General features: G+C 38.3%; 2 protein-coding genes across 2 annotated transcripts; both read right to left on the minus strand.

Annotated features, from left to right (window-relative positions):
• Positions 1–8,748: 8,748 nt before the first annotated feature.
• Positions 8,749–57,918, minus strand: LOC148732126 (uncharacterized). Its single transcript, XM_088756412.1, has 57 exons — positions 57,798–57,918; positions 57,286–57,408; positions 56,477–56,736; positions 55,788–55,902; positions 55,310–55,432; positions 54,365–54,624; positions 53,972–54,065; positions 53,262–53,648; positions 52,614–53,048; positions 51,527–52,174; positions 49,922–50,314; positions 49,556–49,665; positions 48,996–49,284; positions 48,164–48,357; positions 47,590–47,765; positions 47,047–47,222; positions 46,850–46,930; positions 46,328–46,503; positions 46,093–46,165; positions 45,892–46,009; positions 45,249–45,501; positions 45,053–45,161; positions 44,388–44,613; positions 44,044–44,153; positions 43,613–43,693; positions 43,089–43,226; positions 42,390–42,640; positions 41,278–41,377; positions 41,001–41,096; positions 40,416–40,651; positions 40,011–40,119; positions 39,142–39,470; positions 38,436–38,574; positions 34,693–34,860; positions 33,271–33,490; positions 32,604–32,743; positions 32,064–32,297; positions 31,316–31,578; positions 30,671–30,779; positions 29,811–30,155; positions 29,312–29,350; positions 29,059–29,176; positions 28,832–28,903; positions 28,644–28,715; positions 28,212–28,283; positions 27,799–27,870; positions 27,593–27,664; positions 16,693–16,764; positions 15,283–15,354; positions 15,049–15,120; positions 13,548–14,593; positions 11,975–12,183; positions 11,307–11,478; positions 10,718–10,778; positions 10,052–10,244; positions 9,783–9,962; positions 8,749–9,562 (listed from the first exon to the last, which is right to left on the minus strand). Exons 1-57 carry the CDS (start codon positions 57,904–57,906, stop codon positions 9,440–9,442), a joined length of 10,713 nt encoding a protein of 3,570 aa, XP_088612538.1. The 5' UTR covers positions 57,907–57,918; the 3' UTR covers positions 8,749–9,439.
• Positions 23,134–27,551, minus strand: LOC148732127 (uncharacterized). The gene is made up of 6 exons (XM_088756045.1): positions 27,167–27,551; positions 26,068–26,139; positions 25,701–25,772; positions 24,603–24,674; positions 24,236–24,307; positions 23,134–23,209 (listed from the first exon to the last, which is right to left on the minus strand). The coding sequence occupies exons 1-6, from the start codon at positions 27,280–27,282 to the stop codon at positions 23,134–23,136; spliced, it is 480 nt and encodes a 159-aa protein (XP_088612171.1). The 5' UTR covers positions 27,283–27,551.
• Positions 57,919–60,948: the final 3,030 nt, after the last annotated feature.

Consider the following 60,948-nt stretch of genomic DNA (forward strand, 5'->3'; position numbering starts at 1 on the left):
AGTCAAGTTTATTTACACATCTTCTAGAATACAATTCCTTTATGGAATTACACAAACATGTTTGTATATAGCTACAACAATGTTCAAACAATAACTTTGAAACTTTAGTAATACTAAATACTATAATGTTTTGGTTTCATCCGCACTATTTTGTACTATTTAGTAGTTTGTTGAGGTCATATTGCTTCCATTCTATAATTTTAATCATTATCTATTGCTTGTTCATTGCAAAATCTGCAAATGAATGTTGATTCTTGTTCAAAATTTGAGCAGGCCCAGTGAAACCATAGCATACAACATTCACACTGAACACTGTTTTCATCATCACATTCAATTTCATCTGGCTCAAGACAGGGTTTTTCACAGACAGCACAATAATAAATAGGCCTAGTACCTAGCAACACCCTAGCAACATAAGTCTTGAAAAAAATTGTTAGATTTGGTATGATATCTTGCCACAGTTTTAAATCAAACTCAATAATTTCAATATGAGCACCACTAAGTGGAGTCCAAACAACAAAAAAGGTTTTAGGACATCCTGTTAGGGCCATTTGTCCTTGTATCTGGTAATAATAACTGTGGGTTCTCTTGAGCATGATATTCCCATTCACTAATTCTAGATAAGTTGTATTGTTCCAATGCTCATCAAATTTCATGTCTGCAAGTGAGTATGGACATTTATACTCAATACAAGAATGACCACAGCAATCGCAGTGAAAAATACCATCTGGGGTAGCTCCCACAAAAGGGTAAGTTTTAGATATAAACAAGCCACAAGTCTGAAGCTTTGCATTTTTGTGTTTTTTGGATTCTTGTGCAAAGAATGATGCAGCAGCATCTCTCTCATGTTCTCTTCCCCATTTAATGGCAGGTATCATTGACAGATCGGTACAATCTAAAATTCGCTCAAGAAGAGGTGTTACTTTGCAATTTGGCTTTCTTTTTCTAAGAATTGTTTTTGTCTTTGTGTATACTTCATGAAAATGAGATGCAGTTATTCTACCTTTTCTTTGCTCTTTCCATATACTGGAGTTAGCCTGATCCCTTGTGGCCTTTTCTAATTCTTTAATGCTACTGTCATTGAAAGATAATTGTTCCAGAAATTGTCTCACTAATTCATCAGCATCTACACCATTGTTTTTAGAGGATATATCATCAGCTATAATTTGTAGTGATGGGGGAACATCATCAGAAGTTGGTGGTGCATATGAAATATGGATGACAGCATCAGGATTTATGTTTCGAAGAGAAGCTAGAAACTTTTGCTTGCTTTCTTCGGTAACAACCCTCAAGGATTCTGGCCGAGGATCAAAGTTCTGTTTTTCCTTGCTATTAATAGCATAACTTGGGTTTTCTTTGACTACCTTGTGGCTTTGGAACACCATGTCCTTTAATTTCATGGGTTGGATGTCTTTCTTGCTAGTATTATTCCACACACATGCCTTATCTGTGCAGGAAGGATCTGTGAAACCTTTCTGGTTGGCAAACTCAACTTTATATAAAAGGGCTATGACATGATTACAGCACTGACTGTATCCAGCTGTACAGCTACAATATGCCCCAAGAATTTCACCGGGAGATTTACAAATTATCCACACTTTATGAGGTTCTTCGCGAATTCTTTGAGATGGAGTGACAGATGCAAACAACAGAACTTTGTCTTGTCCATGAATTGTTTTTGAGTATACAGTGTGCACAAAACCACTTTTAAAGTATGAATACGCTTTTCTGATTTTATATTGACCAATATAGTCAGTGTCGAAAGCTTTTTTTCCAAGTATAAACGAGAATATTTGACCAATGTTTGTATGCGGCCACTTTGTTACACAGTCCTCCCAATCGACCATGGATAACGGATCCTTTATACCGCATGTGCGTAGTAGTTCTACATGTTCATTTTGTAGTGACTTGGCTTGGCTTTCGGCCGAATCTCGAATAGGCGTTTTATGTTCAAAAGCTACCAAAGCACGAGCAGCAAGATCCGAGTGTGTCCCTCCAGAGGGCAAACCTCGCTGTTTAAGATAAAACTGCAATTCCCCACATGAAAGTTCCAAAAAATCTTCGAGGTGCGTGGCCATGATCGTGTTGTTGGGATATTGAACTGTCAACGACTTTTGAGCGAGATGGCAATAACATAAAGAGCTCAAAATGTAGCTGTGACTTCTATATTGAACTATAAGTATTCAGATCGAGCAAAAGAGTGTTGTTCGTATCCGCCATTTTGGATTTGCTTGCCCTAATTACCCAGCATGCACTCAAGAGCGTGAACCGGTCTATAAAGAAAAAATTCAAGATCACGAGATTTTGAAGACTCTTCTATTTGGATTATTTGTTCACAATACAAAGCTTCATGAGGCAAATGAAGCAAAAAGTTGGTGATCTTTTTTCTTTTTTTTTTGTTCATTCTGTTTTGTCATTCTCTATAAGAAAACATGTTGTTTTAAATATTAATGGAAGTAAATGCAAATTTGTTGCTGGTCACTTCACAAATACACTTGTGCAAGCCATGCTCCATTTCACAATCAAGAGCCATCAGTCTTTTTATCTTCCTTCTCCAAAATTCACAGACTGTTAAAAGAAGTTTTTGTTTTTGGCAAGTGCATCACAAACTATGAAATCAATGACATCTGTGACAACCAAAGGTTGCAAGCACTTTTTAAGTGAGCTATTTCTTAAAGCTCAAGTTTTGGTCCAAATATAATTTAGCGTTACAATACAAAGGCGCTAAAGGACAAAAAAACAATGGTTATTTTTTGAAGAGACAAAGAGAATGATTTCATTGGTCAACGGGTTTTTCACCAACTGTTCAAATAAATGAAGGGTAACAAAGTCAAATCAACCTCTGTGGTTCAAAAACAGAGGACAAAAGTTACAAAAGATTTACCTGAGCGGCAAACTGGAGGGACAATACCACACAATGTTTTAAAACGCTTCAGCAAAACTCAAAATTCCCGTTACGTTTTTTTCATTGTTTTTACAGCGTAACTAGCAAATATAGAACCGTCAAAAATATATAAAAGTCGAGATAACTCCTCGTGACTTAAATAGATTATCTTCGACAAGATATGCTAAACTTAAATTAGCAAGATAAATTTTCAGTCGACAAAAATGGCTTTAAATAACCCAAACGGGCACCGTAAAAATTCATGTAACGAATGAGCGGTCGTCGCCAGAATAGAGCGGCAAATATCATCTTACTAATACCAAATCCTCTAATTAATCGATTAAAGTAGTATTTCGAACATACCAAACACGTTTTGAAGCAAGCAATAAGGCCCTGTGACGTGGACGAGGGGTTATAAAAGGATTTACATTTATCAAATGGTTTGCTTACGTAAGTTCTTGCCCGAATGATGCTGAAGTTTAGAAAACAACACGTTATGCAGATTTCCGTCTCAGAGAAAAGGGCTTTGTGAGGGAGTAGCAAGTTCCAAAATAAAAAATGGACGACTTTTACTTTAAGTTTATCCAACCAGACGACCTAAAAATCTCGTGAATTTTGGTTCCCTGTGAACACAACGAATGTATCAAATTATCCCCAGTTTATATCTAAACAAAATATCAACAAATTTCAAATAACTTGATCACTTATCAACTTCATCAATTGTCGGCAAATTTTAAAAAAGTAGTCCATTCTGCGAATAGCCACAAATTACTGCGCTGTATATAAAATGCTTTTAACTCAATCACGAAATTCTCGCTTGCATTCACGTTAAAAATTACTTTTTAAAACCCTTTTTTAGCCATTTTGGCCACGCTCAAGTTTCAAAAGGCAACCTAACAAACTAAATAAAATAGACAAACATCTGATCTTACCTGTCACACGAAAAGCATTACAATCATTTCCCTCAGAAGTATAACTTTTGCGAGCGTTTTAATCTGTAAAAATCACACATACATAATTTTACGCCAAGCGACTAAAGTTAAATTAAACGACGAGTAGCTGGCGTTTGAACAGTAAATCGTTTTAGCGGAATCATACAATACAAATTCCGATTAGAAGCTACCACCACGAAACAGTTTTTTATGCATGTAGCGTTGGTTTTGCTTGGGTGATAAGCAATCTACAAATCTTTTACCGAATGTGACAAAATTAGAAATTCAAATCGCGCAGCTATGTTTGTCAATCATAACATTACATATTCTTCGATCACTCGTGTAAAATTACGAGTTTTGGCTTTCAGACTGAACAAGATGCGTTCACAAAATGTTCAACATGTTTAAATGACTCTAAAGAATAATTCCTCAAAAGACTTCCAACAGAAAGTATGAATTTCCTGAGGTCTTCTGGATTTTACAATTCACGCCATACACATTCATAGATGCTTGAAATACCAATTGGTTCAAGACGAAGATAATAAAAAACTATAAAACGCGGTACAAACCTCGTCAAACTTCGATCTGTTGATTCCGACAACTCGTCCTATTCGTTAAAGTTTTGTCTGCAGTAATAGCTCCGTTTTTCGCCCTAAAAATGAAGATTTTACAGCAGTTAAAACGGAACGACTGAAAAACATGCGAGCTACAAAAGGGTCGGGCGGTCTGAACCACACGGTCCGACCAATCAGCAACAAAACTGACCAATCAGACAAGCCCATTATCTTGTCACGCTTGACACGGAATGTCATACGGCACCTCCATGGGTCGGCGACCTGAATATATTTTTTTATTTTCACTTGTGAAAAGAAATGTGTTTTTTTCGCTTTAGTCTTAAATTTTTGTTTTACTTCGATCACAGCATCCCTTCCATTATGAGGCACTTACAGAATCTCAGAATCACATAATCGACAGCAGTAAAAATAAAATTCAAGCACAAACAGGAAAGGCGCTGTAAAAACAGCTTTGAACTTTTGATGACAATACGCTTTCGATTCTCACCACGCGAGCACTTGGCCTCCCAAAAACAGAAAATAAAACGCGCAGAAACAGATCAATTTTGTTTCTTCTGCGGTGTCCCAGCAATATTTTACACGCATTTGCGGGTAGAAATTAAATTATTCTCTCCGCCATGGTGACAAAACAACACTCTTAGGGGCGTGATGTGTTTTTTAAAATACTCTCGGGAGCTTTGCTTTGGAGCGGTGCCAGACAAAATACTATTGTTCTGAGGCATCCGACTGCATCTAAGTCTGTTATTTCACTGACAATCAATATAAAGCGCATCGACCTATGGTGGCGCCCTCGGACTGCCATTTTTCGAAAGCGAATATTCCCTTCAAACCACTTCGAAACCAATTAGCCGTTATCGCCTAATTCGCCTGGACTTGAGCTTAAATTTACAAAGCAAGCAGACATCGAACACAATAGACCTAAATTTATTAGAATCAATTTCATGTCGATTTCTAATCAACATGTATACACTTTCGTCACGAAAAGAAAAAAAAAAGAGAAATACACATTAGTTTCTTACAGTTTCAAACAGAATAACCCGCGAGAAGAAGACGAAGGAAAAAAAGAAAAAAAAGAAGAAAAAAATCACCTCTAACGACCACAAGGAAAATCTTAATGTTTTCACGCCAACAAAAATCAATTTTAGATTTAGTCTAATTGTTTTCATGACGCTTAGAAATGAAAATTTCCTTATGTAAATTTCACGGTCAATAAAAATTCGAAACTTACGGATAATTACTGGTTTGTTGTCTTCCACACCTGCACAAAACAGGAACGAGCAACAGACTGAGTTTGATTTTATCAGACTTCCGGCACCCTTAGAAATATCCCGGACACAGGAAGATGGAAAAAAAAGCTGCAGAAAACCGGCTACAAGAAAAACAATCCTCGCACACCTTTAACCCACGTGCGCGAAGTATACCACAACAAAGAATTTGATTGGCTAAGCACCAAAATTATTGTTTAAGCTCTCAGCGACATGAATAATTTAACAACTGCGGTGAAAGGTTGTTCAGTCGACTACACATTCTCTCTTTGTCTGATGCAAATAGACGTTTTATCCACCAAGTTTTCACAACAAGAAACGTTTGATAATATAATTTATTTGCCGCCTCATTTTATGCAATTTCGGTGAAAATTCATTTGCGGAAGGACTTCATGATTGGATCAGTTCCTTCATGTCCTTTTTTTTTTTTTTTTTTTTTTTTCCTTGTAGAGAATGAACTGTTTTATGTCAAAAACAATAAAAATGACGCTAAAGTCGACTTGGAACGTTGTATTTCAGAGGGAAATGGTGTAGCGTGGAAGAAACACAGGAGACTTCAGGGTTCTAAACATTAATGATAAAGAAAACCATTTAGTCTCAGTCACAGGGATTCCACTGACAGGACAGTGAGCGCCGTCTGGCCAGCTGTCAACTTATTAAACAGCATGAGGAAATAACACAGTTTTTGATAAAATGAAGGAGGGTAATTAATCAAGAAGCGGGATCTTTAACAGTAATAAACAACTCAACAAAATCACTTACGTTACAAAATAAATCATGACAAATACGGTGAAATATTTCCGTAGACTGAGATACACCTTGAGGTCCATATCCGGCAGTTGACAATCGAGTGTCAAAACCGAACCGGTACGTTTGCCGTATTTTTGCCTTGCGCTTATACCTCACATCGAAGAACTCAACCAGGAGGAAAAATCAAATTTTGTCGAGTTAAAAGAGAGAGAAAGAAGAAAGAAATAAAAGAAAGCAAAACAACTTTGACTGAATATGCTTCTGTTTGTATAAACTGAGTGGATCTGCAAATAAAATTTAGAGACTTACAAGTTTATTACCATCGCATCTGTGCTAGATGGCAAAAACTTTTGTGTTCACATGCTAGTGAAAAAAGGGTACAGATTTCACGTCCTCATCGCCTAGAACAAGCTCCCACAGCGGAAAACTGAAAACACAGTGATCGCTAGAGGGATTCAATTAATTGGCATATTGACGCCTGAAACAAATTGTGGAAAAGGGATTAAAACGAAAGCATCCTATTCTGCTTCTCATCTGCAAAAATTCGTTACTGACGGTTGAAATGTCAAATTTTTTATACTATATCGTATTGTGGTTTATTGTGGCATTTACCCAATTTCGAAAGGATCAGGCAAAATTTAAAATCTGTTTCTGAATGGAGTGTGTTTAAATCGTGCAAATTATTTTTGAAAGTACATTAAAGTTTCAAATCAAAGAATCATCACAATGTTTAAAAATCAACCAAGAAAAGATTGAATATAACTAAATTTTGGGGGAGGGGGGCGCTTTTGTCAGTATGATCATGATTATTCTGTGCTTAAAAAGCAAAAAGGACTCGCTTAAAATACAGTAAGGAGTAGAAAAAAAAATACTTAACTGCTTATTCGATTAACGCTAAACCTGGTAGGGCAGATAGCGGCTGATTTTTCGACAAGGCTTGAGAACGTATGGTGCGCCAAATCAGTATTATATCGGAAAAAGAATTGTAATAGGATGTTTAGATTTTAATTATGGGCCTTTAAAATAAGCAAAGACAACAACGAAGTAAAAAATGAAAAATTGTTCAAAACTTTAATCAGCAAAACGACGGCTTTGCACGTGCGTTTTAATGCTTCGCACATTTCTCAGGTCTTACGCGGAAATGACATCAATCCTTCCAGATCGAGTGAGTTTATGTTTTAGCAAGAAGGCATATGATGTTGTATAATTTGAATATATCAACAAAGTTGAAATAAAAGCTGACGTTTCGAGCGTTAGCCCTTCTTCGGAGCGAATAGAGGAATTGTGGGTTGTGTGTGCTTTAAAAGGCAGAAAATGGAGCTACGTGATTGGTGATGTTGTATAAGCTGTATGTCGCAAATTTTTACAATTTTTTTTTGGTATATTTAGAGGATAGCAAGACATCTGTTTCTGCAAAGCGGATATTGTCGTTAAAAGCCGGCCCTCTTTTCCCTACAACGGCTCACGGATGAAGGAAACCCAAAGTTTATAATATTTTAATAAGATCCATGGATCGAGAGTATTCGATGACCAGGAAAGGAACAATTGTTTTTTGTTTCACACATTGGTTTTCGCATTGTGAATTGGCTCAAATCCTAAAACAAAAATAATCATAAGCCTAGTAGAGAAGAATAACTACATACAGAACAAATGTCAGTTTAATATTTTCAAACGGTGATAATTCAAAAGACGTATCGAATTTGTCGACTGAACTCAGCACAGATCAAACATGTTTCCAAGGGAAATTTTTCAGTTACACTTAATAGCTTAAAGTGTAATTTCCATTTTGTGTTCCAAAGAAGAACCTGCTAATTTCGATTTTCTTGAACAATTAAAAAATACCACGAGACCACTCAAAGATAGATTTTTCTAGATAGATTTAATTCGACGCCTACAGGGAACGGGAATCTCTAATTTGGCTTCATTTCCTTCCAGACTTCGAATAAATATAACAGAAAAATAAAAACATATCGATCGTAGTTTCAACAAAAACAACTTCACACCATCACTCGAAAAATTTTCCTAGCTTTTCATTTGTGCAAATGACGGACTGTCAACTGAGGGGGAGGGGAGGAGATGGGAGGGGAGGGGAGAGTGAGGGGAGGAAAAGGGGTGAGGAGGGGATTTCGGAGGATTTGATTATGCTACGATAAAATTTACCTGATCCGATTCCCCCATAAGGCTTTGCAATATTCGTGTGATCCCCTATCATTGGCAGCCGATTTTCAATAGTCCTCAAACTTCTTCCCCCCCCCCCCCGCCATGCAATAAAAATAATGAATGGTTCCCTCGTCACCATCATCATTATCATCATCATCTTTATGTAAACACGGTTAAACACATCAGGCATTAACAGTTTAATATGAAAGCTACAACTTATTGCGAAGAACTATTTATACTATGTATAAACTATGTATATTAGTCTAATTTAAAATATTACTAACTATTACAGAAGGTAAATTATAAATTAAAGCCTGTTTTACATGAATGCCGTGTCGGAATTAATTAACAATCGTCGGAAATTAGCCAGAGATGTTGCTTGCATAGCAGCTGAGGGTAGGCTGTTCCAGAGGACTGCACCACTATAGTTTATAATAGTTAGTGCGTGGCAAGTCGGAATAGCAAGCTTATTTTCAGATCGCGCAAACCGGGGCTCCCACGCGCGCGAAGCGCGCGTGGTGTAGAGCCCCATACCCATGGAATATGATCAACCTTTTGGTTGTCACGTGACTGACCGAGCGTACGTAAGGGAGGGGTGACTCAGGAGAGTTTTTGCAAATGCCCATCTTTTATGTTATCATTAATATTACGAACTTGGGAGCTCCGCTTTTAGGCTTGGCTAAATCTATATATTAGAGTGCATGGCAAGGAAGGACTCCATATTAGATGGATAGCTTATTAAAATCAGCTTTGATCTGATGAACACACAGTAGAGTCAGTAAATACAGTTTACAATGAAATACTTAAAAAATTGTCCATCTAGAGATAAGAGTTGCATTCAGTAAAATAATACTGTGCCAAGCTTTTTTCCATTTATAAATATGTCTCCCGGACTTCAACTCGATGCTGAATCTCCTCCAGCAACTCGCGGATGTTAGACGCCTTAGGTCTGTTTTCGGCTGTTTCCTCAAAACACAGGTTCATGATTTCATGCAGCTGAAAAAAAAGTCAAATTTAGTAAGGAGAGAAAAGCTACCTCTTTCGTTTTGAAGAAACAGAAAACATTATCGATATAATGGTCATTTTCTTCGTGCCTATTTAATAGCTTTGAATCAGGCCATGTCTTGCCATCCAATACCAGACATTACCGGGAGGATTGTGGGCTCATTTCCTGATCAGCGGCTGGTTATCAATCTGTCACTAGTAATAACCCTACCTGGGCGTATTCACTGGACCCATGACAGTGTCCTAATAGAGTGGCTATCAACTGTCCAAACTGCTCAATATCGTTGCCATGACAAATCTGCCTATAAGCTCCCCAGTTTGAAAACGAACTAGGCTTACTCTTCGTGGACACTCGAGACAATCCTCCCAAGACCGCTCTCACGGGAGGAAGCTGAAAATAATCGATAATATGTACTTTTGACCGAGTGATTCTAATTAGCATCTAATACGATTTCGCAAAAAGATGGAAAGTTTATTTACCCTTAAGGATTGAGCAATCAAAATGTTGCTTGTTGTGACGTTGTTATGCACCATCCCAAGTTCCTGTAATCGTTCTATAGCGCTGATGACGTCACAGGCTATAGCACAAACCGCATCAAGATTAAGGACAGTTCCCTCGTCGCTAAGAAAATCTTGCAATGTTGAACTCGACACAAAATTGTAGCAAATCAATCTGAAACAAAAGGGGCATATATTTTGGAAATCATCACATACAACAAGCCCAGTTACGACTACTTTGTGTTCCTTCTTTCACTGTCCTACGAGTATGGTGGGAAAGTAAACACAATAGTTGTTTTTTGAACAGGAAGAGACTTGTAATGGCCGCGAAAGGCTAATCAATTTATTAGATCAGGTCAGGTCATTTCATGTTTCGAATGTCTTTTTCAGGGCTCAAAATTTAGACTGCTTCTGCATCAGGCTTGGCTTACTTTGCCCTGTGATAGTCTTAAAAGCTCGCGTCGCCTTCTCGACCAATCAGATACAAAACTAAAGCCAATCACGGCTTCGTTAACGCGTCTGACACGTCAAACCATTTAAGTTTAATTTTGTTCGAGCTTCTTGATGTTTTGGCCTCGCTCAAATGTTCCTGTGATGAATTTCTATGATAATTTTTAATTGTCTTTTAACATGAGAGCTGTTACTTACAGACTGTTCGATTGTAACTCGCGAATCTTCACTTTCCCGTGATCAATATCGTGGTCACAGGCTGCAAGGGAAAAATAGAAACAATACTTGAGCAAAGAAGGAATTCATTCGAAGAAAGCAAAATGACTTAATGAAAATACTAGATGACTTGACAAACTCATTCAAGAACCCAGGCCTGCATATTTACAAAAAGGTTTCATTGAAAGGCTCAAATACTTTGTTAGCTGAAAAATTTTGTTGACAACAGCGGCAAGAAAATAAAATTAGCTACTTAAAAAATTTGAACTCACTTTGAGTGCATCTATTCTGGATCACGTGGGAATTATTTTTTTTCCTATCAAGTAATTTTCAAAATCCCTCAGGGTGACCCGGGGTCAAAGCGCTTCTGCCTTATATTCATGTAAGAATATTTAGCAGCAATCAATCATATCTGCACAGCAGGATATTAAAACACTTAAAAACAGTAGGAAAGTGTTTCTAATTCCTCGGCAATTTCGATACTCGTTAACTTTTCGTTTAACAGCAAATCATACCAGTAGTATATGATTCCGTTCAGAGGACAAAACACAAGGAGCTTTTATTCACTTGCCTGTGGAGTGCCAACGATAATTGAGAAGAAAAGTAAATTCTTTTCTCTCACTACACAGGCTCTTTGCCACATCAACTTCTCGAATCCAGTCTTCTTTGCATTCTGTGGCAAAGTATTTCAATAACACCATGCTTGAAATGTCTCGTCCCTCAGACCAAGCTAGAGCATAACCCTGTAACAACAAAGATTCATTGCGAAGGTTAAACCCATACCAGCCTAATGGCCCTCCCTTCCCTCTCCTCCCATCCAACAAATCTTTAAGTCGAGTGAGTCTCATGGTTCGCTGGTAATAATTTATACTCCTAAGTGTAAATCAATTGCTCATGATCGTTAAATGTCCTGGCCAAGAACACGATGCAATGACTTGGGCAGGGCTGAACTTAGCTTTTCCAGTTGGTGTTCAGTCCAATGCATGCTTTGACCACTAATTCCCCAGTTAAATTGTTCAGACAGTCAGTGACTAACTCAGATAAAAGCCAAGTCTGAGATCCTAACCGAGATATAATCTTCGACCTTCCACAGACTTGTAATATACTCTGACCGATGAGCAACATTGAAAGCGATCGCACCTTAGGTAGCATGTCATATGTACTTGCATAGCTCCATAAATCTTTCCCCAACGATATTCAGGATTTGGTCTTTTGGTAAACATTATTTCACACACTTACAATGGCAGGTTTTCCAGCGGTGTCGTCTTTTAGAATATTCACTTCCTCAATCAGCTTCAGTTTAGAGTGCATCATGTGTTCACTATTGTGTTCACTATTGTCTCGTTCATGCTGTCCTGGTGAAGGCAAGGGACGTGGGAAAGCGATGATATCGGCGATCAGGGTGGCATCATGGGATTTTTTCATCAAATCCACTGCCTGCCTCCGACCTTAGATGAATAAAAATAAATCATGCAAATAGACGTTAGACTGCCACAGAAATACAAGGACTTACTCGCACACAACACTGAAGAAGTATTCCTCGTTTAAGACAAGTTTTTCACATCTCGAATTTGATTGCATTCGAGATTTATCTTCAATTTTAGAAAATATGCGTTGCTTGACTTGTATTTTTCCATAAGATATCGAACGTACTCTTTGGAAGTAGTTCTCTTCAAAGTGCCCTTTTGAAAGGTTCTTTAAAGGGGAGATCAGGGGCGGATCCACAAATTTTTGATTGGGGGGGTCCAAACTTTGGTTCAGAAAGGACTGTTGGACTCTTTTGAGGCAAATTACTTCTCCCCCACACCCCACACCCCCTCCCACCAGTCGCGGTTGCACGTTATAATTCCTTGGCCGCTTACCGTTTACTTGGATTCATTAATTAAAAAAATCAGATAGTTAAAATATGATATACGATCCTGTCGATGTAAGAATTTCAGTCTCAAAGTTTTAAGCGTCAGGTCTGATAGGGGGTCCGGACCCCCCGGACTCTCCCCCTGGATCTGCCTCTGGAAATTCACCTCTTCGTGAGTTACTGCCCCCCAAGACCTTGGCAGGGACCTCAAGCAAACCATGATTGGCCATACTCTGCTAAAAACAACATGAAATCGCTCAAATTTATGTGGTCTGAGAACGGCGAATCATTTACGTCTTTTTGTGGAATGCAAGGGTGTTCAATTTTAACTTAAAAATCATGCCGAAGATGAGGTCCAAAGGCATCTAGCCACCCACGAAATCATTATGGACGGTTTCCTCGTTGCTCCCGTTCTACATGCTTCTGGTCCCCAATATTTCTGAGAGGGACTCCAAAGATGATAACAACTGTGTCAGGCTCTGGGTGAAGAGAGTGAGGAGGAGGGGGGGGGGGGGGTGCAAAAATAACAGGGCCCAAAAGTCCCAGTAGAAAAATAAGGAACAAATGGTGCTTTCCTTATTCCTTTATTCGTCATTAGCCCATCCCCTCCAATTAAGTGCACTCAGCTCACCGATAACTGTCATTAGTATATACTAAAAAAGTGGATAGCGTTGAAGGCGCGCTCTGATTGGCTAGTCAAACTCCGAATATCCTTTGCTATTTACCTTCGAGCAATTCGGGAAAAAATGGCGTCCCGGTTTGCATCCGTGACAAGCGAAGAAATCACTCAAATTAACGACGGTGGTGTACATTATCTCACTGTTTTAGTATATACTAAAACAACTATTCAGCTCAGTGTCGGTGGTTAGCGGTGGATATTTACCTCGTCGCTTCGCGGCTCGGTAAATATCCACCACTAACCACCTCCATTTCGGTGAATAGTTGTTCATTACTCACCTGGCATTCGCTCGTTCAATGTCTTCATTACAATACCAGTGATATGTTTTCCCTTTTTGGTTAAGCTTTGCTTTGCTCGTTGGGTAGAAAAAGTGTACAGGATTGGATTTATGGAGGAGTTGATAGGAAGAACAAACACTGCAATCCACACGTAGGCGATTTTGTTTGGATCCTCAAAATTCCCAGTTAGCGATAAAACACTGATCGTTATGATGGGCATCCAGCAGCAGAAGTCTGTCATCACGATGAAGGCAAGTCTCTTAGCCATCTCTGATTCCTTTTTGAAATTCGTCGATCGCGCTGCACGTGCAGCATGCTTTACCGTCCAAAATATTGAGATATACGCCACGAGGATAAAGGCGAAAGAAATAAAGTTCAAGCCCACAAAGAATGACACGGAGTATTCCCAGCCAGCCGGTGTGCCCTCAGAAAGCTGAAGCGGAAGGCAGACGGCAGAGCGACTATAGAAACCGAAATCCCCGCTTTCATCGTAAAAGTAGTTTATTCCGGTGATAGGCATCACAGATATGACTATGCCAAACATCCATACACCTATGCAGGCGAAAACGGCCGCTTTGTAAGTAAGGCGCTTGAACTTGAATGGGAAGACGATACAGATAAGTCGGTCGATGGTGATGATGGTGAGAATCAGGACAGAAACTTCACTAGAGAGCATCGAAAGAGCTCCAACGACTTGACAGCTGATGCCAGATCTCCATTTAATGTCATGCTTAAAGTATTCCCCTCGCCATCTTGAGTCCATGATGGCGATCGTTAATAAATAGACGCCCATAAACAGATCAGCTACGGCCAGATTGGTCAGCAGACAAGACTGAACCCTGCTCTCTTCTTTATCAAAGGCACGCCATATTATGACGAGGACGTTGCCAAGGAGCGCAAGTATTCCCAGAATCCAGATACAGACCTGAACAATTTCGTTTTTCATGAGGTCGTCACAGCTCGAAAACTCGTTCATTGGAGCATCGCAGTTAACTCCTTCGATTAACTTTATGGCGTAGCAGCAAAAGATAAATCGGTCGAGTTTCCTGTGTAAAAGAAACATCTCATGATAGGCACGATTGACAATTTCACCTCTTTCCTCCCTTGGGGAGGTTTTTATTCAAATGTCGAAAGTAGTAAGGCAATGCACTTGTTTTGCTTTTCGTTGCTTTTTGATTGGTTCAGATTAATCCGTACACCCTCTAAACCAATGAAATGCACAATAATTTTCCGTACTTGATGCCGGTTGACTTGTGTTCGTATAGTTTTGCCTGGGCGTGTAAAAGTAAGGAGTAATATCCCTCATGTTTTCACAAGTGATAATGATTGTTAACCTTACGACGAAACATGCGATTACCTGTTTATATTATTAAGGCAAAATTCTATTTTAATATCTAATAAGGTTCTTCTAAATCTGATTGGGCGAAATTGGAAAGCGCTTCGTGAAATAGGACAGTTTTGAAGACGAAAAAGCGTAGAAGATTCATTGATAGATACTCACAAATACTTCATGTTTACTAGTTCACTAAATGCATCGGAAGGTACGTCAGATAACTTGTTATTGCTTAGATACCTGTAGTAATGGATAAAACAATTGACGAATTGACAAACTGTCTTTTTTTTTTTTTTACAATATAAGATTTGATTTAAGGCAGCTGTCAAGCTTACCACCTAGGAATTTTTTCAACTTAAGTTTTTTTATCGACATAAAGTGATCAACAAACGCTCTACTCACAAATATTCCAGTGATTTAAGTCCTTTGAAGGTTCCCTTCGTCACTGTAGTTAGCTCGTTCTCACTCAAGTTTCTGAGGAAAAGAGCGCAATACGGATGACAATTAAATTAAAAATGACTTCTGTCATAAAATTGATAATTCAAACGTTTTGTGGAGGATCTCAATGGTCCTCACTTAATTTTTCAATCTTAATTGGCTATTTCTAGAAACGAATTACAATATGCACAACAGAAATGAGTAGAGCTTTCAGGTATTCAAGGTGAGATAGGACCACAAAACTGATCGGCTAGCTTTGTTCAGTATTGCCCCGGCCGGACCAGTACTCATAGTCTTAAAATAAGTGAGGAGAATTTGCTGTCTTTCCGATATCAAGAAATGGACAGATATTGTAGTCTTCTCAGATAAGGACGAATAAACCGTAGGCCCCGTCTCCTGCAAGGTTAGGGGTAGGAAACGTTAATTTTCCACGCACGAGATTACTGTGTGGTGGATGTTCTCCCCTGGTGTGGGATGGGTGTTGCTCAGCATATTAGCATGTATTGCTAGTGGCCTAATCAGCCTCAACAACCCGAGTTGAAATAAAGTTACCTACCTACAAACCTATGTTATTTCCATTAATACCTTGTCATTCAAACAGTGCTAATAATTATTATTATGAGAATTAACCTATCTTCTAAACCACCACCATGATCATTGCCCACCGTCATGAGCTGGTTTTATCATCGTTTGACTATATATACCCTAACATCAATATCCATATATTCTTTACTCTTCTCTATTCTTTTCTTTTGTAATTGGCAAGGAGAATTTGTCTAACAATCGAGAGCTTCCTTGGTTTGTGATGGTTTTAATTTGTTCTCCTGACCTTAATGTGCGATTCAGGGGTGATATTGTGAGAGGAAAGTAGATGCTTGTCACCTTGAGGAGTCAAATGGTAAGGCCACCTAACATTTTACTTCCTGATGTGACTGTTCTGTAAATTCCTCTATCAATATCCATGTAAAATCAAGTACGCAGGAGAGAGGAACTTAGATAGCATTCAGCTGAAGGATTTTAGTTTGATGCAACCCAAAACTCTTTTCAACTACCATATGTGCTAATATAGGAATTACCGGTAGCTTTATGGACTTAGAGCTTTATTGTATATCCTGAATCAATGTAACAGTAAGGTAGATGTTAAGATGAAAAGACAATCAGTTCTATTTCTTTTTCTGATTACTTCACTGTTTGAATTTCAACACTTATGAAATCACCGTGTTGACCGTAAACACAGTGAAAAAAACTTTTCGAGAGCAGTAAGTACATGGACTTTCGAGAAACGGGCCCCAGTAGGCAACTAAGTATTCTTACTTTTTACAACTGTGTGTTTCTTTCTCTAATGATGACCAATTTTTGGATTGCCATACTTACAACACTTTCAGCTTTGAAAGACCTCCAAGCAGGCCTTCTGGTAGTGTTTTGAGCTTGTTATCCTGAAGATACCTAATTGCAAATGGGCAAATAAAAAAGTAATGACACAAAACCATGATAAATAACCTAATCGAAAAATAAGGAAAAGAAAACCCACGAAAACTTCGAATTTCTAATCTTGATCTAAAAATAATTCCATACAAGGAGAAATCTTCATAGGGTCTTCAGAGTGTCATAACGGAGAAAACAAAATCCCTTAATAATCTGTACAAGGACCCCTATCAAGTTCGACACATCACAAATAGTCAAAACTATAAGTATTTCAAATTAAGTCACGACACATAGCATTAACAAACCCTCTACTCACAAATATTCCAGTGATTTGAGTCCTTTGAAAGTTGTTTTCGTCACCGTTGTTAGCTCGTTCCCACTCAAGTTTCTGAGGAAGAAAGTGCAATACGGATGACAGTTAAATCAAAATTTACGTCTGTCAAAAGACTGATAATTGAAACGTTTTGTGGAGCAGCTGAATGGTCCTCACTTGAATTTTCTATCTTAATTGGCTATTTCGAGAAACGAAGTACCCTGTACACAACAGAAATGTGTAGAGCTTCCAGGTATTCAAGGTGATATAGTGCCACAAAATTGATCGGCTGACTATGTTATTTCCATTGATAACTTGTCAGTCAAACAGTGCCAAGAATTATTATTATGAGAATAAACCTATCTTGTAAATCACCACCATGATCATTGCCCACCGTCATACGCTGATTTTATCATCGTTTGACTATTTATACCTTAACATCAATATCCATATATTCTATACTCTACTCTATTCTTTTCTTTTGTGATTGACAAGGGGAATTTGTCTAACAATCTAGAGCTTCCTTGGTTTATGATGATTTTCCTTTGTTCTCCTGACCTTAATGTGCGATTCAGGGGTGATATTGTGAGAGGAAAGTAGATGCTTGTCACCTTGAGGAGTCAAATGGTTACGCCACCTAACATTTTACTTCCTGATGTGACTGTTCTGTAAATTCCTCTATCAATATCCATGTAAAATCAAGTACGCAGGAGAAAGGAACTTAGAGAGCCTCCAGCTAAAGGAATTTTAGTTTGATGCAACCCAAAACTCTTTTCAACTACCATACCTAGAAATATAAGAAGTACCAGTAACTTTATGGGCTTAGGGGCCCGTTTCTCGAAAGTCTCGGTAACTTAACGGGCCCGTAAAGCTGTTCTGTTTTCATTCAAGATGGGGATTTCAAAAGTTTTGAAAGTGATACAAGAAAACTATCATCTAAAGCAACAGAAAGGACTGGTTTATGTGCAGGAACCCGGTTTCCTATCCTTTAAATTTTGAATTTAAAACATGGCTTTGGTCCCGTTAAGTTACCGGAACTTTGGAGAAACGGGCCCAAGAGCCGTATTGTATACCATAAATCAAGGTAACAGTAATGTAGATGTTAGATGAAAAGGCAATCAATTCTATTTCTTTTTCTGATTATTTCACTGTTTGAATTTCAACACTTATGATATCACCATGTTGACCGTAAACACAGTGAAAAAAACTTTTTCACTCTGGACTTTCGAGAAACGGACTTTCATGAACTTTCGAGAAACGGGCCCCAGCAGGCAACCAAGTATTCTTACTATTTAGAACTGTGTGTTTCTTTCTCTAATGATGACCAATTTTTGGATTGCCATACTTACAACAATTTCAGCTTTGAAAGATTTTCAAGCAGGCCTTCTGGTAATGTTTTGAGCTTGTTATCCTGAAGATATCTAATTACATATGGCCAAAGAAAAAAGTAATGATACAAAACCATAATAAATAACCTAATCGAGAAGTAAGGAAAAGAAAACCCACGAAAACTTCGAATTTGTAATCTTAATCTAAAAAAAATTCCATATAAGAAATCTTCATAGGGTCTTCAGAGTGTCATAACCGAGAAAAACAAAATCCTATTATAAGCTGTAAACAGACCCTAAAATTACTTAATAAACAGTTCGACACATCACAAATAGTCACAACTATAATGATTTCAAATTAAGTCACGTCATCTAGCGATCAACAAAAGCGCTACTCACAAATACTCCAGCTCGTTCCCACTCAAGTTTCTGAGGAATAAAGTGCAATACGGATGACAGTTAAATCAAAATTTACTTCTGTCATAAGACTGATAATTCAAACGTTTCGCGGAGCAGCTGAATGGTCTTCACTCGAATTTTCTATCTTATTGGCCATTTCGAGAACTTACGAAGTACATTGTACACAACAGAAACGTGTAGAGCTTCCAGGTATTCAAGGTGAGATAGGACCACAAAATTGATCGGCTGGCTATGTTATTTCCATTGATACCTTATCATTCAGACAGTGCCAAGAATTTTTATTATGAGAATTAACCTATCTTGTAAACCACTACTATGATCATTGCCCACCGTCATCAGCTGGTTTTATCATCGTTTGACTATTTATACCCTAACATCAATATCCATATATTCTATACTCTACGCCATTCTTTTCTTTTGTGATTGACAAGGAGAATTTGTCTAACAATCGAGAGGTTCCTTGGTTTATGATGATTTTCTTTTGTTCTCCTGACCTTAATGTGCGATTCAGGGGTGATGTTGGGAGAGGAAAGTAGATGCTTGTCACCTTGAGTAGTCAAATGGTTACGCCACCTAACATTTTACTTCCTGATGTGACTGTTCTGTAAATTCCTCTATCAATATCCATGTAAAATGAATTACGCAGGAGAAAGGAACATAGATAGCATTCAGCTGAAGGATTTTAGTTTGATGCAACCCAAAACTCTTTTCAACTACCATACCTAGAAATATAAGAAATACCGGTAACTTTATGGGCTTAGAGCTTTATTGTATACCCTGAATCAAAGTAACAGTAATGTAGATGTTAGATGAAAAGACAATCAGTTCTATTTCTTTTTCTGATTACTTCACTGTTTGAATTTCAACACTTATGATATCACCGTGTTGACCGTAAACACAGTGAAAAAAACTTTTCGAGAGCAGTAAGTACATGGACGTTCGAGAAACAGGCCCCAGTAGGCAACTAAGTATTCTTAGTTTTTACAACTGTGTGTTTCTTTCGGTAATGATGACCAATTTTTGGATTGCCAGACTTACAACACTTTCAGCTTTGAAAGATCTCCAAGCAGGCCTTCTGGTAGTGTTTTGAGCTTGTTATCCTGAAGATACCTAATTGCAAATGGGCAAATAAAAAAGTAATGATACAAAACCATAATAAATAACCTAATCGAAAAATAAAGAAAAGAAAACCCACGAAAACATCGAATTTCTAGTCTTGATCTAAAAATAATTCCATAAAAGGAAAAATCTTCATAGGGTCTTCCGAGTGTCATAACGGAGAAAACAAAGTCTTGTCGTAATATGTACAAAGACCCCTGAAAAGCGCAACACATCACAAATAGTCACAACTACAATTATTTGAAATTAATTCACGACACATAGGATTAACAAACCCTCTACTCACAAATATTCCAATGATTTGAGTCCTTTGAAAGTTGTTTTCGTCACCGTTGTTAGCTCGTTCCCACTCAAGTTTCTGAGGAATAAAGTGCAATACGGATGACAGTTAAATCAAAATTTACTTCTGTCATAAGACTGATAATTCACACGTTTCGTGGAGCAGCTGAATGGTCTTCACTTGAATTTTCTATCTTATTGGCCATTTCGAGAAACGAAGTACACTGTGCGCAATAGAATTGTGTAGAGCTTCCAGGTATTGAAGGTGAGATAGGACCACAAAATTGATTGGCTGGCTATGTTATTTCTATTGATAACTTGTTAGTCAAACAGTGCCAAGAGTTTTTATTCTGAGAATTAACCTACTTGTGAACCACTACCATGATCATTGCCCACCGTTATCAGCTGGTTTTATCATCGTTTGACTATTTATACCGTAACATCAATATCCATATACTCTATACTCTACTCTATTCTTTTCTTTTGTGATTGAGAAGGAGAATTTGTCTAACAATCGAGAGGTTCTTTGGTTTGTGATGATTTTCCTTTGTTCTCCTGACCTTAATGTGCGATTCAGGGGTGATATTGTGAGAGGAAAGTAGTTGCTTGTCACCTTGAGTAGTCAAATGGTAAGGCCACCTAACATTTTACTTCCTGATGTGACTGTTCTGTAAATGCCTCTATCAATATCCATGTAAAATCAATTACGCAGGAGAAAGGAACTTAGATAGCATTCAGCTGAAGGATTTTAGTTTGATGCAACCCAAAACTCTTTTCAACTACCATACCTAGAAATATAAGAAGTACCGGTAACTTTATGGGCTTAGAGCTTTATTGTATACCCTGAATCGAAGTAACAGTAATGTAGATGTTAGATGAAAAGACAATCAGTTCTATTTCTTTTTCTGATTACATCACTGTTAGAATTTCAACACTTAAATATCACCGTGTTGACCGTAAACACAGTGAAAAAAACTTTTCGAGAGCATTAAGTAGATGGACGTTCGAGAAACAGGCCCCAGTAGGCAACTAAGTATTCTTAGTTTTTACAACTGTGTGTTTCTTTCGGTAATGATGACCAATTTTTGGATTGCCATACTTACAACATTTTCAGCTTTGAAAGATCTCCAAGCAGGCCTTTTGGTAGTGTTTTGAGCTTGTTATCCTGAAGATACCTAATTGCAAATGGGCAAATAAAAAAGTAATGATACAAAACCATAATAAATAGCCTAATCGAAAAATAAGGAAAAGAAAACCCACGAAAACATCGAATTTCTAGTCTTGATCTAAAAATAATTCCATAAAAGGAGAAATCTTCATAGGGTCTTCCAAGTGTCATGACGGAGAAAACAAAGTCTTGTCGTAATCTGTACAAAGACCCCTAAACAGCGCGACACATCACAGATAGTCACAACTACAATTATTTCAAATTAATTCACGACACATAGCATTAACAAACCCTCTACTCACAAATATTCCAATGATTTGAGTCCTTTGAAAGTTGTTTTCATCACCGTTGTTAGCTCGTTCCCACTCAAGTTTCTGAGGAATAAAGTGCAATAGGGATAACAGTTAAATCAAAATTTACTTCTGTCATAAGACTGATAATTCTCACGTTTCGTGGAGCAACTGGATGGTCTTCACTTGAATTTTCTATCTTATTGGCCATTTCGAGAAACGAAGTACACTGTACGCAATAGAATTGTGTAGAGCCTCCAGGTATTGAAGGTGAGATAGGACCACAAAATGGATCGGCTGCCTATGTTATTTCTATTGATAACTTGTTAGTCAGACAGTGCCAAGAGTTATTATTCTGAGAATTAACCTATCTTGTAAACCACTACCATGATCATTGCCCACCGTCATAAGCTGGTTTTATCATCATTTGACTATTTATACCCTAACATCAATATCCATATACTCTATACTCTACTCTATTCTTTTCTTTTGTGATTGAGAAGGAGAATTTGTCTAACATTCGAGAGCTTCCTTGGCTTATGATGATTTTCCTTTGTTCTCCTGACCTTAATGTGCGATTCAGGGGTGATATTGTGAGAGGAAAGTAGATGCTTGTCACCTTGAGGAGTCAAATGGTAAGGCCACCTAACATTTTACGTCCTGATGTGACTGTTCTGTAAATTCCTCTATCAATATCCATGTAAAATCAAGTACGCAGGAGAAAGGAACTTAGATAGCATTCAGCTGAAGGATTTTAGTTTGATGCAACCCAAAACTCTTTTCAACTACCATACCTAGAAATATAAGAAGTACCGGTAACTTTATGGGCTTAGAGCTTTATTGTATACCCTGAATCGAAGTAACAGTAATGTAGATGTTAGATGAAAAGACAATCAGTTCTATTTCTTTTTCTGATTTCATCACTGTTAGAATTTCAACACTTAAAATATCACCGTGTTGACCGTAAACACAGTGAAAAAAACTTTTCGAGAGCAGTAAGTACATGGACGTTCGAGAAACAGGCCCCAGTAGGCAACTAAGTATTCTTAGTTTTTACAACTGTGTGTTTCTTTCGGTAATGATGACCAATTTTTGGATTGCCATACTTACAACACTTTCAGCTTTGAAAGATCTCCAAGCAGGCCTTTTGGTAGTGTTTTGAGCTTGTTATCCTGAAGATACCTAATTGCAAATGGGCAAATAAAAAAGTAATGACACAAAACCATAATAAATAGCCTAATCGAAAAATAAGGAAAAGAAAACCCACGAAAACATCTAATTTCTAGTCTTGATCTAAAAATAATTCCATAAAAGGAGTAATCTTCATAGGGTCTTCCGAGTGTCATAACGAAGAAAACAAAGTCTTGTCGTAATATGTACAAAGACCCCTAAACAGCGCGACACATCACAAATAGTCACAACTACAATTATTTCAAATTAATTCACGACACATAGCATTAACAAACCCTCTACTCACAAATATTCTAATGATTTGAGTCCTTTGAAAGTTGTTTTCATCACCGTTGTTAGCTCGTTCCCACTCAAGTTTCTGAGGAATAAAGTGCAATAGGGATAACAGTTAAATCAAAATTTACTTCTGTCATAAGACTGATAATTCTCACGTTTCGTGGAGCAACTGGATGGTCTTCACTTGAATTTTCTATCTTATTGGCCATTTCGAGAAACGAAGTACACTGTACGCAATAGAATTGTGTAGAGCCTCCAGGTATTGAAGGTGAGATAGGACCACAAAATGGATCGGCTGCCTATGTTATTTCTATTGATAACTTGTTAGTCAGACAGTGCCAAGAGTTATTATTCTGAGAATTAACCTATCTTGTAAACCACTACCATGATCATTGCCTACCGTCATAAGCTGGTTTTATCATCGTTTGACTATTTATACCCTAACATCAATATCCATATACTCTATACTCTACTCTATTCTTTTCTTTTGTGATTGAGAAGGAGAATTTGTCTAACAATCGAGAGCTTCCTTGGCTTATGATGATTTTCCTTTGTTCTCCTGACCTTAATGTGCGATTCAGGGGTGATATTGTGAGAGGAAAGTAGATGCTTGTCACCTTGAGGAGTCAAATGGTTACGCCACCTAACATTTTACTTCCTGATGTGAGTGTTCTATAAATTCCTCAATCAATATCCATGTAAACTCAAGCCCGCAGGAGAAAGGAACTTAGAAAGAATTCAGCTGAAGGATTTTAGTTTGATGCAATCCAAAACTCTTTTCAAATATTATACCTAGAAATGTAGCAAGTACCGGTAACTTTATGGACTTAGAGCTTTATTGTATATCCTGAATCAAAGTAACAGTAATGTAGATGTTAGATGAAAAGACAATCAGTTCTATTTCTTTTTCTGATTACTTCACTTTTTGAATTTCCATACTTATGATATCACCGTGTTGACCGTAAACACAGTGAAAAAAACTTTTCGAGAGGAGTAACTACATGGACTTTCGAGAAACAGGCCCCGGTAGGCAACTAAGTATTCTTACTTTTTAGAACTGAGTGTTTCTTTCTCTAATGATGACCAATTTTTGGATTGCCATACTTACAACATTTTCAGCTTTGAAAGATCATCAAGCAGGCCTTCTGGTAGTGTTTTGAGCTTGTTATCCTGAAGATACCTAATTGCAAATGGGCAAATAAAAAAGTAATGATACAAAACCATAATAAATAACCTAATCGAAAAATAAGGAAAAGAAAACCCACGAAAACATCTAATTTCTAGTCTTGATCTAAAAATAATTCCATAAAAGGAGAAATCTTCATAGGGTCTTCCAAGTGTCATGACGGAGAAAACAAAGTCTTGTCGTAATCTGTACAAAGACCCCTAAACAGCGCGACACATCACAAATAGTCACAACGACAGTTATTTCAAATTAATTCACGACACATAGCATTAACAAACCCTCTACTCACAAATATTCTAATGATTTGAGTCCTTTGAAAGTTTTTTTCATCACTGTTGTTAGCTCGTTCCCACTCAAGTTTCTGAGGAATAAAGTGCAATACGGATGACAGTTAAATCAAAATTTACTTCTGTCATAAGACTGATAATTCTCACGTTTCGTGGAGCAGCTGAATGGTCTTCGCTTGAATTTTCTATCTTATTGGCCATTTCGAGAAACGAAGTACACTGTACGCAATAGAATTGTGTAGAGCCTCCAGGTATTGAAGGTGAGATAGGACCACAAAATGGATCGGCTGCCTATGTTATTTCTATTGATAACTTGTTAGTCAAACAGTGCCAAGAGTTATTATTCTGAGAATTAACCTATCTTGTAAACCACTACCATGATCATTGCCCACGGTCATCAGCTGGTTTTATCATCATTTGACTATTTATACCCTAACATCAATATCCATATACTCTATACTCTACTCTATTCTTTTCTTTTGTGATTGAGAAGGAGAATTTGTCTAACAATCGAGAGCTTCCTTGGCTTATGATGATTTTCCTTTGTTCTCCTGACCTTAATGTGCGATTCAGGGGTGATATTGTGAGAGGAAAGTAGATGCTTGTCACCTTGAGGAGTCAAATGGTTACGCCACCTAACATTTTACTTCCTGATGTGACTGTTCTGTAAATTCCTCTATCAATATCCACGTAAAATCAAGTACGCAGGAGAAAGGAACTTAGATAGCATTCAGCTGAAGGATTTTAGTTTGATGCAACCCAAAACTCTTTTCAACTACCATACCTAGAAATATAAGAAGTACCGGTAACTTTATGGGCTTAGAGCTTTATTGTATATCCTGAATCAAAGTAACAGTAATGTATATGTTAGATGAAAAGACAATCAGTTCTATTTCTTTTTCTGATTACTTCACTTTTTGAATTTCAACACTTATGATATCACCGTGTTGACCGTAAACACAGTGAAAAAAACTTTTCGAGAGGAGTAACTACATGGACTTTCGAGAAACAGGCCCCGGTAGGCAACTAAGTATTCTTAGTTTTTACAACTGTGTGTTTCTTTCTCTAATGATGACCAATTTTTGGATTGCCATACTTACAACACTTTCAGCTTTGAAAGATCTCCAAGCAGGCCTTCTGGTAGTGTTTTGAGCTTGTTATCCTGAAGATACCTAATTGCAAATGGGCAAATAAAAAATTAATGATACAAAACCATAATAAATAACCTAATCTAAAAATAAGGAAAAGAAAACCCACGAAAACATCGAATTTCTAATCTTGGTCTAAAAATAATTCCATAAAAGCAGAAATCTTCATAGGGTCTTCCGAGTGTCATAACGGAGAAAGCAAAGTCTTGTCGTAATATGTACAAAGACCTCTAAACAGCGCAACACATCACAAATAGTCACAACTACAATTATTTGAAATTAATTCACGACACATAGGATTAACAAACCCTCTACTCACAAATATTCCAGTGATTTGAGTCCTTTGAAAGTTGTTTTCGTCACCGTTGTTAGCTCGTTCCCACTCAAGTTTCTGAGTAATAAAGTGCAATACGGATGACAGTTAAATCAAAATTTACTTCTGTCATAAGACTGATAATTCTCACGTTTCGTGGAGCAACTGGATGGTCTTCACTTGAATTTTCTATCTTATTGGCCATTTCGAGAAACGAAGTACACTGTACGCAATAGAATTGTGTAGAGCCTCCAGGTATTGAAGGTGAGATAGGACCACAAAATGGATCGGCTGCCTATGTTATTTCTATTGATAACTTGTTAGTCAAACAGTGCCAAGAATTATTATTATGAGAATAAACCTATCTTGTAAACCACTACCATAATCATTGCCCACCGTCATGAGCTGGTTTTATCATCGTTTGACTATTTATACCCTAACATCAATATCCATATACTCTATACTCTACTCTATTCTTTTCTTTTGTGATTGACAAGGGGAATTTGTCTAACAATGGAGAGGTTCCTTGGTTTGTGATGATTTTCCTTTGTTCTCCTGACCTTAATGTGCGATTCAGGGGTGATATTGTGAGAGGAAAGTAGATGCTTGTTACCCTAAGGAGTCAAATGGTAAGGCCACCTAACATTTTACTTCCTGATGTGACTGTTCTGTAAATGCCTCTATCAATATCCATGTAAAATCAAGTACGCAGGAGAAAGGAACTTTGATAGCCTCCATCTAAAGAAAGTTTAGTTTGATGCAACGCAAAACTCTTTTCAACTACTATACCAAGAAATATAGGAAGTACCGGTAACTTTATGGGCTTAGAGCTTTATTGTATACCCTGAATCAAAGTAACAGTAATGGAGATGTTAGATGAAAAGACAATCAATTCTATTTCTTTTTCTGATTACTTCACTGTTTGAATTTCAACACTTATGACATTACGACGTTGAACATAAACACATCGAAAAAAACTTTTCGAGAGCAGTAAGTACATAGACTTTCGAGAAACAGGCCCCAGTAGGCAACCAATTATTCTTAGTTTTTACAACTGTTTGTTTCTTTCTGTAATGATGACCAATTTTTGGATTGCCATACTTACAACACTTTCAGCTTTGAAAGATCTTCAAACAGGTCTTCTGGTAATGTTTTGAGGTTGTTATCCTGAAGATAGCTAATTGCACATGGCCAATTAAAAAAGTAATGATACAAAACCATAGTACATAAACTAATCGAAAAATAAGGAAAAGAAAACCCACGAAAATTTCGAATTTTCAATCTTGATCTAAAAAGAATTCCAGGAAAATTTCTAATTTCCAATCTTGTTCTAAAAACAATTCCATTTCAGAAGTCTTCATAGGGTCTTCAGAGTTTCACAACGGAGAAAAACTAAACCGCATTATAATCTGTACACGGACCGCTAAGATTACTTAATGAAGACTTCGACACATCAAAAACAGTCTATAATTATTTCAAATTAAGTCACGGGAAACATTACCTGAAATAAATGAAGGATAGCAATACTTACAGATTGGTCATAGTAGTTTTGTTTTTAAACACACCATATTCCACTCTCTCAATCTGGTTTGAACGCAAGCCTCTGAGAGCAAATATGAAATTCTAATTTAGACCATCTCCACTTAAGGTCGTTGAAAACATTTTAAAAGCTTCACATGAGAAATAGAGTATTGCAAATTTAATTGGGTAACTTGTAGTTTAGAAGTTAACACTTACAAAACCTCTATACTAGAAAGTCCATCCAACATTCCTTTTACTGCTATGCGAAGACGGTTTTTCCCTAAATCTCTGAAGCAAATCAATCAATTTCACTGAGTTTAAATTGTGTAAAATGAAGTGGAATGAAGTCTAATGACCAAATCAAAGACACTCAGTTTTTAGTCGTGTTGAAAAGAATGCGAGTTGTCGATGTCTAAACTCTGTGATTGCTCAGGTAAATTTGCGCCGACATTTTAGTGAACAGGATGCGTAATAAGAACAAGTATGCAAGCGTCAGTCGTTTACACTATATCGAGCACAATGGAAAATCGTTCATCTGCACCCACTATGATTTTCCGCCTTTGATTAAAATCGATCCATAGTGACAAACCTGTGATGAGGGTCGGCCTTTAAGGTACACAAATACTTACAGAACGCGTAAATTAGGAAGTTCAAGAAAGACTCCGTTGGGAAGAGATTGTAAGAAGTTGAAGTTCAGTCTCCTGGAACAAAAAGTACAGCGTTAAATTTAATGAACATATAACTGATAGCAGCCTTAAAGCGACTCTCTTCTGACAGCTAAATAGATATACACGACAGTAGAGGGTTTCGCTTTTGTCACCATTGGGCGAGCAAATGTGCCCAGATGTTACCATTTGGATCTGAAATGGGATAGCAGCTTTTAAAACCCTCTTGGATATCAGATCACAGCATCTCCACCTTATTTTCTTGGTTTATGCTAGTGTAAAGACAAAAAAGACCGTATTATGCGGTTTTCCCAATCGAGGACTGCAGTGTTTAAATGAAGAAACAACTCACTCGGCAAAAAAAATTACCCTTAAAATGTCGTGATGCATACTAACATAGTTTCGACGGATGGGACATTTTGAAAGCAGTTTTCTCTGAGGCGAAGCAGAATATTGAAGCTCATGTCTCTAGAAAAAAAAGTAATCAGCTCGTTAAGTTCCCCAGCCAGTTCACCTAACTCTATTGCAGAAATCTTGATGCAGATTTTTAATTCTTTTAATCAACAAATGTAAAGTTTACTCACATATATTCTAGCTTGTCGAGATTTGCAAAGGCCTTTTCTTGTAACTGACGTATCCGATTGAACTGGAAAAACCTTGAAAGAAATATTAAACTTGCAGTAAACAAGAATAGAATTATAATCATCACAAACCAACAGAGCAGCTAGCTAACAAAGAAAAGGAAAACAATGTGGATATGTGAATGATGAAGTTGAAAAACAACAAAACTATTAAGTTTTTCATGGCTTACACAGCTCGAGTATTAGGGGGGAGATTAGATGGAATACTGAGTAAGTCTACTCCAGTTACAATAATCCCTTTGTCTTTGCCTTCACCGAAATCTTCACATTTGCAGCTCGATGGACAACCTAAAAACGAGAGAAAACAATACTATCATTCAGACTAAAGCTGACAACTAACGTCCAAATCTGGGATGATAGGAAAACGCGCAAACAGTAAATCAGAAGCATAAAATTAGAGCACGAGACCCAAAGATTGTTTACTTTGCCGACGTGAACAGGATGGTTCGTCATTGTCCTTGGCTGGAAAAAGAAAAGAAGAGCTCTTAAATACCCCCATAAAAGAGTACTGGAAAGAAATAAAAGGGCTCAAAGACGTTAGTCAAGAATACTGTGAATGGAGTACTACTGGTAACCTTGATCAGAAATTTAATGCATAATAAAAGACTTGTCTCTTTTAAATGCACTCAGAACAGAATATACTTATATTCAAAATCCTGAATTGGTTTTCTTTGGTATTTCGCATTTTTTTCAACCAAAGAAAGGTACATCATGGATGGTATTCATTAGATTTGGGCAAATTTTCTAAATACAAAATAATGAATCGTATTTGACACCTTAGGGGATTTCTTAACAGCCTTCTTCCACCCATAAATGAGCCCTATCTCCAGCATGGAGACCACACCTTAAGTACTGAACAAGGAAGCAGAATGAAAAAAGGAATCATTACCAAAACGCAATAAACTTTGTGATTTTCATTTACCTGAAACAGAATGATACAAGGCCTTTAATCTCGCCACAGGTAAATTACCGTGACAGCTCAGAAAAACTGTTAAATGATTCGAGGAAGACAAGAAATCTGGAGGAAACAGATAGCCGCAGAATTTGCCCAACGAGGGTCCAGTGTTTTCGCTACCATCAAAAACTTCCACAAAACATTTATCGCATGTGGGGTGTTCTCTGAGTCTGAATTCTTGGAACTTCAAGTGGATTATATGACGTTGTGGGACGGTTATGAGCCATCTGCAAAGAATGTCATCAAGAGAATGTCCCGGATATGAAGGAGAGAAGAAATATCCCGACTTGTTAGTCAATGTTTCGTTACAGGCTGAAACAGGAAGAAAGAACTGTTAGTTGATGAGACAAAATGGAGCTGGTATGTTTCTTATAACAAAAGGACAGTCTGTAAATATTGTGGCCAATCAGGTAATTATTGAAAACCCCTTCCACATTCAAGAAAAAATTGAACATATTTTGTTTAAACGTGCGATTGCGAAGCGAAGAGGAGGACCAACATTACATTCAACCATGCTGTGATGCTAGGTTCGTGAATCAAACTAAGAAACCGCTGAAGGGAGGTAATTTATCCTTCAAAAAGTCGATATGGCAAAGATGGAGGGTGATGCTTTTGTCAATTTGTGTCAATTTTGTAAAAGGCGACGTCCGTTAGTCCTCTTTTATCCTCTGAAAAGTCGATAAGGCAGAGATGGAAAGTGGCGCTTTTGTTAATTTGTCAGTTTGTGCAGTTTTTCAAAAGTGTAATTTTCATCCCTTTCCAAAAGCTTTCTCCACAATGTGAATGCGGTTTAGTGCACTTAAGGAATGTTTCTGCTAAAACCATACCTTGTTTAGCTGATAAGGGTTTGTGTTGGCAAAGGTTTCCCTCCTCAATGTACAATCTTGCCAATGCTATCAAGTCTTCCCTTGTCTCTGTTTTTCCTTCTATTAGCACCTGTATATTGTATCAGACGATAGCAAAAAAAGGAAGAAAAATATATAACGAAAAAAACTCATATTAATGGTCGATCACTGTAACTCGTCATCCTCGAAAAGCTAAAGAAAGTGGACATGGAAATGGAGAAAATTGCATAAACAAAGAACTTTACGCCACGCTACGGAATTGTTTTTTGAGGAGAACTATCCTTCTGGCTCCGGTTGTTCGAAGGATGGATAATGCTGTTCACTGGATAAAATCTCTATCCGGTGGATAGCGCAGTACGTTTTTTTAACGCTTATCCGCTGGATAGCGATTTATCTGTTGGATAGTATTATCCGCTCTTTGAACAACTGGGCCCTGTTGGAAAGCTTTATTCGAAGTAAAATACAATGGAAAGCTGCGGGTAATGAGCAACTGGTTAAGTTTTTTCTAATACTTTTCTATGCTTAAAACCTGGAAACCCTTTTTTCTTTTTTTTTTATACCGCGAACACAAACATTTATCCCTTCTGAGCAGAATTTGCTTCTAACGTAATATCCCGAGACACATACCTGAAACTCAGAAAGAGAATTCAAAGGAACTTGTCCGTAAAGCCAGTTCTTGCCGGTGTTGCTTCCTGAAATCCAGATTGGAATTTTACGGTAGGTTTTTGTCTTCTGGTAAATTGTAAGTGTCTTCTTCCCAGGTCCCCGGAACATGTAACGAAACTTTAGGCACTCACTAGGCCAGTCATGTGATCTATTGTATAGCGGACTCATGAGAACAGCCAACTGGGTAAAGCGGGTGACGTTGGTGTCCACGACAAGTCGGCCACCTGGATCAGAAATAAAACTGAACGCATTTTTTTTACAGAAGATCATCGTAAACTCTATCGATAAATGACCAAGAAACAAAGATTATTTAGCAACATGTTGAGCGAACCAACAAAACATCAAATTTCAAGAGCCATTATAGGAGAAGGTTAATTAAATTGCGACATTGATGCAGCGGTTCCTGGCTCAGAGTCGAGCATGGTTTCAGATTTCTTCCCTTCACTAATTTCGCTCAATCAGCTGTAGAGCTAAAGCCTTTCCCGACATGGATTAATAACAAAAGTTTTTTTGGATTATGGTGTAACCGGGTAAACGAGAGTTGGATTTGCAAGGTGATAAATTACAACTTTTTCGCTCGTTTCTTCTTGTGGTTTCGCAGCTCAGTTTCAAAACTCCCTTAAACAGCCAAAAGGATCTTTCATACTCAAAGTTTAGAGCAATAAATTAAGGACCGTTTGCAATCAAATTCTCGTCACTTGGAACTTGCCTCCTCTATCACTGCAGGTTGGAAACAATTTTACTTTCACTTCTTTCTGCAACCCTTTTCTGACTGTTTTCCAGGCCTTCACGTCACCATCTTCGCTGTCACATCCAATTGACATGCGCAGCACCTCCTCGACTGGCATTGGGTGACCCCACAGATTGAAACCACTCAGTACACCCAAAGCAATTGACGCATTGTCGCTGGTATTTCTGAAACCAATGGTCATGGTTCCTCCCCCTGCGTACAACAGGTTAAGAAATTGTAGCAATTTTGTTACAACACTTACATTTTCTGAAAAAAATTGTCATCATCCGGAAGTTCGATAACTCACGAATTTAACCCTCAGCTTAATTTTTGATCGCAAAAGTTAATTGTACCGCGGCGATCTCGTTTAAAATCAGCCATCTATTACGATAAATTGAAGATGGTCTAGTTAGAAAGTAACAGTGGAAAAATGCAAAGCAAAATCAACCAGACGCTAAAAAAATAACACTTTCGCGGAAGCCATTAGGCAAATGTCAATAATTTCTCTACAAAAGGTACCTTCGATCGGCCTAAAATGGAATTCAAGTGAACCATATATTCTCTCGCCGTCTTTGAACACCTGCATGAACCCCATACGAATATTCCACATTACACACAGGTGGTGCCACATGTCATCTGCTACGCCCATCGGTATTTTGCTATGAATAAAATTTAAAGATGATTAGGCATTTAAATTCAGCTATCCATCCATCCATTCATCCATATGGTGGCATGGGGCCACTCACTAAGTTACAGTAGTAAGTGCATTCCAGGATGAATTATCATTGCAAAGTTTTACTTCTCCTTTACACCCTCTTACACAAACTGGTTCTCGAAAACTTAGGAGTCTCAGCTATGGTGCCAACGAAAAGAGAAGCTAAGAAATGAGTTCAGTTGAATTTGAACAAATGGTAGCACTGACTGCATTAAAGAATAGAATAGAAACTTGATTTATTTGCTTTCGGTGTTCCCGTTTTCTGACTCCTAAAGAATTGGCGGTATCCCGTTGTTGTTCTGTAGAGGACGGCCACGAAATGAAAACCACCCGCAGAACTATATTTCGGCTCGTCAAACTTTTAGTTTGGTCCTGTCTCGTTCTCGTTGACCTTGCTTATGGAGTTTGCTTAAATTCCCTTTTATGCACCTTCCAAGGGACAATGAATGAATTGAATATTTTGTTTCCTACCTCGTCATGTTTTCCATCTGTAATACAAAAGTGTCGTTACTGACGTAGCAACCCAGTTGCAGCGACTCGCCTTGCTCCCCGGAGACTTTATATTCGATGAAAAAACCATCATGAGAGGTCTTTATCCAAAAGCAGAGCGTAAAACCCTTGAGGAGGGGTGAAATGCCCGAGAACAACTCATAGCCAAGATCATTATCAGGAAGATGAATCTCGTAGTTTCCTGGATCGAGAATTCATGTAATGTTAAAAAAAAATTCCTATCAATTATATGGCAAACCATATACAGCTGAAAATTTGATAGAGGATGCAGTGACAAGACAGATCCATTTTAACCTCCACTTTATAAATTTTCATTTCAGAGGGGAAGCAGGAGGATTACGGGAAACCTTTTTCCTGAATGTGTTCGGAAGCTTGCGCGCTGAAACAAAATTAGAGTCGCACCTTCCTTTGCGACTGTCTCTCGTTAATGAACACCTCCCGTTAGCGACCACTTTTTCAAAATACCAAAAGTTTCCAAGTTAGATCCCAATAAATGGAACCTCTCGTAAGTGACCACGTCTCGTGATCGACCTCTCTTAGGAATTCTCAACCTCCCGTAGGAGACCACTTGACAGACAATCGGTTTTTCTCTCACAAGCGGAAACTGAAATTTGTTTCAACATATGTTGTTAAAGTAGAGCCACCAGAAGTGCTTCCCGAAATGGCTTTACCGCGTGAATTTTTGCTTGTGTTCGGTTCCCACAGAAATTTGGACAGCACCACTCAGAATAGCAAACGAACCAAGTTTCTTTCACGAGAATTGTCCCAAACGCGCTGTATTAAGTAATATGTGAGATACAAAATAATCACTATAGATCATAAGATCTTTTTTTTTTTTTGCTTGAATACGCCGCTGAGAGTTACTCCTATAAGTTTCCATAAGCGCTGGCCGGAAAGGGCCCGGTCACCATACGAAAATTACTCGAGATATGGAACCTGGTAAGCGACCACCTTCCGCCGGTAAGAGATCACTAGACTCGACATTTTGGATGGTCACTTACGAGAGGTTCAACTGTTTTGTGTTCGCCGGGAACAATAAAATTCAGAAACATACAAACTAATTAGGTCATGCGCTATAAATATTACGGTCAAACTCACATGATAATAAGGATGTCAAGTGTCAGAGTAGTTTAGGCCCTTGGGTTTCACATTTGTGGATTTCAGTTCTGAATCTTACAGTCCTTGACTCAATTGGGTTCGTCTTTTGAAATCCCTGCGTTAAACGACTTGGCAGCGCATTACAATTGTAGCTTAGATTTATTCAAAAATTTAGTTTTGAATTTCCAGTTCATGAGTTTAATTTTCCCAAACAGCAAAGAAGAAAGTTATAGAAATGTACGATGAATGAATTTTTTTATTTAAAATATTAAACATTTTACCCACCAAAACCAATGGAGTGAACAGAGTCGCCAACACCGCCCTGTTTGTCATTACCTGTATGACCACTGTCGTTCTGATAGATATAGTCAAGCTCCTTGTTCTTGAGACTCTTCCAGCCATGAATACTTTTCCATCCACACCAGTCTTGCGATATGTCACATGAGCTGTCATCTAATTGATTCAATATTGGATCAACAACAACAACAGCAACATTTATTTAAACACGATAAAAACTACAGCGGAGCTGATGTGGTCGTGTATTTAATAATCAACCTTATTACATCCATTTTGAAATCACTGGTATTCCCTGTAATCTGATTGGCTCTAATTGATGCGATTTATTCACGAATCGCCGCATTTTTTGCTCTAAATCGCATCATGTTACGCTTGACTGAGGTTTTGACACATGACGTCAAAGTCTTTCTGTTTTACATACAAAATGAGATGTAAACGCGTTTCTGGTTCCGCTTTGTATTTAAAAACCGGCTCAGTACTGCATCAGTAAAATATTTGAATTGACCAAGTCCTGTATTTGGGCGATTTCAAAATGGATGTGATAAAGTGGTAATTGAACCTCGTGTCGTGCAATTTTGGTCTGAAATCATACTTTTGATTTCGAAATCACGCGTATGATTTCTGCCAAAATTGCACTCCATTCAGTTCAATTACCATTATTAATTATCCTAATTAACCTAATATGGTCGTTTATATAAAAATTAACTTAATTAATTAATTAACCTTGATTTAAAATCAACCTAATTGACCTAATTAACCTTTTAAGATCGAATATTAAAAAATTAAGCTAATTAATTAGAAATTAATTAAAATATTATTCATCTATAAATTTAACTAAGCGTATGAGGTTTTGTGTTTTAGAAAATTTTTAAATAAGCTTTCGCTTGAGATTGCACGCGTATGATTGTCAAGAGAATTCCATAGAGATGCGGCCTTGTAACTGGTGGACTTGCAAAGAACTTCAGTGTTTGGTTTTGGTAATAAAAAGGTCAATTTCCTAAGCAAGTTATAGTTGCACCCATATTTCGTAAACAGCTTCATAATGGGAGCGGGTAAAAAGTTATAGAAACAGTCATGTGCCAAGATAAGTAATCTATGTTTGTATAAATTTTTAACAGTGCGCCACTTGCATTGGGCTAAGATAAAATCACTTGGTGTGTACCAATCGAGGCCGTAGATGATCTTTGCGGCACGTACATGTATCCTCTCCAGCTCATCAAAGAGCGAATTGCCGCAGGAACCCCATACAATCAACCCATAGGTAACAGATGCATGGTAGAATTACTTTGAGATAAAAATCAGCTCTCGCTGTAGTAGGTAAGAAATATAAGGACTTGAGAAGGTTCAACTTTTGTGAAAAGGACTTAATCAACTCTTTTAGGTGAGCGTTCCAATTGAGGTCACTGTCAACTTCTACCCCTAAACACCTAGATGATTTAACTTGAGTGACAACACTGTTCCCCAATAACACTGGTTGCAGCAGCCCAACAAACCGGCCACGCATTAAAATCATATACTCGGTTTTACCGGGATGGGGTATGAGGCGGTTAAGGCAGCACCAGTTATACAACTTCCGAAGGATAACGTTCAAGACAACAGCGACCATATCAGGAGAAGACGCAGCCGCGTAAATCGTAGTTTCATCAGCATGCAGGTGAATATCACCATCACAATTCCCAACTATATCAGGCAAATCGTTGCAAAACAACGAAAACAAGGTGGGAGGTCGCTTGATCCTTGTTTGGACTGATGCATGTACAAGCATGTGGTCCGAGATTCCAAGCTCGATTGTTCTGGTGTTTTTTATCAGGCTACGATTGCTGCTTATTACCTGGTCAATTAGAGTAGACGTACCACTTGTCACCCTGGTTGGTTTGTCATTGATAACCGTGTAGTTAAAGTGAGATAACAAATCCTGTAATTTTTGGCCAGAAGTGGAGGAAATTGAACCGTCAGTTAAACAAGTACTATCGCAGTTTAAGTCGCCAGTGATAACTTCATTGCGGCGTTTAATCCAGAGTTTCTCGAGTATGACCTGAAATCTATCAAAGAATAGAGAATCTAAAGGTGATCTATAAACAGTTCCTACGATGAAAACGGACGAGTTTACCAGAATCTTAAGCCATATAGCCTCAGTGTCCTTCGATTCCAAGGAGCTTAGCCGTGTTGAGCAAATATGATTGGCGATGTAGAACAAATATCCACCGCCGATGGTGTTAGCGTCTCTGTCCATTCGGATAATCTTGTAGTTATCAATCTCGAGTTGACGATCGATAGGAAATTTTCCGATCCAAGTGAGTTTCAGTAATCGCAAGAATGTCAAAACGGCAGATGTGCAGCAATATTTTTATCTCGTCGACCTTATTCCTAAGGCTGCTGATATTAATCTGTGCTACACTCAGGTTTAATCCCTGGTGCACAGACCTTGCGAAGTCATGCAAATAATCTCCCGTTTGGTCAATCACGCCTTGCCATCCGAGGTTGGTTTCAACATCGCCCGAAAGAAGTAAAAGCTGTTTGGTCGCCATCGTACTAGCGTAATAGCAGGTTTAAACAATGCGGGAGCAGGTTTAAACAACAACTGAACTATGATTGATAAAAGCCTTCCACATAAGCCTGCATTCCCATTAGGTTATTTTCAACTTAACGGCTCTCCTTGGAAAAATGCGCGTGCTTTTTAAACGGAACCTCCCTTGTTTTAACAAATAAGTCTTAAAATGTTCCAAATGTACTCCTCAGTAGATCGGGCATAAAGAAGTTGCCTTACCAAGCGGTCTGATTTTTCTATCGTTTTCCAAAGAAGGGTATCACAGCCACTTTGAATTTCCCGCGGCCGTCATCTAAAATACTGCACAATGCACACAAGGTGTAGTTTTCCACTTATGTCGACCCTAAATTGCAGTCGTTTAAGAAATGTTTAGAGAATGTGTCACAGTTCTTCCTTTTTAGTTAGAGCCGGAGCACTCTTCAAGCGAAGAGAGACAGGAAAGCAAGGTAAAAGATGAAGAATATGGAGAAGCGCCAGGTTAAAAATTCTGAAAATGTCGACCGCCGATTGAACACCTCATGGTGTTTATGGCTCCAACTGATGATGAAGATCTGTGACATATTCAATGAGTTTTTCTTCAAGAGACAGCAATAAAGTATCAACATGAGCACCAAGAAACCATTACACGTCATGAGCTTAAATTTCATGGCGCGCTATTCAAGATGGCAGCCACGGGAAATTCGAAGTGGCTGTAAGACCCTTTGGAAAATGACAAAAAACATCAGACCACCCGGTAAGGCAATTGTTATGCAAGATCTATTGAGAAATACATTTGGAACATTTTGGGAGTTACTTGTTAAAAGAGAGGAGGTTCCCTCAAGGTTTTGCTGGAGAATAGAAAGAGACTACATGGCCGTGCCACTGCCAAAGCCACCGCCACCGTCACTGCTACCGCCACTGCTATTGCGACTGCTACTGCCGCTTCCACAATCACTGTCTGCTACTACCACTGCAACTATTACTGCTACTACTATATTGCTATTACTTCTTGTGGTGCCACTATTACCGAGTTATTTTGTTACCGACGCGTTGAGACTCAGATACAGGCAAGGGAATCAGGATAGAAAGTAGACGAGAGTGGTTTTCTGATGCATTATCTTTCCAAAAACAACCAAAAACGATTATTTTAGGCGCAGGAAGGTGTAATATCAGACGGTGTCGATTCGTAAATCAGATACATTACCTTTACAGCCATACAGCTCCACTCTCATGGAGATCCAACCTTTCCAAGCTATCGGTCGAAAGCGGATGAAACGTGCTATGATAGGTGGATTAACTTCATGAAAAACAACAGTGTCCATATCTGTGTTTCCATCAAATTCCTTCATGAAAAGATAGTAGTACAAATTATGAAAGGAAAGCTTGTCTATTCTCACTTCAAAATCATATTATCCTCCTGAACTTATGTAAATGAAAACGGAATCGAACCAAATGAAAACGAACAAGATCAAACCATACCGAAACGAGATGAACCGAATAAAACTGAACCCAGCAAAATTCAACCGAGCTAAACCGAATCCAACTACACCCAACGAAGCCGAGCCAAGCTGAGCCAACTCGACGAGCCTCGCCCCGCCTCGCCCTGGACCGACCTGGACTGTTCCGGACCGAACTTAATAAAACCAAACTCGGCCAAAAAAGGTAGGCTGAACCGAATCGACCTGCTCTACCTTTTCCCTCCCAATCTCGCACTGCCCCGACTCGATTCGATGCGACGCGGCCTGACCCGATACGATGCGACTCCAATCGACTCGATCTGACCTGAGCCGACCCCAACCAAACATAGTCAAACCAAAGGATACTAATCTCAGCCAAATGCTTATTTTCTTTTTAATTTTGGATGAGAAAGACAAGAGTAATATGACTTTGATGTGTGACGTCCAACTCACCTTCTCTTCAATATCTTCTGGCTCCTTGTAATACTGGAAGCTTATTCCATCCCCGCTATACTGCAGCTTGTACTTCGTTACCCACTCAGAATATTCACTCAGTCCTTGTGTTGCTACAGCTGTGATCTTCATGTACTGAATTTCCAGAGCCACTTGAAGCCATTGGTTATTGTCGTTTACGCTGGCTGACCAAGATCTCCATTTAACGCCTGATTGTTTAGAATGTAACCTGCCCTGGGAAGGGGCATAGTAGGCATTCCATTGCGATGAAGCAGTGATTTGTTCATTGGAGATAGCTCCATTCTCCATGCCAAGAGGCTTTTGACAATCTAATGGTTGTTAGGGATCAAAAAGTAATGTAGCTATCGGTAAAATAGTTAGAACAGGATAGAATAAACCGTACTCTATACTTTCCGCGTCCTTAGCTGTTTTACCTACGGTTAGAGGCGAGTATGGAGGTGAAAAGAAGAAAACTGTTTCAGTTTCTCTATTCTAATGTAGCTTTGGGTCTGACAAATGTCCCTAAAAGGTTATGCTCTTCCTCCTTTCGCCATCTAACCCTAAAATCTAAATATTCCTTCCCCTTAATGAATGACGCACATTTCTTGAAAATTTAACTCTTATGTGGGGATTGACGGCTTTAATATGTTTCTTCAATTGGAACTATAGGATCATTGGCTTTTAGTACAATTACATTCATTTTATTCATATTTTGCACAGCATATCCACGAGTTCACCATAACGTCACTTTGATTAGTTAGTCGTAGGAGTGAGAGGTTAATGGGCACAGCAAGTGCCTGCCACGTAAAAAAGAACGTGACACGAAGTTCGGTTTACTATGACTACGTAACCTCTAAAGTAACCCTTACCTTTACCAGCGCTCCAAGGAATCAGTTTGCAGGGTTCTTTGGTGAAAGAAACATTTGCGATGTCCACAAATGGTCCATGAGTGAATTTGCAGACACCAACAAAATGAATCTATGGTAGGTTATAAAAAGGCAATTATGATAAGCTCAGACATGTACAACCGCGAGAAGATAGGTTTCATGAGAAAAAGGAATCTTTGAGTTTAACCCACTCCAGTTCTAGGAAAACTGTTTAAGAACACCGTCATAGAAGACACCACGACATCGTTAAATCTTAACCACGTTAAAAGTTTTTCTCCTTCGCAGCCTTTGTGTGGTCTCACGCTCTCTCACGATACACCTGTTGTCACGAGCTTGACGTTGCGTGGCGAGACTTAACAAAACGCTGCGAAGGAGAGTATTAACTACCTGAATTTGAGTTGAATTGATTGGTATTGGAAGCTGTACGTAACGCCACATATTGGTCGCCTCTTCTGCATGAAAAAGAAGTTGAGTTTTGTTCATCTTTGTGTTGTTTAATAACACAGTTAACGAAGCCTTGCGCCAGAAACGAAGGCAGTTCCATTCATAAGCAATGCTGTTGATGATGGAAGACGAGAGAAAACATGGCGGTTCTGATGCTCCAACCGGTAAAGAGGCGTATCCTACCGACAACAAAATACGGCGTCGTGTTAAGGGGTGATCTGCTCTGGATACCAATTGATTTTGTCGCCGACATTAAAAAGTATACGCGAAATTATAGTGGGGACTACATTTTAAGATTCCAAAGAATATCCTAACCTCCTAAAGACAAAATCGTTTTCAAATTTGCGAAAAAGTACGTTTATGGACAGCACCATATTGAAAACTGCTGAAGGTTATTGCATCACTTTTAAGGCTTCTTTTTAAAATGCTGTATTTTCTCTTGCAATTATGGGGAAAGGGAAAACAAACTACCGTTATCGGTGATAAAGCATCACTATGTTACTGTCAACTGACGATCAAACAGCTTACCTCGCTTTCTCATTTCCGCCAGATGAGTATTCAGAACCCCTCCATCATGAACGTACCAATCGCACATACCCCCTTCAAAGTAGCAGTCTGGACTCGCTGGAGACGAAGCATAAAAAGCAATAGGTTATAGATGCAACTTGTGCTTCTTTTTGTTCCTAATACTGACGATACTGGACGGGAAAATAGCGAGAAATCGTGGTAATTCTAGTTAACTTGTCTTGAAGCCTTTATTTCTGTTTGGATCACTTTCAATCACCATAAAATTAAACATACTTACTTTGTTTGAAGATTTTCTCACATGTTCCGTCCAATAGCGTGAAATCATCCACTGCGATATCACCTTTACTTCCAGTACCAACTGTTCCCTCTAGTACAAACTGAAAATAGCAATCTTGATATCAACAAAAATTGACCTCTACAACGCTTAAATGCGTATTTTTCATTAACTTTGTGAAATACGTCAGATTTTAAACCTTGTACTTTTGGCAAATTTGTGATTAAGTAAATGAAGATTAAATGCACCCTTTCAAATGCCCTTATAAAACAGACCATTCTAAAAAAGAGCTCAAATTGAAAACATCTATGTCGGGCAACTCGTTTCATTTTGAACTGTAGTTATACGGTATCGGAAAGACCTGACTATAAGTCCCGCTTAAAAATGCTAAAACTGTTACCATTATGTTATTGGCACGAACTTCGAGACATCTGCTTCTTCTATAAGTGTATGCATAAGTATCATAATATTAATGTCAATGAATATATCAACTTGATCACCGGCCGTACTACGAATGCCAACAACTTTAATTTGTGACCAAATCGTGTTCGTACTTCCTTATTTCGTGATTCATTTTTTAATCGCATTGTTTCCTTATGGAACAATATTCCGTTAGATATTCGTGAAACTATAGCTCTTTCTACATCTAAAGACCGTCTATTTAACTATTTCTTTAACAAATTTATCGGTAATTTTGACACATCTAGAATTCAAACATTGAAAACAGTCTGCCCACATTGTCGCTCAATTGATAGAAAGAGCTGTTGTTGATTATTGTTTTTTTTTTACACATGTTTTAGTTTAGTATATACTTAGGGGGGCTGACCTCGCTGGGATTTCGAGTCCGTACGTTAGTCCCTCATTTAGTACCTTTTTCGTTTTTTGTTTTACTCTTTTTATCATTATTCTTTGTCACTAAATGGAAGTTACTATGAATAAATAAATAAATGAAAGAGCGAGACTTTTTTCCGGTCAGCAGCTCCTAAAGGAGAGTGCACTATGGATTACGCATTTTTTGATGATATTATCGTCTTCTTGTATGACTGAATCGTGTAAATAAATTGCATAGATTCCAGCCTATTCGTCGCACAATTATTAGAGAATTGGATACTTACTTTATACCAAAGGGTGCTATTCAAAGCCGTCTGACCATATAGCCAATGGTTTCCTTGATCTCCCGACACCATCCAAACAAGGGTTTCTGATTGGTTAGTTTTGAGGTAAATACTTAGATTACCGATGTCCGATCCGTGCATGTGATACCAGAACTTAACGCAGACTGACTCATTAGGTTCCATCCAGTCGCTTAGCAATCTCGCCTCGTCTCCAGAGTTTCTTTGAGAAGCTTCAATATAGATATAAGAACCTGCAAAAAGACATCGCGCGTCTATTTTTTTTTTGCCCATTTCGTGATCCAAATTCTGACCCTAATGAACGAAATCGCTGGGTTTTAGAGCGCTCTCCAATTAAGTGTCGTTAAATCAAACCGAAGGGGATTTCAGCAGCCAATTAAAGCAAAAGAAAATACCCTTAAGTTCTAATGTGAAATCGAGGTGAGACAAGCAAGCTCCCTTACGCACAGCTAACCAAATCGTGTGTGTTTTTCAGTTAGCAACTCTTTAGTTAATAGGGTGGCACGAGTTTTCGAGACCAGTCGCAGAGTGATATCAGCAAAAGCATTGTAGTCCTAGATTACTTTAAAATTGCTCTGTTTAGTCATAATCTTTATTCATTTTTTGACAGAATTGAATTCATTTGGAGCCATTGTTGGTTCTTTCCTCACTGAAGTGATTTCTGCGCAAAGGTTGCCTTACCATCCTTGCTGAACGAAGTGTGATCGTAACTCGGCCCACTTCCTTCTGTTAGCGTCTGATGTGAGCCCACGGTCCATTGGAAAGTGGCATTCTTGTCGGGCTTCAGTCCACAGCGGCTCGTTTGAAAGTTACAGTTACCTGGAAGGACCAATAGAAACTTATCCACTCAAAAACAGGAAAGAAAACAAACAGGCAACTAAACACAATCAAAGAAAAATTATCATAGCTAAAGAAATGCCAGGTGATTCAGGAGAATGGAAAAATGAAATAAACAAGTTATTAAGATAATTTTACTCTGGCGAATAAATTGAATGTTCCATTGAGGAACAATTAAATTTACTGATTTCCACTTTCAAGAACACCATGTGCATGTTTGGACCATTTGCTTCGCTTAAAAAGCAATTGTTTTTAGTGATTCTTCTGCGAGTTAGCAAGAAAAAGAGTCGTCTGATTAGAATAGCTGATTAGGCCTACAAATTAACCAAAACAAAGTTGATATAGAAGAAACACTGAAATCGTTCTACCTCTGAAAGATCTGCATCTCTTTTGTCCAGTGGAAGTTTCGGAGGTACATGCCAAATCATTAAGTTTGCACCTGGCAGATACTGGAAACCAGAAAGATGAAACGCTACGTGAAAACCACAACTACGTAAAAGTCTGACTTGCAAACTTTTGTTTAACTCAATTACACAATTCAGATGATCACCACTTGTGATTGGCTCTCTTCATAAGGAAATCTATCTGAAATTACCTATAAATCTCTTCTGATATGGGAAACCCCTGGGGAATCTAGATCTGGGAGATCCTGCAAAATATGCAGTGAGCCTCCTAATACGATTTTTCATTCTCTTCAAAACAAGAAAACAACATGCAGACCCTCACTTTTTCCAGCAGACATGGTTACCCAATTGCTAACCGTTTTTTTATGCTTGCTTCAAACCATGATCTTGCTTACCGCATATAGATGGTGCGTTAGTTCCATCCCTGCAGAAGGGTGTTTCACTACAAGTGTCTGACCAGGGAATGCACGATCCATCAAGGCACTGATGACTGGAGGGACATGGACTTTCTGCCCAAAAAAATTATCATCAGTGCATTTTCAGTAGTAACTTCTAAGCGACGAGAATCTGGAAAATTGCTATTTCATTGGGTACCAACTGTCCAATTGACCCGCTTTAGCGTAATAGTTTGGGTAACTGCTGTTTCATTAATTGTCTAGGGTCCTTAGCAGTCTGCATTTACTAGACCATAGGGATATCATCTGCTTCATGATCATTTGACTAAATACAAACAGCTCACTCACGACAGTTGCTTTCATCATCTCCGCTAGAACAGTCCTCGTAACCGTTACACACTGCCGTTGCTAGGAGACATCCTCCTCCTTTACAGGCGAACTTACTGGAAGGACACTCACAATTCTCTTCATCTGAATGATCCTTGCAGGCAAAGTCGCCATCACACAACAAATTCCTCTTGACACATTCGCCGTTCTTACAGGTAAACTGATCTTCGCTACATTTGAAACCTAACACAACCGGAAAATTTAAGAATCACTGATAGAACAAATGGGATTTGATGGGCAAGCGGAATGTTTGTTGAAAGAAACTGAACATAGGCACAAAATTTAATATAGGGTTTCAACATACACCACCCATATTAGTGGTTAACATCCAGCTGGATCTCTTTTCGTAAGGTCCAAGATTTTGTAGCTGCGGTCATTAGCTTGTAACAAAAGCTATTTTTCCGCCACGTATCATCCAATAAAGATGCACTCAGAATAATCAAATATTTAATTAGCTGTTATTTCTTTCAACGTCCAGACACTGAATGCCACCTACTTCATTGGCTTGTAAAACCACAGGTAACAAAGGTGAATAACAGAATGTACTTCACGAATTCATAGCGAAAAACAATGCTCTTAATTTAGTTGTAAGCTATCTTACTTTTAATGAAAACAGAATCACCTGGTTGGGCAAAGTAGGGTCGTAGTGAACAATTCTCAGTAGTTATAATGAAGTCATCAAATGCAACGTTAATTTTGTCTTCAAGAACGCCTTCTCCTTTAAAAATTATCTAAAAAAATAAAACCCATAAGAAATATCAAGCTTTGATTAAATGTGGTGACGTGAGTTCATTTCGCCCCCATTTTTCAGTTCTAACCTGATATCCGCTGGCTCCAGGCCAAGCAACGGCCTGGGCCGCTGACCATCTTTCACCGTGGTTTCCAGTCAAATTCCATAGTAACAGATTCTCTTTATTTGTCTCCCGTAGATAAACCTCGAGGGTCGGCTTCGACTTAGCAGGCATGAGGTACTTGAAACGCAGACACAGGCCCACGGATCTATGGAACGGTTGCCATGGCACTGGAGGACTGTCCAATTGTGCTTTGTAAGGGCCATCAATAAAAGCAAAACTACCTGTATTGTAAAAAGGGATCTTGTACATTTGCAGTAACGCATCGCGTTTTCAGTGAGCCTAAGCTGGAAGGACCCAGGAAAATGTGCCTGGGAAGTGTAAATGTTCATTGTTTCGCCAGGAGAGTTTTAAAGAAACAAAATTGATTTTCAAGGCGGCTGAAATAGCACAGCAGCCAGAGCTTATCAAGGTTTCTGCCACGACTCATACTCATAGGGCACGGAGGACAGGCAAATGGAGTATCTAGCTCTGGAAAAGATTTATGCCTTCAATATTCTTCAGATTTGTGCATTTTTGTCAAATTAACACTCCTGTCAAACTACGTGATCATGAATGATCGTGATCAGTACCTATGTATAGCTCTGAGATTTCCCTCTCTCCTTTCAACTAACCTGGATAGTTAACAAAGGGTTTAGCACCGGTTAATTTCCACTTTTTGGGCATGTCATCAGGGTGTGTCCATTCGCAATAATCAGATTGGAAAGAGCACTCTATTAACACCACGGCTAGTAAGTAGAGAAATGAATTTATTAAAATTAGTTTGTTTTAAATAAGGACATGTTAAAAATTACAAGAGAAAGGACTTCACCTTGAAGATGGAGATTAGCTAACACCCTCTGATCGACAATACTCTCCAGATTACTTGCAAACGAAGAGGAAACCTGTATTAATATGCAGAAATGTGAGTGGAATAGTGCACTGCATAAAATGGTCCGTATAAGGACTCTTCCTTTGGTTGTACACAGTCAGAACTTCTACTCTTATAGATTTAGAGGATAAGCCATCTTGACTTCACGCTTTGTCAATAATGCCCATATACTGACCTTCACTGTAAAATTTTCCGGCTGTTTGACCGCGTCGAAAACAGCCGTGAAGGATGTGTTTACACAAGAAAGGCTCACTGCTGGGTTCACTGTTTTGTTTTCTCTTAGCGTTGAGATCTTCAGTTGTAGCGGGCAGTCTGGGCAATACAAACCATCGCAACAGAACTGGAAAAATCCTATTTAAAATGAAAGTAGCGATGTTTGTATGCAAGGTTTGACGTCTATTAGAGTACCATGTTATTTGTGTTCTTTTTTTACCCTGAATTGGATGAAATGGTGTCAGACTCATTTTCATCAACTATCAGAGTTAATTTTTTTATAATTAAGCCTTTTTTTGGATAATAGTTTCATAGATATTACTTCCAAGTAACGGAAACATCGACACAAACGTAGAATACTCTCTTCCTATAATGGTAATACTAATAATAAGTAAAGTTATTGATCTCAATGATGATCATTGTAATACCAACAATAGAAGTACATGAATCACCACTATTAACATGCAAGAACTGAGTAACTCACCTGAAATGCGCAATTCCTTACCAACGAAACCAGATATGGAGGATTCGTGATTTTCAAGTGTCACTTCTAGTTTACGTGTTCCTATCAGAATTGAACGAAGAGGCAGCTTTTAATAATCACTACTGTGCAGTTCTTAATGATTCTTGTTTCCCGGCCATGACAGCTGACATATCTAACAACAGAAGCGAGCGTCATACCTGGTTTAGTCCAAAATAGTCTTTTTCTTGGAATAGGCCGTTCATATTCACCATTTGGTCTACGCATGCCTAAAGATGCGTGGTCCAGGCCTCCTATTTCACTCATAAAGACCTCCATTTGGTAAATGCGACATTTGTCCAAAAATACTGGTTGTGATGTTTGCTGGGCTTTATACCTTAACATAAAAAAAAAAAAAAATTAAAAAAAACGTTAACGATCTAAAGAGAAGAACATCCAGAAACGTAGATACCGCCTGTGGCGGTTTTCTCCGCATAGGAAACGAACACGAGTAAGGCTACTTCCCCTCTGTCCTTGGGTAATTATCTTCTATTTAGAAAGTTTTACTGAGTGAGCTCTCAAAAAGGCGTCGTAAAAAAGACCCTAACATGAAGATCGCACATAATTTCTGACCTAGATCCGGAATTTAGGGTGCCTAAGAATCGGTCGAAACTTTTTTTCTCGATTATTTTGTAACGTACCATGATGCACTTATAAGTTTCAAGCGACCCTAATCGTATCAATTCTTATTTTGCGTGTCTCACTTGTCCCATTGTTGATGGCCAGTCGATCTTTCAATGGCGATGATTGGTTGCCTTGACACAGTCTTTTCTGACTTCATATCAACAGTTTCAATGCCATCCTCAGTAACATCGTGTATCCATAGTTCACATAAATCATCGCATGCTACGTAAAATGTGTAATTACCACTCTCAGGAACCTGTACAAAGATAAATGCAATATCTAAATTGACAAAGGAAGGACGAAAAACGACCTAAGGCTAGACGAGATTGCATTTTCGGTTACTTCTTTTCATAGAAGCTGTTTTGTTGCCTCTCTTTTTTTCCACCCGTTCAAGGTCACGCGATTTTGTACCAGTCCCATTGCACGAATAGAAGTTCTGAAAAAGCAATTGCACTTTTTCGACTTCTGTAATCGTTCCGATGGTGAAACCCTACCTCTGATTTTTCTGTTGTACGATTTTGGTAAATGATGTTTTCACGAAAGCTTAACGGTGAGGCAGTCATCAACTACACAGAAAGATCTGTTGTTGACTATAGAGACGATTTTAAAGAGTTGGTTGATGACCTGTACTCACAGTTATAATGAAAAAATTACCTGTAAGTATCCAGTCAAGCGTTGAATGTAGTTTTCTGCCACGTTTACCGGTGTATCGAAATCTCGAAGAATTATTTGGCTTTGTGGTGTATCTCGGAAAGCAGGATTTTCGCGCATAGTTGGTGCTTTTTTAGTGTCGTAGTTAACGTTATACCATGCATCACGCCAAACTCCGTGGATTTCGCTGGTGAACTCTACAAAACAAAGATAGATGGAAGCCAAATGAATGAAAGTGAACATCCCCTAATAACAAAAATGGCATTTGAAATGCATGATGTGTACAAGAAGTTACAAGTTGTGGACGACAAAGAGTTATCCAATTATCCCTGAAGCTTTGCAATCGTTCGTTGATAAGTATTATGAGTATGTGTGTATATTCATCTGGATATCTGTTCTGAAATTAGCTATGTTAACAGTGACAAGGCAGGACATTTTAAATCTCGTTCCATTATCTTGTGACCAAACAACGTGGCAACGCTTTTCATTCCACTGATTTATTCTTGTTTTTCTCGTTGCCATGTTCCCACCAATAACGTAGCTCCATTTTCTGCCTTTAAAAGCACACACAACCCACAATTCCTCTATTCGCTCCGACGAAGGGCTAACGCTCGAAACGTCAGCTCTTGTAATCGTTACGGTGGCTAATTTACCATTTCAACTTTGTTGATATATCCAAACTATAAAACAAACCTGCGTCAGAGACCTTTCTCTTGCGGTTCTTTTGGAAAAGGAAACTTCTCAGACACATGTCAGAGGCCATGGATACCATAGTTGTGTGCACAAATTACTTTAACCTTTTTTATTTTAATTAATTGCAACTGGTGAAACTTACCAATTGTGCGAATCGCAACCTGGCAAAGAACTAGCGTTACATTGCTACCAATCAACTTGAATGTCACGTAAAGTCCACGCGCTGGTGGAGAACAGCGTACTTTGTAATCCCACGACTTTCCATAGGACACAAACTCGGTACAAGATTGATGTAAACTGGTTTCATCAGTGGATACGCCGACGCTAAGAATGCCATTATCTCGTGGACAGCAGTCGTGATTTTCAGTGATCTCAACAGATTCAACATAGAGGGGCTTTTCAAGGGTCACCTTCCACCAAGGGCTGGACTCCTTTTCGAAATGAAGGCAAGAGAAAAGCTATAAAATAATTCTAAACAGGAAAGCAAACGCGAAATAAAACGACGAAAAGTAGATAAATAATGAGAGGAACGACAAACAAGTCAAATATTCAACAAACAAACAACCATCACAAAGACGGACAGAAGACTGTCTGAGTCACCATCAATGAAAGGTTTATATAATTTCATTTGCTTTTTTAAACGAACTAGCGATGTTTAAAATATAAGTCATCTGCTGTCTCTCATTTCACATTATCTCTTACCTTTTTCGATCTAAAGCATGTGGAAAAGGATCTGTCAATAGCCAGATAAGGATAATTTGGTAACAGAACACTCGAGCTTTGGGGTAAATTTTGACGTGATAGGAGCTTTTCTGAGAGAAAAAAATGGTGAATCAAAGAATCAATGGAGAAGTTACTGCTTTCCTTCGTTGATACCAGTTAGTTATAAAAAAATAATTTTGGAAGAGTGAGAATTTTTTTTAAAGTTTTAGGTCGTATCATAAATCGGTTTAAATTAGGTTTTCATGTTTTAGAATGACAGTTTTGCTGAAAAGTCAATATGATAACAATCTAATTGGCTATTGTATGCCAAATAATCTCACAGGAAGTATAGACTATGGGATATACCAGCACGTCTGGAGCACAGAGCATTCCTGTACGTTTTGCAATCTTCATTCTTGATTCGTGACGAATTAGCTGAGAGAACTACACAACTCTGGTGTCCGTGGTCACCAGAAGGATATCCACGCATCCATAAGGAGGCGTTCAACGGGTTGCCATCGATCCAAGCCCAGGTGTATCGCGCCGAAAAACCAATATGCAACGTGTCCGGCTTTGGTTTCATTGCTTCCAGCTTGTTAGATAAGGCAGATCGCAAGCCTTCCCGTGATACTTTGGCTAGAGTACCACCTTTTCGACTGCAGTCTATTTGAGCGTCTTTCCATGAAAGTGCGCTCTGGGTGTGAATAGAGAAACAACCGCCATAGAGATGGAAGAAATTTGGACCACATTCGAATTGTGCTGTTACAAAAAGTTAAGGAAAGGACCTTTAATATGAGACTTCCAATACATTTTCATAAACCAAGACTCTATAAAGTCCTCTGGTTGGTAATTATTACTTATACAGACTAAGTCCTTTTTTTGGTCAGTGAAAGGTTTCTTTAAAGACCTATAAACCAGTACCTTTAAAGGTTTTTCAGCAGTTTTGGCTTTTTAAGGGACACAGTCACGGGTTGACATGCGCAGTAGCATACACTCTCTCCGAGACTTGTCACACTCGACAGCCATTATGGAAATATCGGTGAGTTGAAGAATTCTGCATATATTTTGCGTTTAAGTCAAGTTCATCCGAAGCAAATGCTCACGAAAGTGAGTTTCTTTTACTGAGGAACCTTCGGTGATCTTTTGCAAGTGTAAAAGTGCTTGTACGACGAAGCGCTAAGAAAAAAGTTCTCGTGGGTGCCTGTGCAGAGGGAGAAACGTGCTGTGTACAGATGAATGTAAATGTGGAACAAGCAATAAACCTTGCAGAAACAGGGTATGCATATAAAGTTGAATATATGCATATAAAGTTGTATACATTCACTTCTTTTGTGGCGTGAATGTCCAAGAAGCGTACGAAATAATCTGTGTATTCCCATTCTTCAGGATTCGAACGAACAGTCGTCATCTGCCTATAAAAACCGTAGAGTTCGCCCGAGGCTTACTTGTATTCCAATTATAATGTGTAGTAGAATAAACATCTGCCTTGCAAATGCTACAAATGTCTGTGATATCTGGCATTATTTTATTTCCCTATCAGTAAAATCGCTGTCACTGAAAGACTCATAACCTGCATCAAATTTTGCCTGCAGCCACAATTCAAATGTCTTTTCTTCCGCATAAATACAGTTATGGTTTCTCAGCCACGCTTTCTTGTATTCCCCACTATCTTCAGCCTTTCGTTTCCGCCCTGAGTTGATGCGTTTACCACCATGTCCGGATCCTCCGCTAGACGCCATTTTGAATTTGTGAATGCCAGTAACTTGAAAAAGTCAGGCTGACTTTTTCAAGTTTCGATCAGCTACACGAGCATGCGCAGACCGTGACCGTGTCCCTTTAAGGATATACTTGCATTTGAGGCACGTAGATATATTCAGCGGAAAGACTGGGGCTTTTTGACAATTCAAGCAATAGAAACGTTTTGAATACCTTCACTCAATGATTTGTGAGTAGAAGTATTCAACAACTCACCAGTTTGATTACACCTTGACTTGACTTTGATTATTTGGTCCACAGATAATGCCTGATCGTAAACCTGTAAACGGGAGATCTTGCCACGAAAGAACCTATTCCATTTGGTCGAACCTCCAATCAGCACTTCTGAAGCATTACCTAGTTCCATTTTTACTTTGAGAACTTTTTGGGTGACTACGCTATTATTGACAAAAATGGTTGCAATCCCTGTGTGGTAATCATATGTTGTTCCAATAAAGTTCCATTTGTCTGAGTTCAAAATGTTTTTCTTGTGGAGAGAATATTCCTTTAAAGTTTTCCTATCTATGTATGTAACTTGAACACCAAGTGATTGAGGAACTACTATCAGCGAGCAAGTGGAAAAATTATAAACTGTTTCATATTTGTAAATAAAACTAGTGGAGTTTTGGAGGTACACCCAAGCAAGAATACTAGTAGAGAACCTTGTGTCAAGTTCTCCGTTATTTTCAAGGTGCACGAAACTGTCATTCATACCACTAAAGAAGAAGGAGCCATTTGGATTTCCACAAGGACCAGGCTCAAACGTAATGTTATTAGACTTAGCTTTAGTGGCTCCATTTAGACTCAAGTCCACCGTTCCATTTGCACCCCTCAGAGTAAAAATTGCCACTGGCATAGGTACATCTAAAAGAAATAAAATAACGATTATTAAACTTTTTTCTCATGATTGTCAAACAATAATTGTATTTAATACGTTTAGTATAGTCGGTAAAGCATTTTGGAAACAGAGCAATCAGGCAAAGTATGCTCTACCCTAGAACTCATTCTGTCTACATGTAATTATTTCTTGCTAATCTCTAATTTCTTATCCAAGGACGGATATCTCATCAACTTGCACAACCCGAGGCTCTTGAATATTATCTGAGAATGGAATACCATACTCGAAATCAACGCGAAGACAACTCAAAATCTATATCAAACTGCATTTAAGAAATGAACTTTTCGAAGTGTTACCCTAGAATCAACCAAAGATTATTACCATGAAGACGTTTTTATTTGGGCAACTGAAATACTATTTATTAGATCGATTTTGAATTTTAAAACGTATCGCTGGACATCATACCAAGTGGCTGTTCACAGATGTACCCTTTCAAACTATTGCACGGTTGATCATTCCATCGCCATCCATAACCAACCCAGTCTGAAGACCATCCTATAGCATTTAAGAAAGTTCCACATTTTCCATCTCCACTCGGTTCTCCCGGGCCCCACAGATTATTCGTGTTAGAAACCATCTGTCCATCTATCCAGATCCAATCAGTGCTTTGAACAGTCAATCCAAGAAAAATTCCACCGTGAGTGTCAAATTTTAGTTCTCTCCTCCTATTGGCTATGGCGTCCATCGTGGACGCGTCATTGAGATAGGCAAAGTCAGCGTTGGATCGGTGGCAAAACGTCCGTGCATCACTCCACTTTAAGGTGGATGTTTTATAGAACAGAAAGCACGAAATACCAGCTCTGTACCAGCCAGGTTCGCATCCAAAGGTTATATTACCGCCTGGAAAATGAAATTCATTACTACGGTACAGGCCGAAATACATCAATCATTAGATATTGCTTTCTTATTCATGGAACCATTACTCGTCTAAAAAAGGTTACTTTCCCTTATCTGTTCTAAAAGACGACTTCATGAATTAGCTTTACAGCCACTAGCATGGCGTTCGAGCAGAAACAATCGCTTTGCGAGTGTTATCTTCTTTTGTATTCTCACCTGGCTCAGAAACATTAAGAGCATAAAAAGAGAATACTATTTTTCTTCCACAGCAACTGTCATTTCGGTGATTATTAAGACTCATCATCTGACCATGCGGACCTCTATCAATCAAATAAATCTTTCGAGCATTTTTCTCCGCGTCACTGCTTAGGACAACAACATCTAGTGGAAAGCTTGTGTAATTAACAACATCCAACTTTGGTGTGATGAAACTTTTTCCCTTCAGCACTGCAGGGTAGATAAAATATGGCATCTCTTCCGGATTTCCCCGTGGTTTTTTCAGAGTGAATCGAAATTCCTCGGAGTAAAGGCTGTGGTCGGAGGGCTGCAAACCTATTCGAAAGGATCGGCCCTTGTTCGAAGAAACGTGGAAGGTTTTTGATTCTAGAGATGAAATAGGTAAAATAAGAAAATATGATACAAAATTATATAAAAAGTGGAGAACAAATTTAATTGCAAAGATAAGATAGAGAGGGAAGGGTAAACTAAAGAGATTCAGATGTTTTGATATGTCGAAGATTTACACCTCGTCGGAGATAAAGAAAGTCAGCCTAAGAGAGGTTAAGCGACCAGAAACAGAAAACTATTTCAACCAATAAATTTAGCCATTTAAGACATATTCGCTTAACAATGTAAAGTACAAAATCGAAAAGTACAAAACTGAAATGGCGAACCCAATACATTGTTTAAATGGGAGAGAGATTTACCTTTCTGGAAACAAGTTCCCCTTTGGAAGGTGAGGTCGTCAAGAGCTGCATTTCCAAAATCACTTCTGCCACTGACCATACCATCTATGACTACCTATAGAAGACAATCGAGGTAACATCGTACCTCGCTACTAGTACTTTTGTAAACTGTCAGTCTTGCGGGGTACGTCATCCATGGGGACAATCATGGTAGACAAATGGTTTACCATGTTTGGTAAAGAAATATCTAACAAGTCAGACAGAAAGGAAGATTCATAGCAATTACGTCAATCTAAATGCTATAATTCCTTAAACGTATGCAGTGAATAATGGGAATTGGTCACCATCTCTATAGACGGTTAATTGCACGGCTGTAAAATTATAAAAAAAGTTTTTAACTTCCAATAAACCTACTTTATACCGTCCTGTCTCGTTGAAACTAATTTTCTCGCGTATCCATTGATCTCCTCGATCCTCAGACTGAAGCCAAACCGGTTTAATCCTGTTTTCCTTATGGTTCTGAACGTAGATAACAACACAGCTCATGGTAGAACCAAACATGTGATAGTAAAATGTCATGCATTGTGGTCCCTGCATCCATGGACTTTTAAGCCTTGCTGTGTCTCCACGGCGTCTAGGAGCCGAAGCCTCAATATATATAAACTTTCCAGATCCTATGTTTGGGAATAAGATGATGAATAAGCATCTGATGACATCGTGACCCATTTTATGACATCGTTCTTTCAGATTAAGTTTCTTACTCCTTGCTCTGGTAAAACCTTCACGTTTCAAAATCGAAAAAAGACGGGATCACGCGAAGAGCAAGCACAGTTTGGTCAACATGATAATGAAATAGAGCTAATGGAGATGATCAAAGAGATAAAGATTCATAGGTACAAATTCCCTGTTTGTTTCTTGTTACTCAAACCCTTATTTTCTTCGCCAGGAAACCTTCTCCGATGTTCTCTTCAAGTTGGAACCTCTTCAAATGTCATTATATACCATTTGTACTCTCCTTCACAATTGAAATCTGCTTTCATCGTTTTCGAATTTTTTAAATTTTTATAAAAAAACATACTTTTTTTTTTTTAAAAAAGATAATTAAAGGGCTATTTATCTGCCTCAGGATATTAGCGTTGGCGAACTTTGGTTTTTGTTCGACGCGAGCCGGATATGAATCGGTTACGTAGCAAAATAGCGTAAATTTTTACAGTTTCCTGTTTTTTTTTTCCTTTTATTTAACAGATTTAGACATAATGTCATCTTCAAGTAAGTTCTCCAGTATGGCAAAAGTAAAACCAGAAGAAGCAAATTAGACTTGAAAACTTCTATTGTTTTTATCACTTTCCATAACATTACCTGATGTATGATCAGCTTTCGGCCCAGTTTTAACGCTTGGAGTGGACATTCCAATTGACCATTGAAAATTTGCCTTTGTATCCGGCTTCCAAAAGCAAAAATGGGAATCAAAGTTGCAATTTCCTAGGAGAAAACGGAGAGAAAGATAAGAATTGTTAGTGATTCAGTTGTGGTAAAGTTTTGTATTAGATATTTTCCAAACGTAAACACTAAAAATGGAAAACAACATTAAAAAACGAAACAAAAAATTAACAAAAACACACAAAAAAATGGAGTTGCGAGACTTAATGATAAAATCTAATAAGTCATAATTCATTATCTTGACGTCAGTTGGACGTCAAATTTAAATCAAAGATGCACAAGGGGGTGCATGGGAAAAGGAATGTGATTGGTCAAAGGTACCATAGAATTTCACCAAGGAAATCAACTAAGTAGCGCTGCAAGTTATTATAAAACAAATTGTTCAGCAGATATGTACCTAACTGATCGCTTGAGTTTTCGGCTTGATTTACACACATTCCATCCGTCAATATCACATCATCGACTGCAATTTCCCCTAGGTAACTCAGGCCAACGACTCCTCGTAGCACTACCTGCCAAAATGTTGTCATATTTCTCATTTATTTTCAACATTTTTGGTCTCGTAAACAATTAAGATTTATGCGTATCGACATCACATTTGATTCGGTGTTATTGATATTTCAAATTTTCTTGACACTTGGTTTTGCAAGAACGCCCGAAAATAACGAATAAGGACAATTTCTACACCTCTATAGCCCATAACACTTTCGTAACAATTGAAAGAAACAGAGAAACGTTGGCAGGATATATAATTTTTTTATTTCGAGCAAATTTCTTCAGTTTGCCCATCTATTTCCCTTTCGACCGTTCTTTAGTTTTGTATAAATCTTTTCCAATTCGAAACTACAGCTCTGATATCGAACTTAATTTCCTGACTGGAGTGTCATGAACAAACCCGTCCCAAATTATGGGAAAAATTGGTTGACCTCAGCCGAATTCTGGTTGATGCTTTTTCTTCATAGTTTCTGTGGTGCTTTCAAGGGAGGAGGAGGCTGGGAATGTAAGGCTGCAGAGCAAAGAGTTTCTGTCAAGAGACTCATTCCGTAAGAGTAGGTTACCCTATCGAGTCCATGAGATAAATCTTACCTGAAACTCGCCCACATAAGGTATATCGACAACGGCCTTTCTCCACTGATTGCCTTGGTTTCCTTTCCTTTGCCAAATCAGGTAATTATGCAGCTGTCCCGCAGCCCTCATTAAGACATCAAGTCTTCCTATATGTAATCCATACATGTGATAAAAGAAGTGGAAACATTTTGGTCCCCAGATGAAAGGACTCAGCAGCTCTGCGAACTGATTTTGTTTTGCTGGATGTGACACATTGATGTGGATGTAACTTCCACCTCCTGTAAAGATATGTGCGAATAGTTACATGCATTGACAAGCAGCCGTAAGAAAAAAAATTAAGAACATTATTGTGGTTAATTTACAACAGCGACCCTTGCCTTAGCTTTAAGCTTAAAGTGGAGGAAAGTTACTCAAAAGCGGCGAGCAGATGGTAGAATTCGGTTCAGATATTGCTCAAAATGCAAAAACTGTTTTACCTACTCAGTAAATACATTAGATGGAGGGCGGATAAATAGTTGAATTAGCAACATGCCATCCTGTCATTCAAAGCTTAACCAGTAGCGGTAAAGTTAGTAATCATTTTTTCGACAGGTAAACGTGGATGATTTGAAAAGGAAGTCGGCAGAGTCAACTTTGGAGAATGGAGTATTCGGGGAAAATTCCCAGGAAATGTTTCCTGCTGAAGAACAATTATCAGTCAAAATACCAGGGATGGGTTAGAGCGGGAGAAAAGGTGTTTTTGAGCCATAAGTAGCTTTTTGATCATCGTTAAATTCCTAATTCCTGTGCCGTTCTTGGCTAGAAATTGTTTGCAATCAACTACTTACTTGTATGGTCTTCGCTCGGTCCAGTCCCTCTGTTTGGTGTTCCATCTCCTCTTAGTATCCAATCCATTTGGTCTACGTAAAGATTACGCCATCCGCAGTAACTCTCATCAAAAGTACAGTTTGCTAGAATTTCAAACAGTTTTTAAAAGAAGGACGGAAACATCAGCGAAACAATAAAATGGAACGTTATTTGCATGGCCAGAAATTAAAAACGGTTACATCTCGTCGGGTGACTTATACCAAAAACGCATATATATTTGTTAAATGAATAAAGGCTGATGGTTTCGAAAGAAACTGTTTGGGGCTGCGTCGGTGGGAGTAACGAAATAATTTGGATATATCAACAAAGTTGAAATGGTAAATTGGCCACCATAACGATTACAAAAGCTGACGTTTCGAGCGTTAGCGTTATATTTGTTAAAAACGCTTCGCTTTCTGAACTAAAGACTTCTGAGAAAAAAAAATTGTATCAAGTTATAAAAATTTACCTGACATTTATCTTCCTTACGTACCTTCAAATGCCCCAACTGACGTGATATTCTCAGGGGAGACGCACGTTAGATTCGTGCTAAAACTAATATCATCAATTGCGATATCAGCAGTGTAACTTACGCCTGCCATACCTTCAATTATGACCTGAATAGAAATGATATATATGTCAGAGTAACAATTTAAAAGGGTGGTTGGCTAATTTATATGGTGAGTTAGGAGGACAAGGAAATAAGTGAAGACTTTGCGGGATTTGAAAGTGACGAGGGTTAATAAAGATGCTTGATGCTTATTCGAATGATTAGTTAGGAAGTGGTATGGCAAAAAAATGAGACTTATGGGTGACTATGAATAGAATGGTCAAATACTATGTAACAGCACTCCAAAAATAAATCATCTTTGATCCTTCAGGAGATTTCTTTTTCCATACCACATGGTATAATTTATTGAATGAGATTTGCCTCGCTACCTGGTAACTTCCGCTGTAATTCAAGGTTGTGCAGCCCTCAGTCCAGCCGTTGGATAATTTGCCTCCATGACGGCTCCATGCCCTCAATTCTATTCCCATCTGATTAATAACATATACAGACAGACTCTCAATGGCTCTGCCGTACATGGAGTAGAAAAACGTTAAACGCTGGATGCCTCTCATCCAAGGACTGTATAACTTGGCCCTCTCGTGATATCTACGTGGAAATGAAGTTTCTATGTAAATGTACCAGCCATTTCCTGAAAGAAAATTTAGTTGGAACGTTAACTTGGAAATATAGACTTTGACTGTGGGCGTCCAACATTAACAAGTTATCTAGCGTTACCTCTGAAAAAATTAAAAGGTTATGGATTTGAATGTTCCTATACGATTAGGAAAGCATTTTTGGTTTCTGAAAATTTTCACAAATCTTGGCATAAAATTCCGCTTAAATTTTATTAATGTCCCTATTCTAGGTGTAAGTTACATGCATTAAATGTGAGATGCATTAAATACGAGCCCAAAGGTTTATGAAGAAAAAAAAACACTATGATTGCGCGTAACCTCGATGCTCTGAGATTGACACTGCTGCCTAGCAACATAAAGTACCTTTGTAACCGCTTGAGCTGAATGTTACCGCTTCCGAGAGAAGCTGCGAAAAATTTTCTGGTTTGATGAACGCCTCTGTGATTAGTTTTAGACAGAAAATTTTAGTTAGCGTTTCAGGTCAGGATAAGACCTCGTGTAGTGAAGATCGATTTTTAAATAGAAGACGAGTTATACCGTAATCTTCGATAAAGTAATCAAGACCGCGAACGTTGCTAAGCAACAAGTTATTTTGTGATTACGTTAACTCGTAGTTGTGACTTAAAGCGAAACTTATAGCTAGTTTTTTACTTTTCTTATTGTTCTTTTAATTGCCAAGTGCTCGTTATGCAAACTGAGATAACATTATTTGTTAAGCTATGATCGCACAATACTTAGGTAATTTCTTCACGTAATGATTTCAGTTGACCGCTTAGGAACGCCTCAAAGAAAAGGAACAAGATAAAGAAAGAAAAGATCCTATGTTGGTTTGGTGTTTATCGCATGCGTGTGTATCAAACCGGGAATCGAGCGCCAGTTCTAACTTGAAAAGAAACATTTACAGCCTTGCATTTCAACTATCTCATCAGCTTTTTAACCATTTGATTTGGATGTCAGATGACATCATGTTTCTCTTGTGTTTGTTGAGCTTAATAGAACTGGTTTGGGGTGTCACCGTTCTCTACGTACCTGAGTGGTCGCTGCTCGGTCCTGTGTTGAAGCTAGGAGTAGCTCCTTGCCGGAGTAGCCAATCAAAATGATCCCCTCTCCTCTCATTCCGCCAGTTACACAGTGTTTTGAGATCAAAGGAGCAGTTTCCTAGAAAGAAAAGGGTTACTAAATTTAAGTTCTATTAGAATGACACCACTTTTAACCAAGTTATCTTGGTGTATTAGGGGCTCGTCGTTCACCATCCTCATATCAGTAGTTTTCAAGTCGCGATAAAACATCCAAACCAACCGAGCATACGTGTTTTGGTAATTATGCTCATGAGCCCATTTTGAGTAAGATCTTCAACGAGTTACGAAATGACTAGTTTATAAACAAGGTTTGTACGCTCCAAAAATAAGTCAAATTCCATGAAAAAGTGTAGATAAATGCAATTAAAACAACACACAGAATCCATAATATTCGAGGTGTTGTCTTCTTGTTCTTAACAGATTCCAAATATTAATAACAAGTTCAATGTCACCTTTTGAATGAATTGTTTTAGTTAGGAAAATTTAACGAAAATTTAAGAGAAACAAAAGACAGGATAAACTGCAGGGAAGTTAAGAATATATATACATTGTAAATTCAATGCCTGAAGACACTACCTGTTAAAAAACAAACACTTAAAAATATTGGAATGCTCACAAACACCAAATCCATTTTACGGGAGTGCCGTTTCGGATGATAGGTTTGGTGGAACCAAAACATTTTCGGATGCATTTTGCAAAAAAATCCGTTTATATGACCATTCCAAAGAGCAGACAGCTGCATTTAACAATGCACAGATTAAAACTGAAAAACTAAAACGAAAGAGCTGGGGTGTAAAAATGAAAGGCATAGACAACTTATCAACTTATTTGCTTTATCAAACCTGTCCTTATTCCCAAATGGATTACTTACCTGTGAGGTTTTGCGAAGAGACACCACTTGTTGCGAGAGACACATGTGTCAAAAACCATAGCAAAAATCCTTCAAGAAACTTGAACATAGTAATCTTGAACTGCGCACTGTATAGAAAGTTGAGAAGAAAGATGATAAGAATGCTTTGAATTTCCTTTCAGTCGATTATCATTACGATTTTATGTTTGACTATATGTCCGATAAGCAGTGATAAACAACAAACGAATGTCTTAAAAAATTCTGCTCCCGCTTCCCACCCTCTCCCGCCCCTGTTCTTCCGGGCTCCCGCCCCCCTGTCCCCCCTCCACAATGAAAGCCGCAAAACCCAGAGCTTCTAGAGGAGATGCGCAAGCTGAATGCACTACACGGAGTCACTCATAACCCTAAAATAAAAAAAAGTTCGAGACCTCTTTAAAGACACTTGGTCGTTTAAAGCCTGCTTTTAGCCACGAATGGTCAATTGTCAGTTTGGGAGAAAAATTTGTCAAAACTTTTACCCAACCAGAGAA

This window comes from Stylophora pistillata, chromosome 4 (assembly GCF_964205215.1).
Source record: "Stylophora pistillata chromosome 4, jaStyPist1.2, whole genome shotgun sequence".
NCBI classification, from domain to species: domain Eukaryota; kingdom Metazoa; phylum Cnidaria; class Anthozoa; order Scleractinia; family Pocilloporidae; genus Stylophora; species Stylophora pistillata.

Excerpts from the sequence above, each read along its gene's own strand:
- LOC148732127 (XM_088756045.1), bottom strand. The coding sequence starts at position 27,282 with ATGGTTTTGTATCATTACTTTTTTAATTGGCCATGTGCAATTAGCTAT. Across the intron at positions 25,773-26,067 it reads CTCAAATCACTGGAATATTT|GTATCTTCAGGATAACAAGC; the intron begins GTGAGTAGAGGG and ends ATTTGCAATTAG. Across the intron at positions 24,308-24,602 it reads CTCAAATCATTAGAATATTT|GTATCTTCAGGATAACAAGC; the intron begins GTGAGTAGAGGG and ends ATTTGCAATTAG.
- LOC148732126 (XM_088756412.1), bottom strand. The coding sequence starts at position 57,906 with ATGGCAGGCGTAAGTTACACTGCTGATATCGCAATTGATGATATTAGT. Across the intron at positions 48,358-48,995 it reads GGTTGCGATTCGCACAATTG|AGTTCACCAGCGAAATCCAC; the intron begins GTAAGTTTCACC and ends TTTGTTTTGTAG. Across the intron at positions 30,156-30,670 it reads ACCCTTATCAGCTAAACAAG|CCTGTAACGAAACATTGACT; the intron begins GTATGGTTTTAG and ends TTCCTGTTTCAG.